Raw genomic sequence first — 72,089 nt, 5'->3', positions numbered from 1 at the left:
TTAGCAAGTTGTGTAGGTCCCACCATGATGTGTGAGCTATATCTACACCATTCACCCATTTTTCGAGATTATTTTAGAGCATGGGCCAAAAAATCAAGTAAATGTAAAGCTCAAGTGGACCCCACCATAGAAAGCAACAAGAATTGAATAATTACCGTTGAAAACTTCTTTGGGGCCACATAAGTTTTGAATCTACCTTATTTTTAGGCCCATGCTATAAAATGAAGTTACAAAATAAATGATCGGTTTAAATATAATATATGTATGTTATTCCCAATAGTTTCAAATGATGGTGGATATATCCATTCAATAAACCACCGTATTACTAACGAAGCGTAGAATTAATCTTATCTCACGGAGACAGGGCGTAATAATTATGTTTTTTGAATCCAATCCCACCTAAACCCTTCTCATCCCACCGCCCAAGGGGCGACTGCGTGCAACCGGTTGTAGGTGATAATCATCGATTTTAACATAAATGTAGATATAGGAATTAGTCTTGATGCATTAATGAAGGATTCTTGTTACGATCCAAATAGGTCGGTGATGATCCAAGTCATTGATCATATGGGCCCCACTAAGGATGGGCCATGCCCCCCAAGTCCTCAAAATTCGAAGTTCCTGGCTACCAAAAGTTCTTACGCCTTTTTTCCCTCTATAAACCGTACATTCCTAATCCATTGATCTAAGGGCCGATATCTGCCAATTTGAAATATTTTTTAGGGTATCAAGAACCCCATTGGGACCCATCATATAATAGTTAATATTGTTGAAGAATGGACCCCACTTGTTTGAAATGAGCACATCAGGACACCAGAAATATTGTCCCGATGCATCACGATCCTACAATCATTCGCATATCATTCATCTTCCACGACCAATGATTGGATAAAAATCCAACGGTTCGTATTCACTGGGAAGGAGTACACTGATCGATGGTTTTGATTATGGTCTGCAGCTTATCCATGTGTTCCCGATCTCTCGAACGGATCAATCCCAGTTCACCTGCCTCCAGATTCCGATTACAAACTACGGTGCTCCCGAAGTATACTTGCCTTTTTTCCACAGAGAAATGCTGTTCCCTGGCGCCCATCTCAAGCGCCCACCTGTCTTTACCTCCAGATATGTCTTACTCGTCAGCGCCCATCACAGAAAAACAAGCGCTGGTTATCAGCTAATTTATACTATGCATGGAAGATCAGATCCGTTAATATAACTGGGCCCAATTAAAATTTTCTAACGCATGAAAATTAAATATAGATACATATGAATGAAGAACGTGAGGCCATGGTATTTTTCTCTTGAAGCCATACATTTTTACATAAAGTGTGGCCTCGTGAAGAGTTAAAAACCAGATTTTTTTCAGCGTAACGTAAAATCACAAAGCAACACGGTAGAGAAAAGGTACGGATCCATAACACGTGTGATATGTGACACGTGTAAGGAGCTTGCGTAGTCCCATAGAGATGGGCGCATGGGACTAGAGTCAAAAGCCGTCCTTCCATCCCTTGCATTTTCTCCTAGCGAGGAAGATTTTTTTACCGCGCAGTGAAAAACTGCCTGTTTTTAAGGACAGGAACTGATACATACAGGCAAGCTACAGCAGCTGGTGGTACCGTACCATATATTCTGCCAGCATGTGACTTGTTAGGACATCAGCACCATGAAATCGCTATGCCCCACCACGAACATCACCTGGAACAAAATCGCATCGTTCGTCCCCCGGGTATCAACATGCAATCGACGGTCTGACTCAACCAACAGGTGTGGCCCACCTAGTGATCTGATCAGTCTCATTTTCGAGAAGAATAATTTTCCTAGTGGGGGCCACCATTTCCATGGTACTGATGTCGTACAGAATACGCATGTTGCCGGGAGAAATGTTACGTTACCAGAACACTGGTACCCTTGCCTGTGTATGGTCAGTTCTCTTTTAGAGCCGAAGGAGGGTTAATGTTACAGGCTATAGCCGGTGAAGCTGTCCCGCAGCGACCGGCTCTACTCTTACTCCTCTCTCTCAACGAGAGATAGAGAGAGAGAGAGCGTTTCAGAACGGGAAAGTGTATATGAAAGCCTTTGAAGCGAGTCATCTCTACTCTGCAGACGAGGAATTGATGTCTACGCTCTCTTATCTTCAAAATCAAAAGCTTCAAAAAATATAAAAATATATATTATATATAATTATTTTTTTAAAAAGATCGTACGAGAAAAAAAGCTATGTAGGAAGGAAAAGAAATCATCGACGAGAAAAGGAGAAGCATGGAATTCGAAGATCAAGATGATCAGGAGGATGAGGAGATGGAGCTACCGGTTTCCGCGAGTTACGATTCGGTACCGCGAGCAAAGATAGCGAGCAGCGCGGGCGGTGCAGCAGCAACGACAGACGGTGGCGCGGCAGCTGCAGCAACGGCGAGCAGTCGGAGATCCGGCAGCAGGTACCGAGAATGCCTGAAGAATCACGCTGTCAGCATCGGAGGGCACGCCGTGGACGGGTGTGGCGAGTTCATGCCAGCTGGCGAGGAAGGCTCGATGGACGCGCTCAAATGCGCGGCGTGTAGCTGCCACCGCAACTTCCACCGCAAGGAGACGGATGGAGGAGGCGGGGATGGGCTCTTCCACCATCACTACCCTTTCTCCCCCTACTACCGTGCTCCCGCGGGCTACCTTCACGTGGTGCCCCCGCACCACCGCCCGCCGCTCGCTCTACCGTCCACCTCTGGTGGGGCCCACAGCAGGGACGATCAGGAAGACATCTCAAATCCCAGCGCGGGGGCGACCGCCGCCGCAGGCGGTTCTAGGAAGCGGTTCCGTACAAAGTTCACGCAGGAGCAGAAGGACAAGATGCTGGCCTTCGCCGAGAAATTGGGGTGGAGGATACAGAAGCACGACGAGGCCGCCGTACAGGAGTTCTGCAACGACACCGGCGTGGAGCGAAAAGTGCTCAAGGTCTGGATGCACAACAACAAACACACGCTCGGCAAGAAACCCTAGACACGCACGAACCGACCCAAGGAGCGGCAATTCCCGATTTCTTTGCCCGAAATCCCATCCCATCCGCCTTCGCTTTTCTCTATTGCATTGTTGCTGATGGGTCCATTGCTTATCAGCTCGGCTATATATATTATATATTTATAGATTATTTAGGCTAACTTCCAAAGTTTTTTTTTTTAGGGTTTTTCAGGGTTTTAGGGGCTAGTCTATCAAAAGGTTGGGGGAGATAATGTCCAAACGTTGTGATTTAGTTCTGTTTGTCTCCTTTGATGAGAGCATTTTCTAAGGAAAGCCTTGAACGTGTATGGGGCATGCAACGGTTGCAGCACTTTCCATATACATGTGTCCCTCTCTCTCTGTATGTATGGATGGATGGATGCACTTTCTCTCTCTTCTTTCCATGATTTTACAAAAATGCTGAATGAAGTTCATTCATGATAATCTCCCCTCCTTTTTATTTCTTTTTATTTTGATTTTTTCTAAGGTTTTACACCCTCCCTGATTGATTTTTCATACACCCCATTTTCCATTTTTTGGAACTCAGGCAAGTACACTTATTGTCTTGCATACATCCCTTTTGTTGTATCCCAGCTCCAAAAATGGGAAATGGGTGTGTGCAGTTTCAATTTGGGTGGGTGTAGAGATCATTTCCCTTTAGAAAATTGGACCATTTTAATCTTGGGTTTTATTATTTTTTGTGGTGGTAATATAATGCAGCTACATCTTGTATGGTCTGGGTGACTAAAACCAGCTCTTTGCTTTGATTTCATCTTTGCTTGCATGGATTTTGCTGAGATTCTTGCCGATTTTTTTATTTTTTTTTAACTTATAAAAAAACCCATTTTATGATTCTCCTGGATGTCGATTTGGTTAGATTTTCATGCTGCATTGTGAGAGCTTGATGATGTTGATCAAGGGACAATGCCATGGATGCGTTTGGTGGAACCATGTGAAGAAGATGAGAAGAGAAGATTGAAGACATGGGATTTGATTATTTCGAGCTTCGAAGTTGGGCTATACGGTTTCGAGGTAAAGATTGCGTTTATACTAAAAAGGAGAAAAGTGATTTTTGTGATTTTGCAATTTCTGCTCTTAGTAGAATTTCCAAGAATCTCGAAATGGGGCTCTTCTGTATTAGAAATAATTCCTATTCTTCATCAGTTCTGGAAATTCTACTAAGAGTAGGAACCCCAACAATCCGAATTATTTTTTCTTGCAGGCCTGAGCCAAATGCAGCTTAAAGTAGCAAGTAGGTATTAGAGGGCTTCTTACACCAGACAGCGTGCACAATACATTCTCGGGATTTTCAGTTTGTTGGAAGTGATCAGATATCATTTTTTCTGTTGGGTCCCACCATTGGTGGGCCATGACCCAAAAATCTACAAGATGGGATAACACTAGCCTCTCATGTTTGTGGCCTGAAAATATATGATGATGATCGTGAGTAGTAAAATGTTCGACATTCAGCTGAAAAAGGAAAGGCCCGAGAGAAGTGGCGTGGATCTTCCAATCTGGAGGTTTTTGGAGCATGATCCACCCACGGTGGGGCCCACCCGAGAAACCAATTGTCTGGACCACTGGACCATGGGCCCCACTTTTCAAAATGAGAAAAGTACACAGCATGTCTTCAAAACGAGGATCATGTACGTCCTCAACAGCAAAAGGATGATGCTTTGAAGCATTCAAGGAGACCGCATTCCGCACTCGTACTGCCATGAAATGGACGGTGGTGAGTGTTTGATGGCCCTTGGTTTGGCATTGCACATAACCCTGCCTGTGGTTTCCTTTTTTTATGGAAGACACTGATGTTTGGAACCTCTTAATGCGACCAAAATGAAGTTTAGCATTCGAAATAAATAGAGGGAGTCTCCGAATCCATTCTAGATGTCTCATTTCAAGAATCCAAGGTACCAGAAAAATCATTTTCTTTCCATAGCTTCTTGACTTCTTAAGATAATTATCCCTATAATGGCAATCTAGATTTGGTTTTCTACCCAACCTAATGTCTGAGAAGAAAGTTAATATATTTGCAAAATAAAATCTATCTTGGCATGAGCTCATGAAATGATAACCTTTGAGTTCATTTCGCATTGTATGTGATCAACATGGGGCTGCATTGGTTGGATGATCTGGGCCATCTATACGGTTTGAGCTGCTGTGGATGGATCATGTTTCGAAAATCAGAACTACCACATAACAGATCTGTTGTTTTTTCCCTAGTTGAATGTGGACCTTTGACTGGGTATATTGTAACCTTCCATTTGAATGCAACCAATAGGATGATGAGGAGGTTTGATATTTTGATTTTTTTTTTTTTTTTTTTTAAACCATGGCCCATTTGCGGGTGCCTACTAGATGTACAGTTTAGATCAATTGAACATGAACCAATTCAACCATGCTGATTTAAAGAAAGATAAAGAGAAGAATTTTGTCTAAGTTGCTTGTGAAAACAAGATGTGGTTGCTTATGAAAACAAGATGTGGAACTTTTTCCTATAGGATCATGCAAGTAATTTCAATTTATGCCCCATTAATCTTCTTATTGCACTGGTTATGTGCTGGTTATGCCCCATTAATCTTCTTATTGCACTTGCAATTAGCTCAAAGCAATTCCCACAAGTTTCTAAACACATTTCTTCCTTGTAGAATGGTGTCGGATGACATGATTTGTTTCTCCCAACTTCCACTTCTGAAGAAAGAATTTCTTAAGGAAGACAAGAGTGCTAAAAGATTTTGAAAGATTTTCATCCGGCAAAGATCGGGTAATGCGGCGAATGTAAACCGGCTATGATCAGTGCGAGACTATGACCCCTCTCAATGGCCTATTTGATTGTATTGAAATCAAAGGAGAAGAAAATGTAAGTGCAATGGTCACTTTCAAGATTACTCACTAGTGGATTTTAAAAGGAGTATGATTGTTTCGCACACATGATGATCTTAAATTTATTAGACCGCCGTCACCCTGTAATGTGAAGTCGGAAATCCAAGGTTTTCTTTGCATGTGAATGGTAAAAAATGTCTAATCAAATGATTTTAGTTTCTTTTTTCATTAGATACCTCTTAATTGAATAGGCCCTTAGCCTAAGCTATTCTCTTCTCAGACTAGGTTATCTTGCTTTATATAGATCCGGGGATCCAAGGCTAAATGATCGAGAGCTTTACTGCCTTGGTTTCCGCGTGCAATATTCAATCGAGGACAATAACACCCGATCACAATGGAGAACCATCGTGCAAAAGGCATCTCCGATAGGGATGTTTAGTGTGTTTTGCTTTCATTATCGTGGGCTTTTCTTTAAGGAATTTTTCCTCAGGAAAAAGGATTGCTTCTTCAACCAACGATTATTTCATTAAGGCTAATTTCCTCAATGCATTTCATGATCAATAGACACGATTTGGCCCATATTAAGAAATGGTGGATATTCCCATATATGTTTGGAAAAAAAACAAAAAAGAACATGCGAGTGAAGGACCAAACACTACTTCACAGAGATTAGTTGTCAGCTTGTGCCTTGTGGGCTAGCCCCAGCTGCTTGCGACTTGCCATGTAATGGTCCAGGCAATTTATCTAGACGGTCACAACGTGTATGGCCCATGGCTCAAAAATCTAATTGATTAAACATCCTTGCAGGAACTGCTTTCTTGGACTGTTTTTTTTTTTGTTTTTTTTCTAACTCACACTGTATTGATATTGTGTTCGCTGATAGTGAGATATTTCTTGACGTACAGCACATCTAGGACGGGACTGGACGATGTAGATGAACTTTACATGTAATTCATTTATGTTTGGCCTTGTAAATGAATGTTGTCGGTAATCAGGTAGGGGAAGGAAGTGACGAATAGATTAGGCAAGCCATATGAAGTTATATGAACCACCTCCTTATTAATTTAGAATATGCGCTATCAATTAGTAATATTGCAACTTGTCAAAGGGTGTATTCTTTAGAAATGAATTTCGGCTGTGCTTTTAATCCATGTGCTTTCAATTTTCCCATTTGGTAACGTTTGTGTAGGATTCAAAGTGTCATGTCACATAATTATCACACGAAACTTACATACCATGCCCCAAATATCAAGTCCATCCTCTATTGAAATGGGCCACCGGCTTAAACGACTGGCATTGATCCTGTAGACATTGCAACATGTCAAAGGGTTTCCGTAGAAATGAGTTTGGGTGATGATTTTAATCCATCAGCTTTCAAACTCGCCAATTGGTAACACTTGTGTAGGATTCAAACTGTCCATGTCACATTATCACATGAAGCTACCATGTCCCAAATATCAAGTCCATCGTTTATTGAAGTGGGCCACATGAGTGTGGAAAATTCTCAGATTAACCAACTGGCTTTAACAGCTTTAATGACCCCTGTAGATATCGCAACATGTTAAAAGGGTGTATTTGTTAGAAATGAGTTTGGGACGTGCTTTTAATCCATCTATTTTCAAACTTGCCAATTGGTAACACTTAGTATAGGATTCAAACCATTTATCACATAAAACTATCATGTGCCAAACATCAAGGCCGTCCTTTATTGTGGACCACACTGAGTGTTACAAATTTCTCGGCTTAACTGAATGGCATTGACGACTCTAGTGACCCTATACACAAAACATCAATTTGATTGATTTTTTTATCGAATGTAAACAAGCCCTAAAAAAAATTTAAAAAAAAAAAAAAAGAAAAAAAGAAAGAAAGTTAAAGGAAGGTTATTCTTAACATTCCTGCTTTGTATGTGTATATTGTGCCGCTTCAAACTATATTCTTAAAAAAATTGTCAATTTTTATGCTTTCTATATCTTTTAGCTCATTTCACATTTTAACATAGCAAGTAAGAGAAAAGAAGAGATTATGATGCGGGACAACCAATCACTTGCTCTAAAAGTTCGAATTGATAGAGCATAGTGAATTAATCCCTTTATCTCATTACTCGGGCCTCACATCGCATGGGTTAGGACCTCGGCCAAACTCCCTTCATAAGTTTCACATCACATAAGTACCGCCTCACATGGGCTGTCCACCCCAAGTGTGCCCCTACATTCCAGAGGCAACCTCACTCGAGCCTAATGTGAAAATGCTCCTACATTAATGGTGGCCCATGTAGATGGGGCTCGCTTCTCATGAGCCACCCGCCTCACACGGGCCGCCCACCCCGAGTGTCCCCCCCATCCTACAGGCTATCCCACTCGAGCCCTGTGTGAAAATACCCTCACACTAAATTACCATCTTCTTTTCTATAATATATTGTGAAAAAACATGTACACATGATTAATGTAGGCAAAGCAAGACCATAAATGAAAAGGCCAACCCAAAACCTAAGGCAAAGGATTAAAAAAAAAAATTAAAAAAAAGGGTACGTGCATTAACCATATTCATATAATTCATGTATTCACAGGGCATGCAGCAACGCAAGCTTTCTTTTTCATAAAACAAAGAAATCGAAATTAAATGCTCATGTCTCTTCGACTCTTCCTTTTTATAAGAATTTTCCCAAGAATAGATATTGTAGAATATACTCTGTACATATATTCTCCTTATACAAGTAACATCACGTGAGATAGCGCATGCCAAATCCTAAGAGAACTAGTAGTCTTCACTGTAAGTACATATGTACACACGCAAGAGGGAAGTAGATGTCTCCTCATAGGAGACGTCAGCAACTCCGCCTCAACATAATAGTCCTTAATCCAAAAGGAGAGAAATTCTCTGAAAAAATAGAATAAAAATGGATATTAATCAATGAAAAGTTGTTTACAATGGACTTGCTGGACTTCCATAAGATTGATGCCCTAATTCCTAAATCAACTCAAAATATAAAACTTTTTTAATAGATAACTTCTTTGAAATAGTTAAGTTTTTTAAAATAATAAACTTATTAAAAATAGTAAAAGATGTTTACACTGGCTCTAACTCTCTCGGATGACTAAAAAAGACTTTAAGCTATTACATTACTCCTTAAACCCTAGAACAACTAACAATAATTAAAATCATAACTTATTAAAAATAATTAATTTTAACTTCAAACTCAAATTTCATTATTAAAAATGACCTTTGCAAAACTATTCAATAGGTGTGGGACTTGTGATAGCTCTCAAGATTATATTATATGCAAGATTCTGATAATATATTACAAACGTATGGGTGCTGAAAGCTTTAGTGTGTGTTACATTATTTTTGGGGTTTTTCCACCTATTTTAACCAAAGTAAACCTCTTTCAAAATATATTTTTTAGACCTTTAATAACTTTTTTTTTAATTTTTATTTTTAAAACCAAAATGTTCTTGCATCTATCCTTGCACCAATGAAGGCAGTTACGTGCGGCGAATGTTCGTGAGGCCCATTGCATGTTCAAATATGAACGGTTGAAACCTCCCTTCAATCCACTCCACTTGCCATCAGGCCCATTCATGGTGACTTGGGTCTAAATGAGGGGAAGACAAATTTCAACTTGATTCAAAGAGCCCATTGCCCACATATTCTAGACGGTGGTTGTTCAATCTCCACTGTTTTCTAAGGTATGGTACACATGAGTTGGATACCTCTCATTCTTTGGCCCATGCTCAAAACAGATTGACAGCGTAGAGAGGACATTAACCTCACAATGGGCTCCACAAACAGGTGACCCAAGGCTAGTAGACATCACATACCAACTGCGGCTCCTAAAACGTGCAAACTGTGATCCCCAAAATGACCCAACTATGACACCTACTATATGCAAACCACAATCCCTAAAACAACCCAACTGCTCCTACTACGTTCAAACTGCAATCCCTAAAATGAATAGACTGCAACTCCAATTGCATGTAAACTTTGATCCCTGAAACGATCCAACTGTAAGTCCTACTACATGCAAACTAAGATCCCTAAAAGGACCCAACTGCAGCCCCCACATGGGGGTCACAATTCTGAAACAGTAGGGGCCGTATTTGGGTCATTCTAGGGATTGCAGTTTACAAATGGAAGGAATCCATGTTATTATGTTTTAGGAATCATGGTTCTCATATTATGGCTTGGGCCACCTGTTTGTGGAGCCCACCGTGAGGTTAATGACCTCTCCACGTTGTCCATTCATTTTGGGCAAGGGCTAAAGAATGAGAAGTATCCAACTCATAGGTGTACCATAACTTAGAAAACAATAGAAATTTAACATCCACTGTTTAGAAGCTGTGGGGCAACAAAATGTTTGGATAAAGCTGAAATTTGAGTATTTCCCTCATCCAAATACGTGTGGCCTTATGAACAAGCTGGATGGCTCCATTAGTAGACCCAAGAGAGGTTTCAACATGTCAAAGGTCTAAAAGAATAAACATTTGAAAAAGTTGGTTTGCTTTGATAATTTAAGTAATCGTCAAGTATCCTTTGAAAAAAATCCCTTATTTTTTTTTACCTATCTTAGCCCTGCAACTTAATTTCCTTTGATCTTGTCTCTCAATAATGCTATCTACAACTTAATTTCCTTTGATCTTGTCTCTCCATAATGCTGTCTACAACTTTTCTTTTCTTTTTTTCATCTTGCCTCTCCATAATGCTATCTACGGCCCATTCCACAACACATTTCTTGATGAGGAATGATTAGGTACTCCCTTAGTGCCATAAGTTTATGTACTATACAACTTTGGGATTTTTAGCCCAATATTCCCTTGGGTGTTATCATTTTAACAAAGAACCGACTTTATTTAAGTGAAATTACCATGTGGCCCAACTATAAGGGAGAAACTACCAAAATGTCCCAGATTATTTTTTCTTTTAAAAAAAAAAAAAAAGTGATTGAGAATTGTGGAGTCCACGTGGCATATGCAAGACATCTAACTTGTTCAACAAATGCACCCTAGCATAATAATCATCGAAACAAAAAATCCAGCCAATCAAATCATCAAATTTGCTGCACGTAAATTTGGATACTTTTGTGCCGTCTACATTGTTTTTTTTTTTTTAATGTATGGTGTGGCTCACTTTATGATTGGAGGATGGGTTGCATTTATTGGATAGTTTGGATGTCATACGAAGTATCATGCGGGCCCCACAATTCTCAACTTTACCACTTTCTAAAGATTTTATTTTTTTTAAAAAAAAAAACAAGCATTTTGGTCATTTTTTCTCCATGAGTAGATGGAAGCTCCGAACATTCCGATCAAATCACGAGTCTTGATACGAAGTCTCTTCAGTCGTTTCCACAACTCAAATCATTGATTTGAATGGTGTGACTAAGCCGATGCTTGGATCCGGCATGATTTTCACATCCAAAGACGATGCGACAAATCTTCTGAACAGCTCAAATATCCTACACACACGTCTCAGGAAATATGGGCACATTCCAACTGATTGGATCATTGGGTCATCTGATCAATCCGCCAGTTGCCCGTCTTTTCTATATGTCGAATTTGTTTTCCAAGGGATGGTGGGGATGATTCGGATTGATGATAGAGATTCTGTACAACCATCAGCAATCCGTGGTGGGCCCCAACAATTAGTTGGCTCAAATTGTTGATTGGATCTATATTTTATAAAGGATCTTGACCATCTATTTTATATAGGGCGATTGATCATATGGTTATCGTTATCCCATGAGACTGAGATTTACATGGTTGGCCATGGAATGTGTTGCTAGACCAAATGGACAGTCCAAATTGATCGAATGTACAATCCCAGCATCGTAATGCACCTAAGACTATAACTTATAGTGCTCTTGGGAAACTGTATAATTTCAAATAGGTGTCCAAATTTCATGTTTTAACTCTCTCTCTTGTGTCTGGACTTGCGGTTCAGATCCCTTCTCGTCCATCGAATCATGGGCCCATCCCCAGAGTAGACTTTGGCGTGAATCGTCCACTGTAAATGGGGCATCCATGTACCCAATTCCGACCGTTCAAATTGCGGAATCTGTTGTTGATGGAACATGGACCATGATATTGACTGAATGTTCTTAAACATCCACTTGGTTAAAAACATTTATGGATCCCAGCTTAGAATGTATTATGAACAAACAAAATGGTACACTCATTTCATCATCCATCTTGCCAGCATTTAGATATCGAAATTATCCAAAACTCTTATTTCAACAACACCTGACTTTGGGGATGTGACTTTGCACATTATCTTCATCATCTAATAAGCCGACAGTGGCTTTAAAATTTCGTCACCACAGCTACAATTTCTTTGCCTTCTAAATCAAGATATTTCAACCGGTGGGCCTCGTCCTGGACAAAAGGACCTAAAAACTCCATTGAACAACCCCATAAACTGGATCATTGGCTTCTGTTCCATTGCACATGAACCATTAGCTATACTTTTTTGAACAATCCATATACGTGATTGGGATTTCCAGTGAGTGAATGTTTCCAAACATTCCTGGGCCCGCCGGACGAAAAGTCTAAGATCACAGAAAGATAAACTGCCTACAAAAAATACTTGCCCAAACAGAAGGATAAACACACACCCAGGCTGAGCATTGCATGTTTTCCAATTCAAAAGAAAGTAGAAAAGTCAGCAATTAATTTCAGAGAGCTAATGCATGAAATTCATAGGGAACCGATGACTGACAAGAAGTTGCAAGGTTGAACCCTTTCTTTGTGGGGAAATTATACAATAAGTCGTGGATTCCACGTTTGCCCTTGTACATATTGGATAATGAAAATCGATATAAAGCTGGCCTCAGACCGGTCGTAGGCGATCAGCGCTAGACTTTATAATACCATCAAATACATACTCTTTATACAAGGACTGATCACCCCTACCAGTTGTAGGTTAACAATCCTTTTTTACAAGCATTTTTTCCTCGTAGAAAATATCATCCATTTCACCAAGCATTTGGAAATATAAGAAATACAAAACATTTGCAAGGACAGATTTGGAAACAAAAATTCTGAATGCATGAAAAGAAATGGGTTGAAGCAACCGGTTGGAGGCAATTAGCTCTTTGTGGAATAAGTGTGCAATGGCATTGGCATCAACAACTAGAACAGGAACACCTGCAACCCATTTTACCTGCTCTAGGTGGCACGTGCAACAGACATTGCACACATGGAGGGAGGAAGCAAGACAAAAATTGGGAGAGATTTTCAAAGGGAAAGAAAAACAAAGGAAAAGGGTTCATGGGAGCATGTTACGCAAGAAACGGGTAAAATGCAGGCCGTTTGTTTACACGAGTAAATCCAAGCCATCAGTTTATAAGCATACAGATTTTCAAAATTCCATAAATCCCCTTATCTTGGAAATCTCATTTAATGTCCCCTATAAAATCTCGAAGGCCAAGGCTCTCCTAAAACTAATTGGCTGGGCAAGAATGTCTAATCCTCCTGACATTATATATGGTAGAGATAAATTTTGTCAGCGGTTTCTACAGCACAATGGGTTGTCAGCTATTCCCTACAACAGGCGATAGGTGACCACCACTAGAACATTACAAACTATGGTATTTCTAAGCACCATATCCCTAAAAATCATGGTATAACCAACATCATAGTTTTGAGGGCATCAGTCACCTTAGCACACTCACCCATTTGGCACTCATGCAACAATGCCCTGACACTACTCAAGTCAGCACAGTGCAAGGCAATAAGAACTAGCTAGGAGACAGCACAAACTATAGCCAGGAATGCAAGAGAACACAAAAGAACGAGTAAATTCGGAAACACTCTAGAACTCTCCTGACTACGAAACTCACTAGAGAAGTACAGAGATCAGTCTGCAAGACTCTAGTTTTCTCTAGATACACTTTTCTACTCAGTATTAGCCTTTCATACGTACAGGTAGAGTTAAAAATTGGCCAAGTTCCTAGATTAGCATCCTCACTCAAGAAAATTCTTTTTTCTTTTTTTTCTTTTTTCTTTTTTTGAAGGAAAACCATGAAAATTCTCCCCCAACTATTGCATTGACATCTCGTCACACCTTCATCAATGAACCTCTGGGCGTGATTCTCAAATAGCCATTGTCCGGCTCTATTCCTGCCCACGTGTGGAGTGGGTAGTTGTTGCTCCATCCTTCAAGAATGCTCCACAATTGTCTTCTCCTCTAACAGCTTCCCCCCTGGGTTGCCCCACTGCAGCACATAGACTGCCACCCTTCATAACCAATAGAGCATCTCTCCAAGGTCTCTTAGCCATCTGTGATTCAGGTGGACCACATGATTAAAATAGGTGTACAGGGCGACACCCACCTTCCAAACTGTTTCCCTCAGTGTGGCCCACCTGAATCACGGATGGGCCTATTTTTTAGCCCCATGCCTAAATTTGTGTGGTATCTAATGGTTCGCATGGATTTCACATAATCATCCTAGTGGATCCTGTATATATATATATATGTCACTTTGCACATCTCTCCCAACAGTTTCCGTCAATAGGGCCCACCTGAATCATGGGTCAGCCTAATTTTTACCCCAAGCCTAACATGGGATGGCACATGTAATGGTCGGAGTGGATTTCACATACATATCATGGTCGGCCCACCAAAAATCAAGGGTGCATTCCACATTTATCCTCCGACTCTACAACTTAGATTTAAGAGCGCACTTAGCTCCTCTGCGCTAAAGTTCGTAGGGGAGTGCTACTCATATTCACAAGCAATTCTCATAATGCCCTTGGTCACTGGCTCATAGTTCAACTGTTCCCTGATGCATTCAAGAATGCTACCTTTTAATCAGCTTACCGTAGCCACCTTCATTGGCTTAAGTCAGGCCATCTCTACCTCCTAATTCTGCAAATAGACCGCATGGTTTCCCTTACTAGGCCAATAACTCTAAGCAATACCGTCGACATCATTGTCCTTGAACTCCCCAAGGACCACCTCCTAGTACTCCTTTTGGGGGAGTGGTTCTCCTACAATACTCTCCACCTCCCCTATCTACTAAGTAGTTCCCTTTCTGTGCTCCCATTGTCCTCTGCTTTGGATACTCCATGTGCGGTACCACTTTCCTTAAGATCCTTGATTTGCCACAAGGTTGAGACCCTCTTAACCTTCACCTTCCCATGCACCACAGGGACCACGAATGGAAGTCCCTCATCCATGATGCAAACGACCTTGAAGAAGGGCATCGGAATCACCTTACTCGTGTTCATCCAGTGAAGCAATGAATGGACTCGTCGTGTCAATCCACCCACCGGTGCATAGCTCCACAACCTTAGCTACACTTTGGATAGGCTGGGCTTAAAAATTGGCCATCTTCATCATGCTAGTCCCTCACAACCATTGGACTTAATCATTTCACCTTCTCCCCTATGATGAAGCTACGAATCGCCCCCATGTCCACCGTGATGTGTCCATCTGTGTGCATCAACTCTCATCCAAGTGGCTTGACTTCCTTTGCCACATGAACTTTCAATGCATTTAGCAACTTGATCACCCCAATACTCATTTTGGATAGAGTTCAAGGCTTACCTATGTGGGAACTCCATTGCCCGATGATCGCTATAACGAATAAAGCAATCCAAATTCTGAACTCCTCTCTCAACTTGTGGGCACTTCATTGCCCATGATCACTATAACAAATAAAGCAATCCAAACCCCTCTCTCAACTCTTGGGCAATGCTAGATCTTACACACTATGACGTTGTAATTTTTACTTTGCCAATGGTTGAAGGCCCATTCAAGATGAAAATGAGCTTGTCCTTCATCATGTCAGTGACATCCAACAAAGTTGTGAATTGCTTTAGTCCCAACGCGACCCAATGTCTCGAAATCTCATAAGATTCTTTCTCACCAAATACCCCATGTTCTCAAGAAGGACTTGCACCTTCAACTGCCTTTTGAGCTCCTCCCATGATTTAATGTTGGAAAAACCCTTCTTAATTTCGTTGTGTTTCTACACTACCACAACATTGCGTCTTCGATGAGGTACATGATTGTCATACATACTTTGGTCTCTTCGTCATCCAAGTTAGAAGTCCTAAAGTATTGCTCCATTGCCACAAGTTCTCAACTCTTTGGCATCCTTTGTCCATCCTGAGCTTGATGACCTCCCTTGAAGCATATCCATCACTCGTCGTGACTTTCTTAATAGGTGAGCCCGCGGGATCCAACGATCTACACGATCTTAAGACCTTCGCAAAAGCCGAAGATGGACAGTATGCGTCCAATGGTCCGCCTATGGGAGCAGAGAGGTCTAATCACCCCTCTGATTATATGGTTAAGATGACCCCAAATTACAATAAACGGCTTGGATCGTTAAAGGGGTGGACTGGACAGACTTTGGATATACTTATCTCTTTCTATTTTCTCTCTGATGAGTCGCAACTTTATGATGCGATTAACAAGTGAACCCCTCCCCTTTTTATAGAGAATGATTGGTGAGTTTGGATGAGACTAGAAGTTATCCGGTCTCATCCAATCTCACTTTATCCCAATCTCAATTTTTGAATTAAATTTAAACCTCAAATGCTTAAAATTCAACTTCAAACTTCATATAGAAATTTTTATTTATTTTTTTTTTTAAAGGACAACTAGGAGAAAAGTTAGTGCCCCACCCACTAGTGGTTGCCCACAAGTGAGCCCCACATGCTCATAATCAACATCTTCCACTCAATCACGTTGAGCACTATTGTTGACTAGGTGTGTAGATCTTGATCATCAGCATTTTCCTTGAGATCATGTAGGATCTCTACCTTTATCAGCAGGCTGCTAACCTACTCGCACAGGTTGACCAACCCTGAACGTACAAAAGAGGTACAATCGGGGTGATGTTCATACGTTGAAGCGTGAACTGCTCTCTATCCTGGAAAAAAAAAAAAGGATGAGGATACGAGTGAGTTGTATTCGGTTTCAATCATAAAAGATTGAAGATGAGACTGATGAAATCGAATAACATAATTGCTCCATTGTTCTTCTATGCGATTAATTTTATGGCCTGAATAAAAGTCAAGTTATGAAAATATGAGATGAGTCATACCTCATGTGAGAGGACCTACAAACTATAGACCCGACATATGCCTATTATTATCTACTATACGGCATGGATCGTAATCACGTGTTGGTACCTTTTAGATACAAATTGTTTTGATTCGATCTGATCATTGCAACGTGTGAGTACCCAGTTCCGTAGGTGACTCTGTGTCCTTAACTATCCTCTTGTGTATAGGAGGATGAGATTGAATATCACTACTTTAGTGTACGATGACGAATGGCCGTTGATTGATCAGACTCAATTATGTTAGGAAAGCGGCTTGATCGATTCCAAATTACACATCTGCCGAGGAAAAATCCTATGACAACTACACCAAGCTTCTAGAAGTATTAATGCACAGTTGAAGACTTATCCACCAACAATATCGAGTTTTTTACAGATTTTTTGCAAACAATACTCTTTCTAAAAGTATATGTATTACAATAATACTTTTAAAAGAATTCAATCGATGTTTGCAAAAATCCAAGTTTTTAGAATAATTAGATAAGTTGGATAAGTGCATATGTTGACTGAGTACTCCAGATCGGGAGTCAACTCCATCTAGTGTGATCATGCCAACTAGGACACGCATCGCAAAGTTAGGTTCTTGAGTGCTAGTTAGGTGATCACTCGGTACTCAAACACCTTTGAAAAGACGACGATGTTCCAGTTAGTCACATGCCTCTATTTTTTTATCGCGATCTTGATTTTTATTATCATGAGACAAGCTGAATGACAATCTATATTGTGCCCATCTCACAACCTGATTAAGTGAGAGATGTTGGATATGAGCCCGTGGGTCCCACTAGTGAGCAACCACTAGTGGGTGAGACCTACACTTTTGCCCTCCTATTTATCCTTTCTGACTTCTCCCTGAAGTTTGAAGTTGAATTTCAAACATTCAAGATTAAAATTCATTTCAAAATTGAGAGATTGAGATAAAGTGAGATTAGATGAACCAAAATAACTTCCAGCATCATCCAAACTCCCCTAACCTTCCCTATAAAATGGGGAGGAGTTCTCTCATTAATCTCATCCTAAAGTCACGACTTATCAGAGAAAAAAATAGAGAGATAGTATATCCAAAGTCCATCCATCAATCTCGCCCTATTGACGATACAAGACATTGATTAATTGTAAAATCAGAGGGGGTGATCATATATCTTATAAGATTCTTCTTTACCAAATACCCCATGTTCTCAAGGACTTGCTAGTTGCACCTTCAACTACCTTTTGAGCTCCTCCCATGTTTTAATGTTAAAAAAACCCTTCTCAATTTCGTTGTCTCTACACCACTACAACATTGCATCATCGATGAGGTACATGACTACCGTACATACTTTGGCCACTTTGTCATCCAACTTAGTAAGTCCTAAAGTATTGCTCAATTTGCCACAAGAAGTTCTCAATTATTTGGCATCCTTTGTCCATCTTGAACTTGGTGACCTCCCCCGAAGCATATCCATTGCTCGTCATGACTTTCTCAATCACGACAATCCGAAATTTATTTTTGCATAAAAATTGCAACACATCACTCATCAACATTCATCCATAAATAGAAAAAATGAATAGGTTTTTTTTTATGAAATGGTATCATTGTTTTTTTTAAAAAATAAAATAGTTTTTTTTTTCCATTTTTGAAATTTTAAATAATTAAAAAAATTCTTAAAATACATTCCCCAACAAGATCCCTGAAAAAATATTAATTTCCAATTTTTTGAATTTTTTTCTGATTTTTGCAGTATTTACTCACATTTGCTCCCTTCTTGATTTTTTCCTCCAAAATTATGGATTTGACTCACAAAACTAGAGAGGAGAGGTCGAAACCACTCCCTAACTAAATCCCTAAAACAATTTCTTTTTTTTTTTAAGTCAAAATTCCTTGAGGAACAAGAATTAGTTGGATGCAAGAGAACTCGAGAGAACATAAGATTGTGGAATGGGAAAAGGCTTGTATTGATTGCACTAAATGAGAGAAGAATGCAACTTGAGGAGAAAGTCCCAAATGAGGGGGTGTCCCTATATCAATGGCTTGGATTGTGCCATTTGGCACTCATCCAACAGCCAAGAACCCTCTAGGACTCTTCTAGATATTTCCATACTCTCCTGGCTACAAATCTCATCAGAGAACTCCTAAAAACCAATGCTCTACCAGACTCCAGTTTTCTCTAGAATTTCTACAGTCATCTACTATGTACAAACCTCCCATATGCACAAGTAGAGCCAAAGATGGCTAGGGTCCTATATTTGCCTCCTAGGCTGTGACATGTAGCTCATAACAGGACAGACAATATTGTGTTGTAAACTGAAACCAATGGCTTAGGTATTGATTCCAGCTTTAAATTACAAAAAGAGAAAGATAATGACATTCTATAAGGTCTGTGTAGTATGTACATTGGGACCACTTAGTCCAAGTGTGAGATGGAAAATATCAAATCAAGAGCAACAATACTTATTACCTAGCAGCATTGAGAATGTGTAGAACTATGACAATGTGATCTGCACAAACACGACAATAAAGCATTTACACCAGTTTGCCCAGATATCACAAAATGAATGTTTAAAATGATTAAATCGATACAAGAACAGCAAACAGATTCAACCAGCTTGAAGAAGCTACGTTTTCTCCAGACATTTCAAGTACAGCAAAGTAATCATGTATGCCGATCTCATGGCAGCCATGATGTGCATCTTGTGATATGGTGGAAACTGCATTCCCAAATCTAACAATGGTCAAACTGATTGTGCGTTCTGGCCTTGCAAAGCTTCCTGTAGATTTTTGACAGCACTGTCATAGTTTACAAAACCCATGAACCAAAATTCATGGCCATCAACAGAGATGATCTGGATGTATTTTTCAGAACGATTGCTTTTGCTCGCTGAAGGATTAACTGCTTTTAGTTGATGCAGCGGAATAACCACCTAGTTATGTTAAAGAAAGAAAAAAATAAAGAGAAAAACAAAGCAATTGAACAATTTGAGTATTGCTGGAGACTTGCAGATGATAGTTATACCAGGTGAAGCAGAAAACCAAACGTTACACTGAAAAGATAAGAGAAAAGAACATAGCGCATTTGATATATAGAGACCAATCAGGAACCCGCATAAAATGAATTAATCAAGTGAGATACGATTAACTATTTTAAAGACCACGCACACACACTAGGGGCGGCAATGTACCAGGTTCGCACTAGGCCAACAAAGGCCCAGGCCAGGCCCAACACTTAAGATCCGAGGCCCAAGCCTAAGCCTAAAAAATTGGTTGGGCCCAGGCCTTACCAATCCTGGCCTGAAAATTGATAAAATCCCTATTTCCTAATTGAATGTTCCAAATCTATCCGTTGATCAAGTGATGGTCAACATTCAAGATGGGTGGGTTGCCCACCTGAGGGTTGGAATGGCATATTTGTAGGATATAACATGCGTACATATAATGTCAGGTCAGGATAGTCCAGACTAAAATGACTCGAGCCCAAGCCCGACCCAAAAATTGATCCGGCCATGCATACGAGGCCCAAGGCTGGCCCATGGACCAAGCTAGTAGGTCCAAGCCCGGCCCCAAGCCAGGTCAGGTGGGCTATACCCAGCCCATCGGACCCTTAATGCATGCGCCCGCACACATGGAGGTCTGCCAAACCATCCCAAGACTCACCAGTGCATACTGTTGTGGCAGTGTGACCAGTAAACTTGCCATGAAAGGGGAGACTCATCACATTAAACAACAAATAGTAGTCCACATTTTCAAGTTCTTGGAGCACTGGCTGGCTTCAATTGTTTGAGAATTAGCGTGATTGTTGACATTAGTAAAAGAGAGTCACTGTGTGGGTACAGACATGTCTATGTTAATCTAGTCATATGGTCATACACCAATTCGGATACAAGAGCACCAACCATAAGTGGAAGTCATTTTAAAGAGAGATAATGAACAACATCATCAATATAGGGGTGGGACCCAGGCTTGAGTCTCAGGCCCAATACTTATATGAGATAAAAGTTGGGTATCAACTTATGTAACAGAGTCAATCTACTAAGGTATTGAGCAGCTGTATAGCATCAGATCAGGGCTTGCATGTAACAGGTCTATGATATTTTAAATTTGCTTCTCATTAATAATATACTGAGAGTGAAGGAGTCTCCTTGCGAAATCTATCTTTACAATGGCGCTACCCTATAAGCTACCGTATGATGGAAGTTTACCCTTCGTGATGTACTCGAACACACATCTAGCATCCATTCTAACTTCGTGTTCCACCATGCACTGTGTGTTTGACAGAATTGTGATGTTGGCAATCTTTCTCCATGGCACATGGCATGTACATGAGACAACGAACCATGACGTTGGCAATTTTCCTCCATGGCACGTAGCATGTACATGAGACAACAAACCACAAACAACTCTCCCTCATCATTGCAAGTGTAGTCTCGGTTCATCCTCTCACTGTCTGTCTGCTAGATCTTCCTCCTCGATGATGTCAGATTCAAGAACATTGGAGTATGATCATGTGGTGAAATTCCTAAGTAGGCATTTTTGTGGAACTGTGCCCCAGTTTGCCACACTTGAGGATTGACAAGCTGATCTGCATTCTCAAGCTTCCCTTACAAGCTCCTTTATTTGAGGATGTTCCCCTTTCATGCATCTATTTGCTTGTGCAAGTCTTAGTCAATTTGATGTACAATATTAAGTGGAATGGGAGCAGTGTTTTAAATAGCCATGCTATGTAGCGAGTAGCGTGGCTTAGCTTTAATGCTACGTAGCTCATTAAAATAACTTAAGTTGCATGAAGCCTATGCTTCATGCAGTGTTTTAAGTATCGGCCGATACATCCCACAATATATCTTGTATCCTACCTATGCAATATGAAACGCACAGGTAGTGGGATATATCCCACATGTTCGATCCAGTGAGCATTTTCAATTTTCAATCCTTTTGTCTGTAAATCATGTTAAATCAGTGTCAAATTGTTACAAATCCATGATTTGTTTTTTCATTTTTGCATGAATAATCATGAAATCGGAGCTTCGATTTCAAGATTTGGACGAGAAGGCATGCAAAATCCAACATTTTCTCATTACAACTGTAGGGTGAGGCCAAGATCCACAAAAGAGAGGAGATTAAGTTAAAATGTTGGTTATGGAAATGGAGAGGACGATAGGTTACTTTATAGTACATATTCAATTCACAATACAATTCACATTAATAATGTTGACATTCTCTCACCCATCAAAAACTGATTAGCATTGTCTTGTGGGCTTTTCATGTGGGTAGGTTGTTATTGTTATATATATCTCGACACATGTTTGGAAACGATTGCAAAAAATATATTGACCTTGAGGCACAAAGAGAAATTCCACATACTGCAAAACATGTAATTGGTCCATAGAAGGTTATAAATACTTCAGAAAGCTTGATAAGCTAGAGGGCTACGATAGAAGAATATGCATGTTTTCTTTTCTTTATTTTCTTTTTGGCAACCTTCCGATGCACTACATATGAATAACAGAAAATAAAAGGTCGGCCCCACTTGAGAAGCAAAGTGTGTATCAACAAAATTCGATGAAGGGTCACAGTGTAATGATGGTGAGGGAAGAACTAACATGATGTGAACGTCTAGTGGATGAATCTACTGCACCCGCCGACATGGAGACACCTGGTCATAATGATATACAATTCCTTAGTGTAGCTGGAATACGTAGTCAAGCATATGTGGGAGTTGGAGCTCCACATCTACCTACGAGAATTCCAAGTGCAGGTAAAGCAACATCTGTTACTAGGTCACCCTACGTAATCACAAGATGATGGGATGAAATGATATACAAATATTGGCTCATGATAAGTAATAAGCATGAAAAAATTAATAGATCATATGGTCAATCAAGTAAATAATTAGTGATTTTGACTTTTGATTATATTACTCTAATTTTCATTGTCGTGGAATTTGTCAATAGAATCTATGCACACATATAACTCTTCACTGAACCTTAAACTTCAAAGCTCTCATCGGTAAAATTGGCGCTAATTGAATATACTTTCAACCTCAAATTAAATGCATGAATTGTAACTCGCTTCTCAATTCTGACTAGAATGTATATACTGCAATTTTTATTTAAATTGAAATTGCATAGTTTTTATCAATATGTATGATGGGGACATCTCGCGCACACGCACGCCCCCCTTACGCGCGTACGGAAGGAGGAGGGCCCCACTTTCGATCTGGATCGATGACGACATCCATAGAGGGCCTCCTAGTTAGAGGACTGTGTTTTGGTTCCTTGAGGTGGACCGGATCATCATGTGGATCCCATCATTGGATCTCATGATCGTGGCCCACTATCCTAGGTGACCTAGGACTTTGAGTTTTGCTTATTACTGTTATTAGGAACATTATGAACGGTTTAGATTGCATTGTTTAGTTGTTAATTTTTATTACTTCATCTTTAAGTAATAGTATGCACACATGACACGGCTTTTGGGGTATAGGTTTTTCTTATAAATAGACAACCCCTTGTAGGTTTTTTTTCATTAAAGATGATTAATAAAATTCTGTGTTTTCCTACTTCTCTAATTCTCTAAGTTGTGAAAACCTAATTGGGTGTGAAACCCTCATTTCTTCGAAGGGCTTAACTACCGTAATGCGAAGCCACACCCATCCCAAATCACCCCCATCTCTTACCCTCCATATTCCTCATCTCCTACAGAAATTCCCTCATTAAATTCACCCACATTTGCAGCTAATCTTTCCCATACAGCAGATTTTCAGAATCTAACCCTGCAGGAGGGCTGAAACTTCGGCAGAGCACCGTGTTCAAACCGATCATCTGTTTTGCCTGAAATTTGGAGGAAAGGCGGCCCATCCCTGGCCGACCAGACCCTAGCTGGCCAATTCCAAATTTGTGGGCCCCACACACATGCGGGCCGCCATCCACGCACGTGCGTCAGGCCGGTTTATTGTCCATACGTGCGGGCTGATCACAGGTTCCCTCTCGTCTCTATTTCACTCCTTTTTCGTCTTGTTTCCATAACCCTAACCCTAGATCATCTCAAATCCCCAAGTTCTATTCAACTTTTGAAACCCTAGGTGTCCCTGAATTGAAACGTGAGAATCCCTTGGATTGGGAAATAATCCTTTGCATGTGTGAATGAATCTACTATCCTTTGAGCATCGTTTGGTCTATAATTTTTATTTGATTCAGCCCTAACATGTGTAGTCTTGGACCCTCGTAGATTCCCCTTGTTAAATGCTTAACTTTATGTGGGATGTGAAATTATTGTGACTGTTTCTAAATTATCATGACCTAAAGCTCGAAATCTTACGCATCATATCTAATTTTCATGTCCTGCATCAACGTACAATGCTTAATTTTTAATATCAATGTTACAAATCTTGTTCAGTTTTATATCGTATGCATTCATATTGTATGGGAAGGAGAGAGACAGGTGCAAAGGCGGTCATCTAACTCGGATAGAGATCCACTATATGTTGCCTAAAGGATGGGTTCACAACACAGTGAGTGTCGTTCAAATCCATCAAAGGAATGACTTACATTGATGTGCATTCTCCATATTCTAAAATGTTCTCCGTCATGAATAGGTTGTGTCAAAACTTGGATTTGCGGACTGCGCAACAATTCTACAAATTAGGGATCATGTGATGTCGCTATCGCTGGCCGTGTTTCTCCATGTTAACATCCTTTTAGTCAACACAACTAATACCACCTAATATGGTATTATTAATTATTTATTTGATATAGTTTTCACAGCAAACTATGCTAGATGGGACACAGGACTGGAATACATATTACCACCCAGACTTGAGGGGGTATCGCATATTAGACTGACATTAGGTACGACCAAGCTCTTATATTTGTTATATTGTTTGACACTGTATCTTGTCATTTCTATGTGACATTCACTCCTTAGTCAGGTGCATATGAATGTAGATATACGTTCCAGTCTGCTATGATGATCATCGGTCGCATTCGCAGTAGACTTACATAAAAAAAGCTCATATTATTATAACTCCCTCTTTTCTTTTCTTTTCTTTTTTCTTCTTTTTTCTTCTTCTTCTTTTTTGAAAGGTATTATGACTCCTCCATTTTGTAAAAAACACACCTTGTATCCCATTCTAATGTGCATGCATGAGAGGTTTGGAGCACCAAATATTATCTTGACCATCTCATGAAGTTATTGGCACCTTGTTACTAACAAAGATTGGAGCATTAAATATTATGATGTGTTGGTTTTACCATGATTGATTCCTTATTCTATCATGGTTTGCAAAAATTTAAGTATCACACATATTGGTAAACCAATGCAAGCATACAATCTAGTTACAGTTGAAAATTGAGCTATGACTTATACTCGTTATCTTTAATTTTGAGATTGAAAGTATATTCAACCATCGCCAATTCTACTGATGAGAGCTTCTGGGATTAAGTTCCATAAGAGTGATGTGTGTGCCTACAAATTCCATGTCAATGAAGATCAAATTAATATAGTTAGAAGCACTTACTATTTACTCAATTGGTCGTATGATCCCTTACTTAGCTAGGCTCCTTACTTCTTTTGAGTCAATATTTGTGCCTCACTTCTTTCCATTGTCCTAAGACTACATGTGTGACACAATAATAGTTGTTGCTTTACATTTCCTTGCAATCCTCGTAAGTATATGTGGAACCAATGTTGACGAAATCCTTATCATATCACAAATCGAAATAAAGGTTGAATCGTATCAAATCGCAAACTGTACAGAAAATTCTGAGATATTTTCTGATTTTCTTAAAATATCAAAAATCTTTAAAATAAAAAAAAATAAAAAATAAAAAATAAAAAAACCAAAAAATTTAATAAATAAAAACATCAATCATCTATTTCCCGTCAATTTGCACCATGAAACATAACAAATGTCATGATATTGACAATCGAGAACTTGTATACAATCTACTTATCATGACAGCGACATAGAATTAAAGGACTCTTGTTTATCCATTATGATTTTTCTTTCAAGAAATTTACCTTAAAAAATATACAAGTGTTCTTTAATAATTTTACCCTTATTGAGTGTAGGAATACGTTGAGAATACCATAATTTGATTTTGTTGACCGAAGAAAAAGATATTTTGATTTCCTTGGTTGGGTTTTTGAATATCAAAATCACAAATCCTCTCCCTTATAAAGAATAAAATAAATAATAATTGACCTTTTTTAAACAATTCTTAAAGCCCCACGAATTTAAAAATATAAAATGAAAGCCAAGTTTAAAAAGAAGAGAACAAGTGTAATTTGAATCGTTAGTCATGATTTGAATCGTAAATTGTAGGATTCAAATCATAGAATCGTAGGATTCATCTAAAAAGGGATTCAAGGTGGGAATCGTTTTGCTTAAGATTCAACTCAAATCACAAAGCCTAGGATTTTGACAACAATGTGTGGAACTTCAAACCCGACATTTGGCTAACTGCAATCCCCATTACACAAAAGAATTGTATATTATTACAACCAAGTATCTCCATGCCATAGTTGCACGAAGTGAAGCGAATCAACAACACATTCGGATGCGAGAACGAAAAAGCATCTCTTTCAAAATGTAAAGAAGCATAAATAGGTAAGATGCGGGAGCGAGAATGAGAGTCTGAAGTGGGGATTCGAAGCGATAGCAGCAACTAGTTAGAGGGGTCCTGAAACTAAGTCCATGCTAGTGGGTGGAATAGGTTCATCCACTATTACCCAACAAGGTGTTCCATATCCGTTACGATGTGGCCGTAAAGGCCGATACGTATAGGTAACGGCCGTGACCGTTACATAATATGGGGGTGAAACTGAGCAGTTGGTTGTTCGTTGTTCGGGACCATATCATCCGTTACAGGTGCCGTAACAACTGGTACCCCTGAAAATTGTACAAAACACAAAAATGCATATTATAAATCATGTGTTGGACATATTAAGACACACCTTACTTTTCCTCTATAAAACTCATAACACGTGCTCTAGTTCTTCTATCTTGGACCTCCACTCTAGCATACTTTCTGAAGCACTCACAACCTTTTATAGACCAACTACACGTTATGTAGAATGTTTGACTTTTTCTTCGGACCTGAGGTCAACACATCCCTCACGATCATGCCCAAACATGTGTTTGTATATATAACCACAACTTAGCGGTCAAAATCCGACAATTTATTATTTAAGTTTAAATCTCAAGCAAACAAACATGAATACCTCCTTTGATGAATCCTATGCTTTATGATTCAAAACCTGATTTGCAGTTCAAATCCTATGATTTATACTCGTTCTCTTATTTTTTATATTTATTTGGTTTTCATTTTATGTTTTTTTTTAAGGTAACAACACTGCCAGGGATTGAACCCTGGATCACTCACACATGCTAAGCTGTTTGTACCGGCTCATCTAATGAGTGGGAGACTTTTATGTTTTATAAAATGGTGGGAACTTTAAAATTGTTTTAAAAGAGGTAAATGGTTTTGTTTTATTCTTTATAATAGATTAAATGATGAATCTTCTTTCAACCATAAATTGTGAAGCTTTTATTTATTGTTTCCTATCTCTTAACTAATTAAGATACTAAATTGATATACAAGTAATCTGGAATGGTTTCAATGACAGTTCTGATCATATTGCCTACATGTATTTTGGTAATGGTAGTTAGGCTTTGATTTCAACTTAAAGACCTATATTTTTTATCATGTATCTCGAATTTAAAGTTTGTTTGTTTTTTTTTAGTTCTAGGGTTTCATTATATGATTTTAACTCACAGGTCCATTTTATTATTCTATAATAATGAAAACTTTTGAAAAGATTCTTTTTTAAGGCAACTTTAGGAATGTACTTAATGACTTTGACCACAAAACAAGATGGGTTTACACTTTTTCTTCTTTTTTTTTTGAAGTTTAGATGGGTTTATGCTTTGAGGGGAACATTATTTTGAACTTACCAAGTTGGCAGCAATACTTTTTGGGTTTGAGTTAATATGTTGATTATATGATATATCATATATCTATATAAGACTTTAAATGATTTCACCCAATTTTCAAAAGCAATTTTTGTATTTTGAGTACTCAAAATTTAGACCTGGAAAATCTTTCTAGACTTCTAATCATTTCATTCTACTAATAAGAGCTCTGCTAAGCACACAGACGTGCAATAAAGCTCTGTACATGCCAAACATGTGCCAGCATGTGGGCCCATTATTGGAAATAGTTGTGTGGGTTAAAAAACTTCAACCATGTACATGTTTTCCCAAAATAAAATCTGGTCGAATCAGCATGTGGGCCCCAATATTGGAAACAGGTGACCTGTGGGTGGGTTAGAAAACTTCAACCAAGTTTTTCAGAGACTTACATTTGTTTTGCAAACAGTGGCTACCTGACCAGTAGATCTACTTGATTCTTAGGCTAGAGCATCGATATAGTGGTGCCGTTATGATGGATGGATTGGATCTCAGACCTATCATGCCATGATGGCACATATGTGGCGTGTACATGAGCTTTTATTGGACATGCATCTGGGCTCAACAAAGCTCCTATTAATAATGTTGCTCTTTAATTTGCAAGAAAGATTTTCAATTTAAAGTTTAGATGATGACTTTATCAAAACCTTTAAAGTAATGAAACGACCACATCTAGCTTGAATTCTATTTAGAATAATGTCAAACGATGTGCTGCAGTAATATATTCTACGTACAAATTATGATGTGGAATAACAAAAAAATATGAATATCTGATCATATCCTATTTTTTAGATTTAATGAATATCGTTTCAGTTTTTCTTTATTTTGTATAAAAGATTATAAAAAGGCGACGATTTTACACTTTGAAATTTACAGTTAACATTTTCAACCCTCTTGCAATTTGACAATCCAATTCAACTATCAAAACATTGGCATTAATGACCTACCCATAGAAAAACCCCAAGACAATGTCAAGTATGAATGATGTGATTTATTTTTTTGCGAATTCCTTCTCTTGATAATGTAGTACAATGATGTGAATTGCATCGCACATTCAACAGGTACAATCAAATTAGCTATCCTATCATACTTTTCTATTTCTCTGGCCTCCATTTTTCCTGATCACCCTCTTATATTTATCTCGGCCTTGCCCCAAAATCATAATGAGGGGAATGTCGGATGTTACATTCCTCCTTTATCATAGGCAATTAGAACAGGCTCATAATACGAAAGTTGAATCGAAATCACCAAATGTTAGCAACATTGGCTATATATACACAATTGAAGCAAATTCATAATCTCATAATACATACATGCAAAAATAAAAGACAGTGCCCAACATGCCTCTGTTTACCCTTGTGGTATTCCGTATTTGGTCAGCTATCTTTCAGGTTCTGCAACACATTCTCCTAAGCATACCTACGAACATCCTTAAGGATGATATGATGATGTAGGTAAAATATCGTTGCTCGAACATGTATGCATAGGCACAAGACCGCAATCAGTGAAAGGAGAAAGAAGGTCATCTTAAAATCATTTGCAACATTTGAGCTTCAATATGCCTTCTACTGTGTTGACATGTATAACATCCCCAACTGCCTTTAAAAGATGATGCATTTCACCGGTAGGGCACTCGTTAATTACAGATATTATGGGTTCACAATCAATAGCCAACCCCATTATCAACAACATGCCCACCCTCCAATACAGAACTACTACGTATCAAGATTGAAATGCCCTAGTTATTATCCTTTATAGTAATATGTTGTATGAAGAATTGAAATCACATTCAACAGCCCTTTATCACTTTTTTGTGAATTCTGCAATTGTGTAAAGGATCTTGGAAGTGACTTGAATCCAAAATCTGCTGGTGCACATCATCTAGAAGTGATTTCTTTTAAATTTTAGGCCTAATTTCACTTCATGTTGGGTCAATTCTTTTGTATCAGAGCTTCAACGCATTGTCCTCCATTAGGATGATTCTCAACCTACATACTACTTTATGTGAATAAGAAAATATTGAGCCAGAGTTACTGAATTTGGTTCTATAAATTGTTTGATGTGATCTAAGTCCATGTTTAGTTAGGAGCTAACAACAATATGCAAGTTCAAATGACAAGAGAAAGAAACAAAAAAAAAAAAAAAATGTGGTTTTCCTTGGGTATGTCCACAGTTACAAAGTTCGGAACTTGTAGCGATGGTTGAAAATTTATTCGAGATCGCTAGGGCTGTCAATGGGTACCCCGACCTGATGTTAACAGGTCCAGGTCCAACTTTTCAGACCCGTTAGGTAATTGGGTCGGGTTTGGATCTCCAATTTTGAGACCCAGATAAATTTGGGCCCATTCAAGTTCGGGTAGGGTTCATCAAATAGGATCCAGTCAGATCCGATTAGTTTTAAGGTGATGTTGTGTGTTTAAATATATATTGTTTATTGTAGCAATGGAATAAGGTTTCACAAGCCATAGGCATGTAAGGGAGCCTATTTACAAACCACGCATGTGTCAAAGCGGCACATGCGTTTGTGATCTAAAGCAATCCATCAAGTGGGCCCGATCATTTAAGTGCACTTATTAGACCCAAACCAAATAGAAACCTAGATCTAAAGACCCGACAGGTACATGGACCAGATCGGATCTGGGACCAGGTCTTCAAGAACTAGACCTGGACCCAAAAGGACCCAGACACGCAAGCCCCGAATCCGGTTAGCCCGGGTATGTGTACTTTAGGAACTAACCCAAACCCAACCTATTGACAGCCCTATAGATCACTGTGATTTCGGAAAGTTCACATGTAATAAGCATATTGAATAATTACAAAGAGTCTAAAAATAGATGTCCAGTTCTGTTCCTAAAGGGCTGCGCGATGATCCCTTTCTTCAAGATTTACTATATAAAAGTGTTCGCACATTTACTAAAGAAGCATCCTTGCAGCACAGAGTTTGAAAACAGATGCATATTGAATAAAGATTAAAGAAGAAGCTAAAAAGGGAAACTCATAAAAATTAGACTATATCATATAAATAATTTCGGATGAGGGAAAAAATTTCTCCTGTATGAATCCAAAAGTTTTGCAAATCAATCCCAATGTCAAATTCTACTGTGATGTTAATGACCAAGTATTATCAGAATTATCCTGATTTGAGACATGCTAAGCATATGAAACAGATGAATTAAACATTCCATAGAACGGAAAGTCTCCGATTCCATTAGGTCAAGCTTTTGTTCTATTAGATATTTGGTGCTTAGCACGCAAAACAGAAGAATTAACGTTCCATAGAAAAGAAAGTCTCAGATTCCATTGCATCATGCCTTAGTTCAATTAGATATTTGGTGCTTACGGATGCCAGTATTTGAGTATGTAAGAAACTAAAATACCTTATAATAGCTCCATTCGGTTTGGTCTCCAACTTTGTATGAAAGAGGATTATCACTACAGAATGCAAGTTTTGCAGTGGACAGATATAAAATTCCCATCACAGGCCCCGCGGATGTTGACAAATAGCAAGCATATGACTTCCTAAGTTGCTCTTCTGGAAGAGTTTCAAAAGTTTGTCGGAATATCTTTTCATAACCACCTTCTGCTATAACTTTGGTTCCCTGAGCAATCCTCCCCATCGCTGCATCAGCAACACTGGGGCCTGTTTTCACTGATTAGTTAAAAGGTCGTTAATAGCAGCGTTATTTGGTTCCAAAACAAACCACAAAAGAGAACAAACCAGTATTCCAAAAGGAAAGTAAACAATGAAACAGAATATAAAGTGCTTATGCAAGCATATTTAGTTACAGATCTGCATCCAGGACTTTACCACTTGCATCAAACCTACTGGACAGTGTGAATCCCAGAGCAGGAATACTCAAGGAAAGAGCCCCACTATGGCTGTTGAAACAAGTGGGCCCATCACTTTTCCAGGTTAGGCCGCTTGCTTCCTGCTGCTAAAAAACTGAATAGTTTGTTTTCTTGATTGAAATGAGAAACAAAATCTGGCGATGGAACAGGTCTATTTGTACCAATGGGTAACAATAAAGGGCATTACTTTGGAAAAACGAAAATCATATGGGTGGAGTGATGCAGGCCCACAGCCCACTCAGGCCATCCAAGCCCATTGTAAGGGCCAACCCACTTAAGCCCATCCAGGGCACACTGTGGGGCCCATCAAGACATAGGCCCATAGCCCGCTGTAGAGCACAACATGTGCTGATTTTTTGGCTGATTATTTACAGACTTGGGGGCCTAAATTAAGGGTTGTAATTTACTATTGTTAGCAGATATGAGAGGCTGATTTGAAGATGTGATTGATATGATTGAAGATATGGGCTGGTTTTAGAGATATAATTACTTTCTATGTTTGCTTTTTATTATTAGGCTTTTACCAAATTAAGGAAGATTAGATTATTTTGAAATAAATTGTGATTGATTTGAAATCAATCTTATAGTTGGGGAGGTTTCAATTAAAAATTCATTTAGGATCTATAAAAGGAGAGGTAGTGTAGGAGTTGCTCATTTCAATATTTTTCTAGGTGTGAGTTTTCTTAAAGTTTTTGTAAGAAAAGAAGGTTGATATCAATAAAGTTCTCTCCCTCTCTACTACATTGTTCTTGACTTTTTTAATATTTTTGCAATTTCGGTGACGAGATCTCATTAACTCGATAACCGGATTGCACTTTTTGTAGCAAAGCGGGTTGTCTTCAGGGATTTTCGACTCTACATCATCCTCTAATGGCTTCAAAGAGACACAAGAAGAGTTTATGCAAGTAACCTAATTGATATGCACACTCACAGAGAGAGTAGATCAACTCATAAATACGGTAGGCAATCTCACTAATCAAGTGGGAGAGCTCCAACGTGCAGGGAATCCAAAGAGCAAAGTTAGAGCATGTGGACACGTAGGGGGAGGTCCACATCAAGGTCCTAACCAACAACGAGCAGCTCTGGTTTGTGAAGACACCAATGAGAGAATCCTTCGATTGTCGGAATGTGACAGAGAGCCCAGAATCGAGATAGAAATTCTGAAATTCTATAATCAGTTGCATGTTGATGACTTCATCGATTGGGTAAGCAAGGTTGAAAAGGCGTTCAAGTACAAGGAAGTGGCGGATAATCGGAATATGAAGTTAGTAGTTGTGAAGTTTTCTACACACACGTTAGTATAGTAGGATGATCTCCAAGCCAAACGAATCCATCAAGGTAACGAGAAAATAAATTCTAGGGAAAAGATGAAAAAAGAAGTTAAAGGGAAGTTCCTACCCACAGCTTACGCCCGTGACCCCTATCAAAGTTGTTACAATCTACGTCAAAGGAACAAATCAGCAAATGAATACACCAAAGAGTTCCATACCTGAACATCACGAACATGGTTTCGTGAATATGAAAACCGAAAAATTTCAAGATATCTTAATGGTCGTAACCCAAATATCATAAATGAATTGGCTTTCAAAGATGCTTTTAAAATGTCCAATGTATATACACTTTCGTTGAAAGCTGATGAGATAATTAATTGGGGACTTGGGAGACGATTTGGTGCCCTCCGAAGGCCGTCATCGACCATAGGACAGCATGCTTACTTCCCACATAAGGCAACCACAGGACTTCCTATATGCCGAGGGACAATGGGCCAACATCCAATAATAAAGCCAAGCCCCAACCCAAGGAGAGGTGGTTATGAACGAGGGATTGATGCACCCAAGATGAGACAAAGCAGCACTCCTTTCACTTGCTTTAAGTGTAGGCAACCGGGACATCGTTCCTTTCATTGACCTAAACACCAGTCCACAATTAAAATAAATTTGATTGAGGAATGAGAATATATTGAAGGCACTCCTGACCACATGCAAACCAAAATTAAAGCGGACACATAATATGAAGATGAGGCGCTTGTTGGGGAAGATACGGCAAATGCGTACGGTGATAGGGGAGAGTCATTGGTTATCCAATGGACAATGGTATCGACGCCTTGGGTCGTTAATGAGGGGCAATGGCTGCAACACAATATCTTCCACACCACTTACATTTTTTTGTAGAAAGATATGCACTATTTTGTGGAAAGATATGCACTATTTTGGTAAACAGAGGGAGCAGTGAGAACATTGTCTCACAAGAAATGGTGAACAAATTAAAACCAAAAAAACATAAGCATTTGCGACCATATCAGATTCGTTGGTTCAAGAAAAGGGGAGAAGATTCTGTTAACTCCATGTGCTTAGTTTCCTTCTCTATTGGATCAAAGTACAAGGATGATGTGTGTGACATGGTCCCCATGCATGCATGCCACGTTTTGTTAGGAAGACCATGGTTGTGGGACCAAGATATGGAGCACATGACTTGGGCTAAGACCTATTCCTTCGTCAAGGATGGTGTTAATATCACATTGCACCATATGAACATCTTCCTACACCCAAATCTAATAAAGAAGGAAGTCAAAAATCACTCGGTGTGCAAAAAATTGAAGAGGAAAGCAAGGAGACTGCCACTATTTATGTCTTGGTTGCTAAAGAAGACACAAAGCAATCAAATGTTCCACCTCCTGTACAGGAGCTTCTTCATGAAAATGAAAACTTGGTGCTCAAAAAACTCCCAGTTGGACTTCCTCCTAGGAGGAACATTTAGCACCACATTGATTTAAGGTCAGATTTGAGTCTACCGATCTTGCACACTACCAAATGAGTCCAATTGAACATGTCAAACTCCACCGATAGGTTACTAAGTTATTACAAATGGGTTTAATTTGAGAAAGCATGTCATTGTGTGTTGCTCATGTATTATTACCACTAAGAAAGATGAGTCTTAGAAGATGTGCATAGATAGTTGTGCAATCAACCGGATTACTATCAAATATCAATTTCCTATTCCCCACTTGGACAATATGCTAGACATGAAGCATGGAGCAAAGGTCTTTTCAAAGATCGACCTGTGGAGCGGATATTATTAGATATGTATTCAGCCCGGGGACAAGTGGAAGATTGCATTTAACACTCAAGATGGGATGTACGAGTGACTCATCATGCCATTTGGCCTTTTAAATGCACCAAGCACTTTCATGAAGCTAATGACAAAGATACTCTGCCATTTTATGGTTTCATGGGAAAGTTCTTAATTGTCTATTTTGATGATATTCTTGTTTTTAGTCCTGATGCATCCATTCATCTTGATCATTTACGACAAATATTTGATGTACTAAGAAGGGAGTCACTATTTGTTAACTTAAAAAAGTGCTCATTCCTTGTCGAAGTATTGTGTTTTGGTGGTATATTGTGTTTGCAGAAAGGATCAAGGTTAATCAAGAGAAAATCAAGGCCATTGGAGAGTGGCCCACTACACAAACCATTTTAGAGGTTCATTCTTTCCACGGCTTGGCAATATTTTACTGGAGATTTATCCAGAATACAAGCACCATCATCGCACATATCACTGATTGCATGTGGGGAGGCAATTTTGAATGGACTAAAGCGGCATATTGAAGCTTCGGTGCCATAAAAAAAGAAGATGACAGAAGCTTTGGTTCTTGCACTTCCGAACTTCAATAAAGTCTTTGAGGTGGAAAGCAACGCTTCAAATGTTGGCATTGGCATGATGTTGAGTCAAGAGGGAAAGTCAATCAGTTTCTTTGGTGAGAAGCTTAATGATGCACAGAATAGCTACCACCAGACGTATAATCTCAAGTTCTATGCAGTGGTCCAGGCACTACGACATTGGAGAGATTACTTGATTCATCAGGAGTTCATTCTATGCTCGGACCATGAGGCTCCCAAAAGAAGTTGAGTGCTTGTCATGCGAAGTGGATGGCTTTCCTATAAGAATATAAATTCCTTTTGCATCATAAAGCTAGAAGCCAAAACAAAGTGGTGGATGCTTTGAGTAGGAGAGTGATTCTACTAGGAACTCTCGTTGTGAAGGTCATCGGATTCAAAACTTTAAAAGGACAATACGAAGAGGACCCCAATTTTAGCAAAGTGCCCGACAGGTGTGTGTGGATGGTCGAGATCCAAAGTGTGAATTTATCTCACACGATGGATATCTATTCAAGAGTTCTTGACTATGCATTCCAAAAGGATCGATGTGAGAGAAGATCCAACCTCAGCTACACGAAGGAGGACTGAGTGGACACTTCGGAAGGGATAAAACATTGACCATAGTGGAGGAAAATACTACTGGCCCCATATGCGACGTATCATTCAACAGTTCGTAGCACAATGTTGTAGATGACAAGTTTCCAAAGGTCATGTGCAAAATACCGACCTTTATACGCTGTTTCCCGTTCCAGTCGCACCCTAGGTGGATATTTGTATGGACTTCATTCTGGATCTTCCAAAGACTCAAAGAGGAGCATATTAGATTTTCGTTGTGGTGGACCATTTTTTGAAAACAGCCCACTTCATTTCATGCAAAAGGACAATGGACGCTACACATATTGCCAACATATTTTTCAAAAAAATTATACGACTTCACAGGGTACCGAAGACAAACTTTGGACTGTAATTTGAAGTTTGTAGGCTACTTTTGGCACACTTTATGGAAGCCATTAGGGACTAAGCATCAATTCTCTAGCGCATATCATCCTCAAAAAGACGGACAAACCCGAGGTAGTCAACAGGATCCTTGGTAACCTCTTAAGGAGTATCGTAGGCGACAATATATCTTAGTGGGACTTAGCGTTATCTCAAGATATTTCATGTAAATAAGTAATAATTATTTACTTTAGTATTTCTTTTGGTGAGATTTGACAAGTAAAGGGTTACTTGATTTCTGTGACATAAGCATGATATCTTTATGGCAAAACTATGTGGGCCCCACCTTGATGTATGTGTTTTATCCATGCTGTCCACTCATTTTGCCATATCATTTTAAGACATGAGTCCAAAAATGGGGCAAATCCAAAACTCAAGTGGACCACAAAAAGGAAGCACTTGGAATAATGACGCCCATTGATGAACCCACCACTATTTGTGGTGTGGTCCACTTGAGCTTTGGATCTGCCTCATTTTTGGGCTCATGTCCTAAAATCCTAAGAAAATGAATAGACGGCATGGATATAACACATGCATCATGATAGGGCCCACAATTTTCACTTCTACAAATTTGAATTCTGCTCGAAATCCAAGGTGAAATCCAACCTATATTTCAAGTAGTTGCAACTTTTCATTATGACACTTTTATCACAATTTACCTATCTTTACACTAAACCAAACAGGTCCTTAAAGTTTTTTTGTAAGAAAAAAAGGTTGATATCAATGTAGTTCTCCCCCTCTCTACTCCATTGTTCTTGTGGGTATACTTTTTTTAATATTTTTACAATTTGGGTAGCAAGATCTCATTGACTCGACAACTAGGTTGCACTAACGAGTAATTTAAGAGACTTGTGAAAATGAAGCATCTATTTCATTTAACTGACTGTTGGATCTAGAATGTTGGTGATGGGATTGAGATGTTATAGAAGGGCATGGATGCCCATGTAATAAGTGTACTTATAAACATCTTTCAACAAGGAAGTTTCGGGAATTTTGGTTGGCTTTAATTGAGGGCACCAGTCACACTCAAAAGGACAAAACCCAAGCCATCCATTCTAATTCTTTCTAGAAATTTTGTGGCATAGAAAAGAATTTTAGGTCATTGGCAACTTGGAAAAGTTTACTCTTGGAAATAGAATCTGATTCCAGGGCAATTTTTTGCATTTTGCAACTTAGAAAATTTGAAATGAAGCCGGAATCTCCCTCCACCCCACAAGTTACCATATACAACAACCTAATAGTACGAAGCTCTAGCTCTCTGTCTTTGGCTTCTTTTTTTACCTGTAACATTGATGTTGATGATGCTTTTGTAGGGATATTTTCCATTTTCATCTCCTCTTTATTTTATTCATTCAGTCAGGAAGATGGATTTCGAAATAATGGTGGGTTTTGGAGACGATGAACTATTGGGACTGTTTTGAGACCCTTTTTTTTAGATGATGGTGGGGTTCTGTGATGGGTTGGGTAGATCAGGCCAATCCAAAACTCAAGAGGTGTGGCCTCTAAGGTAGAACCACACCAACAATCTCTAATTTCATGTTTTGTGGCCCACATGAGTTTTGGAATGGCCTATTTTCTGGGAATACCTTCATCCTAGTGGGGCACGACAAATTAATGGAACTATGGGCCCCATGCAAAATGTTGAAGGTCTTAATGGTGGGAGTCCCCATCCTAACTGTTAAATCATCTTGATGATGGGATGGACCAAAATGTATAAAACAAATGGCCTGATTTTGGGGCCAAGAGCTTTGCTTATCCCACATGGGTATGGGAGCTGCTTAACTGCTTAGGTGGGTCACAATGGACGAAGTTATACTGGATGATAGGGTTCTAGCTTGAATTATAAAACTAGTCGACCCACTTTTGTGGGCCCCTGATGATTAGAATTGCCCAATTTTTGGGCCAAGGCTTACTATCGACCCAACCTATCTTACAGGTCACAAAAGTGTCGTGTTGGCACGGTCCATACTCCCTCTCTTGTGAATATACACACAAGAATTCCTGGCAAATCTTCCCCACTATCCAAACTGAGTTAATGGATATAAAATGGAATTTTGAGGTTGCCAAACAGGACCGACAGAACGGAATTTTCAGGGAACCTGTACCTAGAATTGAATTCTCGAGTAATTGCCAAATAATAGGTTGCCAAACAAGACCAAGATCCGTCCCACTGAATTTATTTCCAATGCAACATAATTCAAGGTATAGGGACTCAATTCAACAGAACTTATATCTTTAAATTTCAAAAAAATTAAAAAATTAAAAAATTAAAAATTAAAAATTAAAAATTAAAAAGGGCTTGGATCCATTTCATAATCCACCAAATTTTGTGGCATGGGGACTAAATTCTCCTCTATTCAGAAAATAATGAACGGCTCTGATAAGTCCAAAACAAAACATCATAATCTTAAAATCCATGGCCCCAAACAAACCACATAGAAGGAATTAAAAAATAATGATAATAATAACTTACAGTGTTGCCAGACATTTCCAGCAAGATCCTCGGCCTTCTTCGTCGCTTCTCCAACCTTCTTCCCCCATTTGCCAAGCACGCCGCGGACCGTCTCCATCGTATCTAACGATAAGAATACGTATATACAATCTCAAATACGAATCTGTATAAACCGTACAATACAAAGGTAGGATTTTCAAAAAGGGGAAAGAGGAAAAAAGACTCACTCTTAGAAGATGATTGGACGGGCGATGGAGAAACGTAAGGATTTGACTCTTGAGGCATGCTGGTGGCTTGGGGTCCGGTTGGAGGTGGGGCCTCCGTCGTGAGTTCGGGGCTCCAGCGGACGGATTTCTGTGGTGATGTGGATGTTGAAGTAGCGACGGGTGGGGGATCGGACGGCTGAGATCCTATCTCGGATGTTTGCAGACTGAGAGGAGGAGGAGCAATATCCTTGGGATCGACCTTCGGGTACGGGGCGTAGTCCGCGGAGTGCGCGGCCTCAGATTTCTTCGGATCGGGTACTTGTTCGGTGCGAGGAAGATCCATAATCGCCGATTTTTACGATGCGTCGAGGAAAAGGATTTGTTTGGGTTTTTGAATGGAGATGGAGAGAGATGACGAATCGGGAATTTTTCCTCGGGCGACTCTGAAGGGGAGAGATACAGATACACTGGCGGGGTGTGAATATTCAAATTCGTGCGAATGCACCCAGCCTTATTTACACGTGGCTTCCTCAATCCAAGCCGTCAAAATGGTGGACCCCAGTTAGATGGAGCGTGTAGATTTAATTTGATTATTTCAAAAATGATAAACCGTGAATAATTGGCCAGTAACTGAACGGTTACGAAAGAAAATACAACAACTGTTCACCCCGACCGAGAAAGGACAAACTTTACATAGCTGAGACCGTCCAATTAAGTGGGGTTTTAACTTATATACCATCGACAAGGAAGCCCATCATATCAACCGTCTGGATGACAGAACCATGGGCTCCTCATGGGCAAAACCGGAAATCAGAACGTAACCGTACAACCACACTCCTGACATTCTCTTACGATGGTAGCTACCTGTGAGCAGACTCGGATTGCGTGATGGAGTACACAGAACACAGTAGGTACTGTGTGCTGCTGGAAAAGTTTAGTGGCCCAACATGTGGCATGTGTTTTATCCATGCCCTCCATCCATTTTTCCAGCTCATTTTAGTTATGAGCCCAAAAATGAGATAGATTCAAGTCTCAGGTGGATAACACCTAGAGGAAATAATTGGTGATTGAACACCTACCACTAAAAACTTCCTCGGGCCCACTGTAATGTTTACTTGCCATCCAAACTATTTATTAGGTCAGAAAGACCTGGATGAAGGGAAAACTCAAATATTAGGTTCAATCCGAAACTTTTGTCGCCCTCAGGAAGGTTTCAACATTTGGCATTCAATCACCGTTATTTCCAATGGGCTAATCCATCTTAGATTTGGATCATGCCCTTAAGTGAGCTGAAAAAATAGATGAATGGCGTGGATAAAATGCATACATCATGGTAAGACCCACAGATCTTTTTCCACCAGCACGCAGTACCTACGTGGGTGCGTGTGCTACACTACGCAATACGAGCTGCCTGCGACCTGTGGCGGATCACTTTAGATTTGGGTCCCACAGCTTTGATATGTAACATCCACTCCATCCGTTAGGTTTCCGTTCTCGTTTTTAGCTCATGAGGAAAAACTTAACCAGATCCACGATTCAGGTGAATAATGGGGATGAGATGTCAAACATAGGTATGTATGTAAGGCCACCATGGTGTGCATCTTTCATCGCCCATTAATCAGGTGTAACTTACATTTTTCCCTTTGATTTGGTCAATCATATTTTTCTACCGAGATGATCTTTTATATGTACTGTTTAAATAATAGTTCTCACCTTATGGACGAAGTAGATTTATATATACAACATGGCAGCCCCACGAAATATAGCAAATGCTTACAAGAAATGTACCGGGAGAAATTTCCTACTGTACGACCCATTTATGGCCTACCAACTTTTGAAGAACACTTGCTTTTTAGCTTACAAAAATATTCCTCAGCTGTGCGGCCCCGTTTCTCTGGTCAAAAATGCCCCTCCTTTTCAGCTTTTTGGCTTTTGACAAGCTGGGGTTCCCGATGGCTACGGATTATAGCCGTAGTGATAATTGTGCCGTGACAATGAATAAACCTTTTTTCCTTTTTTTTTTTTTTTTTACGTGTAGAACTTTATTCTACCTACATTTTTCTCTAATACATATTTATATAAATATGTATATATAAGCATATAAAAAAAAATTCTCTCTTTTTTTTTTTCATTTCTTTCTTTATTCATTTAACAAGAATATCTTTTAAACCAAAATTAGTTACTTAATGTACCATATATGATTTTGGGGTAAAAGAAGCTACTTTAGCCAACCAACCTGATAATTTTCCAAGATTTCATCAGGTCGATGGTTGAAAATCCATTTCGTTCATTTTGCGGTCAATTTCATTCACTTCGTGATCAATTTTAATCAGTTCGCGGTCAATTTCATTAATTTCGCAGTAAATTTCATTTACTTTGTAGTCAATTTCCATCACTTCATGGTCAATTCCCCTTATTTCACTGTCAATTCCATGCATTTCACGGTCAATTTTGGCGATTCCCCTTTACTTCATGGTCAATTCAATTCATTTCATGATCAATTCCCTTCATTTCACGGTCAATTCCATGCATTTCATGGTTAATTCCGGCGATTCCCCTTCACTTCATAATCAATTCAATTCATTTCACTGTCAATTCCCTTGACTCCACACTCAATTCGATTCATTTCACGGTCAATTCACTTCACTTCACGGTTAATTCTATGCATTTCACAGTCAATTCCGGCGATTCCCCTTCACTTCATGGCCAATTCCATGCATTTCACAGCCAATTCCCTTTACTTCACAGTCAATTCAATGCATTTCACCGTCATTTCCCTTCACTTCACGGTCAATTCCATACATTTCACCGTCATTTCCCTTTGCTTCACGGTCAATTATGCGCGATTCCTCTTCACTTCACGGTCAATTCCATGCATTTCACAGTCAATTCCGACAATTCCCCTTCACTTTACGGTCAATTCAATTCATTTCATGGTCAATTCCCTTCACGATCAATTTCATGCATTTCACGGTTAATTCCGGCAATTTTCCTTCACTTCACGATCAACTCAATTCATTTCACGGTCAATTCCCTTCATGGTGAATTCCATGCATTTCGCGATCAATTCTCTTCACTTCACAGTCAATTCCATGCATTTCACGTTAATTTCCTTCACTTTACGGTCATTTCCATTTATTTCATGATTAATTCTGGCAATTCCCCTTCACTTCACAGTCAATTCCATGCATTTCATAGTCATTCCATTCATTTCACGGTCAATTCCGACGATTCCCCTTCATTTCACGGTCAATTCCATGCATTTCATGGTCAATTCCCTTCACTTCACAGTCATTTTCATTCATTTCACGGTCAATTCCAACAATCCCCTTCACTTCACGGTCAATTCCATGCATTTCATGGTCAATTCCCTTCATTTCACGGTCATTTCCATTCGTTTCACGGTCAATTCCGACGATTCCCCTTCACTTTACGGTCAATTTCATGCATTTCACAGTCAATTCCCTTCACTTCATGATCATTTTCATTCATTTTATGGTCAATTCCCTTCACTTCACAGTCAATTCCATGCATTTCACGATCAATCCTGGCGATTTCCCTTCACTTCACGGTCATTTCCATATATTTCATGGCCAATTCCCTTCATTTCACGGTGACCATAACATTTATTTTTCATTCAATCTATTCATAAGGTCACAAAGACCTGGATGAAGAGGAAAAATAATTTCACAATGATTTAAAACTTCTGTGACCCCTAAAAGGGTTTTAATAGTAAACGTTCAATCCTCTACTGCCCTTTACAGTGTGGTCCACTTGATAGCTAAATCTATCTTATTTTTCGTCTCAAGCTCTAATACGACTTCGTCAAATCGATAGGCAGTTTAGATATAACACATACCTCATAATGGAACCCACAAAAGTGTTGGGGATTACACCAGGAAATAAAAAATAATGAGATGAGCTAGTCTACCGGCCAGTAGCTACGGATTATAACCGTAGTAACCAAACCGTCCATCTATTTGGTGAACTTGTATTAAGGCTTAAGATGAAAAATAAGATATATCTAGCTATCAAGTGGACTATACTATAAAAGGCAGTGGAAAATTGAATGTATACCATTGAAACCCTTTTAGGGGTCACAGAAGTTTTGGATCATTATAAAATTTGTTTTTCCCCTTCATCTAGGTCTTTGTGACCTTATGAATAGATTGGATAGAAAATATACGTTACGGTGAGCCTTACAAAATTTTTAACAGTGAAAATCAATTTTCCCACGGCTCTTTGTGGTGTGGTCTAGTTGATCTTTGGATATGATTTTTTTTTTCGGTAATGCTCCGAAATGATCTTGAAATATGGATGACCGTGGATATAATAAATACATAACTGTGGGGGCCATGTGACTTTGATATCTTTCGAACCGTTCGTACAACTTGGAGTTCGTGGAGCGCCAGCGACCTTCTTCGAGTACCAGGCGATCCGCTTCGGGAAGGAAAAGCAGGGGCAGTACAGCTGGGGCTTATTCTGTGGAGGTAAAAGCAAGTGGGCTTCAAAAGGTTGGTGGACCATATATGACTCGTATAGTAGGAAATTTCTCAATGTGCCAGTGCACGGGGATTGATGGAATACATCCTGACGCATTGCGATAGGATACTTCCGTGTTTGCCGTTTATGCGATGATAGCAATCATCCTTTGGAACTGGGGATGCAAAGAAATCGGATTGCGCACTGAGTTATACGCTCTTTCAGTACGCTCTTATAGTACCCAGTTGGGCCCACCGTAAATGTACGTGTTTTATTCACGCCGTCCATCCTTATTTTCAGCTCGTTTAAGGGGTTGAACCTAAAATTTAAGAATATCCAAACCTCAGTGTATCATACCACACCACGGGAAACAGTAGTAATAATGATGTTCACCGTTGAAACCTTTCTGGGCCCCACAATGATGTTTACTTGCCATCCAACCTGTTCATGAGATTTTAAAGACATGGATGAAAGGAAAAGGCAAATATAAGGCTGATAAAAAAAACTTCTGTGGCCCACAAGAATTTTTCAACAGTAAACGCTCAATTCTCACTGTTTCCTGTAGTGTGGTCAATTCAAGCTTTGGATCTGATTCATCTTTTGGCTCAGCAGTAAAATTATCAGGTAAAATGGATGGACGGAGGGGATTAAATACATAAATCATGGTGAACCTCACAGACGCTAAGCCTACTGAGTTACTCAGTACGCAATCCGCTTCCGGATGGAAATAAAAGATTTGTTAGATTAAATATTTCAAACCTTTGATTATATATAAGTAATGATGACCGTCCACATTCATGAAAAAAGCGCCACCTATGAAAGGGTTGAAGATGACCGGCTAAAGACCGGACTTTTTTCATATGGTTCGAATCATCAAGTGGATAAATTCTAACGATGTGTTGTGGTTGTCGATGGCTCATGTTGAACACGAATTATTTTCGGCTTGTTTGAAGGCCACCAAACAGATGGAAGCCGATTGCGTACTGAGAAAACTCTGTAGGCCCCACTGTCATTCATGCATTGTATCCATTCCGTCCATCTCTTTTACCACATAATTTTAGGGCCTTATCCCAAAAATGGAGCTTATCTAAACCTCAAGTGGACCACACCACCGGAAACAGTGTGAATTGAACATCCACCGTTGAAAAATTCTTTGGGGCAACCGAAGTCTTAGATCAAGTTGATATATGTGTTTTCCCTTCATCATGTTTGTCTGATCTTATGAACAGGTTGGATGACAAATAAACATCACTAGGGCCTTGGAAAGTTTTCAACCATGGAAATCAATACTTCCACTTTTTCCTGTGTTATACTTGTGCTTTCCTGTGGCATGGTCCACTTGCGCTTTGTTAATGCATCAATTTTAGGTTGAACCCCAAAAATGACATGAAAAAACGAATGGACCGCGTAGATAAACCACATGCATTCCCGGTGGGCCCAACAGAGTTTAGTCAGTACGATCAGAGCAGACTTGAGTGACTCAGTTCCCAATTCGATTTCCAAACGGGATTGCTTAGAGTCAATCCCATCACGGTTTTTCAGCTATTATATTTATTTTACAATCATAGACGACGTGCGTAAGAGCAACGTACACGGAAGGAGTGAATTTGGAAGTCCACCTTTTTAACGTACATGAATATTCCCCGGACCACGAATCAGGCGGCGGTTTGGCCAGTAACGTACATGTATGCGTTTTATCCATGCCGTCCATCTATTTTTCTAAATCATTTTAGGACTTTATTAACAAAAATAAGGCAGATCTAAATGTCCGGTGGACCACACCACAGCAAAACAGTAGTGATTGAATGTCCACCATTAAAAACCTGTTAAGGCCCACTGTAATGTTTATTTGACATCTGTTGATTAGGTCATACAGACCTGGATGAAGGAAAAAAAAATCAGCTTGATCCAAACTTGAGTGGCCCCAGGAAGCTTTTAATGGCACGTGTTCAATCAACATTGATTCTGGTGATGTGATTCACCTGAGATTTGGATCTACCTCGTTTTTGGGATCGCACCATAAAATTATCTGGAAAAATGGATGGACGGCGTGGATGAAGCACATACATCATGTTGGGCCCACAAAGCACTGAACACTAGCCAATCCGCGTTCCACGAATCAGGCCGATCCGCTCCTCGGGCGGGCCACACTCACATAGGAAAATAGATGGCTAGAAATAATTTTATAAACGGCCTTACTTCTAAAGAAATTCAAATTTTCGCTTAAGGTGCGGTGACCCCATTTTCGGTGCAGAGAGAAAAGTTATGATACTTCTGCAGAGTGTGGTGACCTATAGGCAGGAACTCAGAAACACCTGAAATTCAAATTAAACGGACTTACACTAATTTGATTATCTTACTATTAGATTGGTGGACATTTATTGGACGGTTAAAAATAAAATCCAATGATCTTATCTCAACAAACAGGTTGGGATTGTCCAAACAATCTAATTTTTGGAGTGGATTCCACGATTTCATCCATTTAATTTGAGTCAAAATATTCCACGTGTACCATTTCTAAGTGCCTGTGTATCAAGCTCTCATTCGCAGCTAGAGTATCAAATAACTCCCTTAGGTGTAAATCTCTGTTTGCATTGGACTTGATTGTGCATCCGCCACCTTTATGCTGATATAACTTGGTCCATCAAAGTGGGCCCTCACCCTTTGCCGAAAAACAAACAAACAAACCAAAAAAACAAAAAAGTGGGCCCTTATTAATCCACAGCCAGGCAACATCTGTTGGGGTTTACCAGTGGCTGGATGATTGGCCGTGAGGTTCCTTTTCCTAAATGATCACTTCTCCTTGACAAGGAGGAGCAGATAATCCTGTTTCACACACGTTTCCTGTAGCCTGATATTGGGTATGGTATATACACGTTGAGTGTCACCTGCTGAATGAATTGGATATTGAAAGTTGAAACAATGTTCTACACTGGCCATATTGCATATCTTTCTGCATGTGCACCAGCGCCATTCCCTACAATGTTAGTTATTTCAAGTGTGGTTCGACTAGCAATCTCCTGTCAAAGTTGCATACTTTCAACCTTCAGAAATGCAAGATTAGTAAATATAGGATCCTGATGCATCAAAAGGTAAGTGGGGCGCATGTGCCACAATGCAGGTGTTGTGAATCACTGACTCGATCTGGATTTTCTTTTCTTAAAGTAGCTCGATATGGACGAATTACCTCAGCATTTCTCCCCATTCCATAACATTATTTCACTTTTTGCAATACTTTCTTCCGGTTATAAAATAGAGTCACTTATAAAGGAGACAACCATGCTACAGAAGGTAAACCAAATAATAAAAGGATCAAGAAGATGAACTTTATAAAGAAGAGGCTGAAAATACTAGTCATGGAGCCAACCGAACAATGTGCCATACTTGCTTTCCTTCAACCACTCTCAAAGAATATTCCAACCTGTAAAAGATGACTAAATTCATCAACAAAAAAAAAAAAAAGAGAGATCCTAATAGAGTAGCCAACCCCGATTAGTTGGGATAAGGCTTAGATGACGATTAAAAAAAAAAATTCCTCACAGAGGCTCGTTGGATTTCAGGTCATGATTAAATGACTTGCGAAAAAAGCGAATGACCCACCGATCATGAAGGCGAGACTGTTGTCCTTGCCAGAATTCGATTACACTTGGTTTAAGCCGGTAACCTCCCCAGTGTCTGGGCTTAGGAATCATGCTACTGCAAATTCACAAAATCACGTTTAGTTTCAGACTCCCTCTTTGAGGTTTCTTTTCTAAATTAGCCATCTATTGCATCAGGGGAAAGAGGACTTCACTGAGAGCAGTAGGTTGTCTCAAACTATCCACATAAAACATTATCTTAATTACATTCAATTCATATCAGTGTCAAAGATCATGGAAGTTTCTATCATCAAATTCAATGCCTCTTCACATACTAACGAGGTTTTGCTAATCTATAGTGTTGACTGTCAACAATGCGAATGGAACACTTCATGCATCACACAATTTATTACAGAACTGCAAGAGCATCATTGATTGTTTACAACTGTATGAAAACAAAAATTGAACTTAAAAAGGGAATCTTATTTGGACGGTTGAAATAGATCTTTTCTACTTCCTCCTACAATAGGAGGGTGTTTCTCAAATCTATGCTGATCTTCTTTTCCAACTTCTCTCTATCATGTGTTGAGCAAGGATGAAGAATTAAGTTAATATCGCCACTCAAATATATATATATATATATATATTAAGGATTTTTTATTTTTTTTTGGAAGGATAATATGAGCTTTATTGCCACTGAAATATTAAAGGAGTCATTCTCCAATTCATGGAAGTTAGCCATTTGACTTTGAAGAAATCAAAGATTCAACATCCTAAGGTTTTCATGGTCAAGGAATACAGCAAGACCTCACAACTTTGAGAAACAATACTTGCTGCAGATTATGGAAATGCGATAGCATCTTTATGTTTAACCAAATCTTTGAATGACCAGAACCACAAATGCAATCTACCAGATTTTATTCTTCCAACTTTTCATGTTAAAAAGCTAGGTCACTGCAGATAAAAATTAAAAGATTCAGATCCCTAACATAAAAGAACAAACATCTATTCTGACTCACGAATACAGATAGCCATGATGAAACCAAAGGTGCCTACTATCAGAATGAAAGAGAGAAAGGAATATAAGAGGAAGAGGTAAAAGGATTTAAAACATACATCTCTTACGAGAGAGTAAAAAGGACAAGATTTTGGAAGATGTGCTATTTAGAGAGTGAAATGCATGATTCAGAGTTCAAACCATGGTCAGATATGATACTAAATCAATTTGGTTGATTCAAGTTTAGCTGAATTGCAGGTCACTCTCGTTCATGGTATGGAATGAGTGCGATGTACGCTACTTCCTCCAATATGTAGCATGCCAGCGGCAGGATCGTGTGGGTAGCTCTAGTTCACTTCATAGTTCATACACAGATACACTTACGTATATGCAATAAAGTTTTACACATGATTTATGTTGTAATTTATGAATGTTATTATTGCTATTATAGACCCCACACGCATAGTTATATATATATATATATATATATATATATATATATATATATATATATATATAGAGAGAGAGAGAGAGAGAGAGAGAGAGAGAGAACAACACTTTATTAGAAAGCTCGCCAAAAGCGAGAAAAGAATACAAAGGGAAAAGGTTAAAAAAAGAAAAGTGGCTCGCAGCCAAAGCCGCATCTACATCTGCCCATTACAAAACTAGCGATTTCATGTTCCTAATAACATCCTCCACACCCCGGTTCTCATTGCGAAAGCACCGCCCATTGTGAGCTTCCCAAATAGACCAAAAGACTGCCATAATCATAAGCCTCCATTTAGCTTTCTCTGATTTTCCTGTTCCACCCCCATGTCACGCCCAAAGGAGACCATCCACAGATTTGGGCATAACCCAGGCCGTCTTAAGCACCCCCAGGACGAACACCCATACCTTGTGAACGAAGGAGCAGTGCACAAATAGGTGGTCAATCGATTCCGCATCCTTCATACACATGAGGCAAATATTAGGAATAATTAAGGATCTTCTTTGTAAGTTGTCAATAGTGAGGATCCTCATGCAACCCAAAAGCCACAACAACCACTGGCAGAACAGATAAGACGCCTCAGACGAATAAAGTGGAGAGTAAATCAAGGTGAAAAACGATGAGACTGAGAACCTTCCTGAAGGATGAGCCGTCCAAAACATCGAATCCTCTTGAGATAAATAAGGGCACACCTTATGGAGAAGATCTAAAAGACCCATGTACACAACCAACTCTTCATCCGACAAATTCCTCTGGCATGGTAGTATATTTTATGCGTGCTTTTGTATAAATCAAAGTACAAATCTCTACACTAAAGATTTACATTACAACTTCATCAACACTAAGAGTGTAGAACCATAATTTTGGGTTGGTAAAATAATGATCCAGATCATAAATGACCCATGATCTGGATTGTGCAATTCAGAATGGAAAATGTAAGGGTATTGGAGATCTACATTACATTGGGTTGATTTGGGTTCTTGATGACAGCCATGGACCACAGGATCCAAATTGAACAGTGTGATTTACCATAGAGAGAAGTAAATGATTCTTGTAATAATGATATGAAGGACATAAATCAAACACGGTAGTATTGAGTGGCTCCTCAATTTAGCATGACTTATATTCTATTCATGGCTTGTTGCAACAAAAGCCATGGCATTGGCAGAAAAAATAGAAAGTGCACAATCATAATGCAATAAATACACACATTTTTTTTTTACAAATAACTGTAACTTCAAAAGCAAGCCAAAAGTTAGAAACCGTTCAAACTTACCCATCAGAAAATTTGGCTTCCAACTCTTTGTACTCTTGGTGGATTACACGCCTACCAGGTACTATAGTGCTCTGAAAACAAGCAACTCTATATAAGATCACATAACAGCACATAGATGAATAAAGAATTCAACGTTTACATGTGATGAAAGCTAAGCAAAATGCACCTGCTTGCTAACTATTGCCCCAATCTGACTTCCACGGGGACGACTGTGGAAATATTTCTCAGATTCCTCACCAGAAACTTTTTGTACAGTTCCTTCTACTCTTACCTACAAAGCATGGAAATATCAAAATGCAGAGATATTGTCCAGAAGGGAGGTGAGCCATGTTCAGGTTTTAGATATAGTTCAAAAACCAGAAGACTCGTTGTTGAGCCAGGTCCAGTTGACTCGAAGACTCAAGTCAATTCAATATTTAGTTACAATAAATTGAAAAAGGAAGAGAGGTTTTTTTTTTTTTTATTACACATGCACACACCCCACACACACACACGCTTACACACGCCCCACACACGCACACACACCCCACACACGCACGCCGTGGGATTTCACCACCGTGGGTACTCGAACCCTTTACCCGGTGTTGAAACTCCTGGGAGTCTACCACCCGAGTAAGAGTAAGGACCCAAAAAAGGAAGAGAGGTTCAAGCATGATGAGGATCTTGATTTGCTCTTATGTTTGCCAGCTCAGCAAATTCATGAAAGTTTTGAGAGTCGTCTTCAATCGAAAGTTTACAAAGTTGTTAAGGTTTTGTGGCAGCCTAACCAAAATAAATAAATAAATTGTGGCAGCCTAATATGACGCACCTTTTTCCACCTAAGTTGAATCAGTACAGGTAAAAGGTGCTGAAGAACCAAGGCCATTAGAACCATCCTGATTGCCAGTAAACCTATCCTACCCCTCCAACTCACTAACCCAGATTTTTCGTCTGAATTCTCTTTATTGCACCCTGTAAGTTCAATTTTCCCACCCTTCTGAGATGGCAAACAAGACTCCCGAGTGATCTTACTTCCCTGTGCTCTCTTTTTCTTATTCTGTCCACTCGTTGACTTCAAACTTCAGACAAATATATCCAAAACCTAGCAACTTTTACATAAGCACCGAATAAGACTCGTTGGAAGAGGAAATGAAGCACGCTACACTCATACATAACAAGAATCAAATAGCTCCCTAATCAAATAGTCTTTGTGAGAGAGAAGCTTCAAGAAAGTAACTATTTGAGGCACTTTGTCATGTCTTCCCAAATTGGTATATAGGCAGAAAAGGTCAATGTTTTCAGGCGCGCACTTTTTGCAGATCTGAAAATGAAATCGCCACACTTCTGCTCCAATCACAAGTGGCGACATTTGTAGTCACAAGAGATCAACTGAATACGGATGTTTTTTTGTCCAACAGATCAGGAAATGAGCATATCCAATGCTTTTTTAAATGCTATCCAGACAAGTCACTGCCTGGGGTGGCATACATTTTTTTTTTTCGAATCTTAAACTGAAGATGTCACATTGCTGCTCCAAATCACAAGCAGACATGAATACTATTCAATTTCGGTGGAAATGTATCCGTTCCACCCACATTAACATGATAATGCAAGCATGCCCTAATATAGGGAGAAAAAGAATGCTTCACCTGGCGATTAAGGCCGTCCCAGTAGAAAAGAAGTGATGCACAAGGATTTTCAGATAGTTCATGGCTCTTTCGACTTCCGTAATTGGTATACCTATGGAACACAGAGTCATAAGATAGGAAAAGGAGTTGGTGGTTCTAGCAATATTGTCAAGTTAACATTCCAGATTCATCTTATTACAGGAAAACAAAAGGACCATATTAAATATGAAAGATGAAAGAAAGACTCAACTGTATATCGCATAGCAAAATTATGGAAAATACTTATTTTATTGACATAATTTCATTAAAACCCCAAGAAAAGAACATTATGGACAATACTAACCAAACAAAACCATCTTCATCAACTCCTTTTAGCAAAACCATCCTTGAAGAGCTGCAGAAGAGAACATCTTATACATCATAATAATATGTTGAAAGTCAAATGCAATATTTTACAAACCTCACAAGTATTAGTAGCACATGGTTCACATCAGCATAAAATAAATGTGATAGTTATAAATGAAGTTCTTAAAGACAAGGTTATCATGATGCCAAATAATCCTAGAGAGAGAGAGAATGACAGAAGATTACGGTTTTCCATCCTTGTCAGCAGTAGATAACGCCATGGCATTTGGTTCTCGCAAGCCAGCAGCCACTGCATCGTCAAACCATTTGCGGAACTGCGGGAAAACTATCAACTTTAATCTTAAGCAAGAAAGGCTTTTCCACAGTGCTGTTGACAGAAAGAGGTGGTACCAAAATTTACCGAAGTACGCACTGATTTTAGCACATCAACAATTTAAAAAATAAAAAAAAATTGCCTCCGAAGTTATATCAATTCACAGCTGAGTTATAAGGTAAACACTGTTAAAAAAATTAAAAGTTCAAATCAACGATAATTTGTTACTATTTTGAAGATTTAATACCTGATCAATAGGGTTAGCCTGCACCTGATCCTCAACAAGTTCTGGAGAAATATAATTCTCTCTTAATGCTGAAATGTCAACTGGTGGTGGCTTTCCAATCCGCACACACATGGAAGTTCCAGGAAACGGCGGAAGATGAATCTTATACTTTTCTGCAATAGAAGGTGGGACAAATCTACCCCCTAGAAAGTGATGAGGGCCACAAAACTTCTTCGCACACAGCTTTGGAGCAGTTAATGAAACCTAAAGATACCACAATTACAGTAATGTTACATCTTCACCAAAATGGAAGGATAAATTCTACAAAGTAAACAAGTTGCATTTATGCTTATTTGTAATGTTAAACCAATTATGGAAAGATTTCATGAGATACAGACCAACATGTCAGGTTTGATCCCATCTCCATCTATGTCTCCTTCTTCTACATGCCACCCCGAGGGGATATCAACAGAAACAATTACAGGTGACCTCTGACGTGTCTGGTCATGATGGTGCAAGGAAACCAGCCTCCGTATGAGATCATCGAAAGGTGGCCTTGGTTTACCTGCATATTTTAACACGTGCTCTCTTAACATCAACAGTGTCTTATTTAAAGTGTTACATGTACTATCAGACTGCATCTTCAGAAAAACTAAAATAAAATAACCAGCTCATTGGGAAACTACAAGGTCCACAACCCCACCCCAAAGAAACACCTACATATAAATGGCACACCTCATTTTTATATTCTGAAGATGTAATTTGATTTTCAAAACTCCTTTTTACTCCGGATGAATCTTCATGGAAGCAAAACCCTAAGGTGTTCACACAGGATTTGGGGGAGATAATTATATGACCGTTTTGGATTTCCTTATTTGATAATATAAATAAAAAAGATGGCCCTCAATGGATGCTTTACACATAATATTTGCAAAGATAGTGACTGAAATGCCCTCTATAATCTACAAGTACATTGACTATGCTATGCACATGAAAGAAATTTTCATATAGCATGAGGAAACTAAAATGCAGCTGAAGAACATAACTCTGCAAATACGCTCGCACAGCACATAGAAGTAGATGAACATTATCTAAACATTCACTTCACAAAATGATTAAAAATGTCCAGACTCATTAGGAAGCTATAAGATCCCACAACCCCACACAAAAGAAACACCTAGATATAGAAGGCACACCTTACTTTTATATTCCTAAGATGTAGTTTGATTTTCTGAACTCTAATCACTCTGTATGAATCTTCATGGAAGCATAAGACCCTAAGATTGTTGTTGCTAATGATAAGCTATTGAAAAACTGAACAGTAGTAATATACTACAAAGGTGATCAGTGGTGATCAAGCAGGATTTGACGGAGAGAATTATATGGCTGTTTTTTATATCTCAGCTTATTTGCAAAGATAATGACTGAAATATTCTGTATAATGTACAAGTACATTGCAACACAATGCACATGAAATAGAATTTTGCATAGCATGCAGGCTTGTCATAAGCAAAAGACACGATGCAACTGAAGAACATAACTCTGCGAAGATGTGCGCTCATAGAAGCAGTCAAACATTATCTAGCAAAATGATAAAAAAACGGATATGCGTGTAAAGCAATGTTCGTCAAAAAATCAACCAGGAACAGACAGGGCCACCAATAAGTAGAACTGTCTACAGAGAGTAGGAAATCCCATATTCCATAGCAATTTTCCAAATTAGTGTCCACACTGCATGGAACTGAACTTTCACATCAGCTTACAGAACATGCTATAAGATGTTTACAAATATTTCACACCAGAAAGAGTGCAACTGCAACAATTGAAATTGTCATTTACAAACATTGCATGTGTACTTCAAGATTAGGAAACCTTAGAAAGAGTTTAGCATGATTAAGCAAAGATGGCCTCATGCTAGAAAGTAAGTCCACAATCCGTATCATTTACTCTTTTCTTCTTTTTTCCTCCTTTTTTTCTAAAGGCAATGCAAGTTCATTAAAAAGCAAAGGGCGATGACAGAACCAACACCCTGCAGAACTAAACAAGAGCAGACCAACAAGAATCAAAATACAAAGGGGGACAAGAAGCAAAGTGCTTAAGCAACAATGCCCAGGTGACCACGCTTGATTTGGCCTTCCTGAAAACCTTGTCAAGACTACCATTGAGGCTTTGAAAACATCTGTTATTGCTTTCACCCGAAAATGATCACAAAAATGCAAGGAGAGTCTCATTCTCATTTACGACCAAAGCTACTCCCATGCCAAGCCATGAAAAAAAGCCCAATCGAAGAAGGCGTCACACAACTAATTGAAAGAGAGAAGAATCTACCACCCACTGTCCTGGCAAAACTATAGAGCACGGAGAATGCAAGCTGTGTATTTTCATTATGTTCCTTTTTTGGTGTGTGCATGTGTATAGAAGTGTGTGCTCCCATGGTGTATGTAAGTGTATCTCTAGCAATATAATAAAAGGGATGCTCTCTCTCTGGCGTATGTAAGTGTATCTCTAGCAATATATTAAAAGGGATGCTCTCTCTCTCTCTCTCTCTCTCCAACAGACAACCTTCCTCAAGTTATCAACTTAAGAGGCCTCAACATCACAAAAAGGAGGGTGTTTTCAGCCAACTGAAGGTGATGAACTAGAGAGCTTGCATTTTCTACCGTAAAATCTTTAATCAAAATCTTCAAATTCACTTTCTCCAGCATTCTAAGAGCCTCAACCACTACCACAAAGAGGAAAGAAGACGGTGGACCACCTTGGCACAAGCCTCACAAACTCTTGGAAAGCTTTTTGGAGAATTATGAACGAAAGATTACCTGGAAAAAACTCAACTCCTCTGCCCGACCCCATACCCCAACCTATGCAATATATCATCATCATCATCTAACCTTATCCCAATTAATTGGGGTTGGCTACATGAATCTTGTTCTGCCATTCCACTCTAAGGCCATAACTTCAATTAGAATATAGGTCATCAAGTCTTTTCTTATTACCTCTACCCACATCATTTTGGCCCTTGCCCTTGCCTTTGCCCTTTTAGAGCCTCCAACTTGTACACCTACTCCTAACCAACACAACTCTTGGCCTCCATTGCATATTACATGATCGAACCATCCAGTCTACTTTCCCTCATCTTATTACCTATTGGTGGTACTCCTAAGTTCCCTTGAATGCTTTCATTTCTAATTTCATCCTTGTCTTGACGCCCATCCATTTCAACATCCTCATTTCAACTAGACTCATCCTAAGAACTTGTTCCTTAATTGCCCAATATTTTGTCCCACAAAGGAATATCCACTGCGTATGATCATAAGCATTCTCCATGTCCAGCTTGCAAATCACACATGCCTTTCCTTCCCTCTACCTTAAATTAATGCATTCATGAGCAATCAGGGCACCATCAAGATCTACCTATCGAAAATAAACACCCCCTGAGAATTGTAGATAACATGCCTTGTGGAATCTTATAGAAAGAATTTTGGCCATAATTTTACAAGGGCCCGAAATCAAACTGATAGGCCTGAAATTTTGCAAGCAATTGGACCATCTTTCTTAGGAATGAGCACAATGGACTCCACACCCAACTCTTTCAAAGAAATTGGAGATAAAAGCCATTAAATCACCTTTGACATCTTCTTTTTTTAAAAAAAATTGAAAGTGAAATACATGTTATGGATTTGCTTAATAACCCCCAACCATTGTTCGAAGTATCCCCGATATTATCGCAACATCCCCAATATTATCTGTATCTCCAGCTTGGCGATACTGATAACACTAGTAGCGATACTAATGCAGTTGCATTTTCATACTGGGCTAGAGTGGGGTGGCCTATGGGATGCAGAGCACACTCGGGGTGGGCGACCCGTGTGAGGCAGAACCCATGTGATGTGAGGCCCATAAGGGGGGTTCGACCGAGGTCCTAACCCATGCGATGTGAGGTCTGGGCTATGAGATAAAAGGATTAATTCGCCATGCTCTATCAGTTCGAGCTTTTAAAGCACGTGATTAATTGTCATGCATCAAAGTAGTATCAGAGCAGGAGGTCTCGTGTTTGAGACTCATCATCGAGGATGATTAATGCAGTGGCATTTTCACACCCGGCTCGAGTGAGGTGGTCTGTGGGATATAGGGGCACACTCAGGGTGTGCAGCCCATGTGAGGCGAGTGACTCGTGTGAGGTGAGTAGCTCATGTGAGGCAGAACCCATGTGATGTGAGGCCCACGAGGGGCTTCGGCCGAGGTCCTAACCCATGCAATGTGGGGCTTGGGCTATGAGATAAAGGGATTAATTCGTCATGCTCTATCATTTCGAGCTTTTAGAGCAAGTGGCGCCCACGAGGGGGGTTCGGCCGAGGTCCTAACTCATGCGATATGGGGCCTAAGCTATGAGATAAAAGGATTAATTCGTCATGCTCTATCATTTCGAGCTTTTGGAGCAAGTGGTGCCCACGAGGGGGGTTCGGCCGAGGTCTTAACCCATGCGATGTGGGGCCTGGGCTATGAGATAAAGGGATTAATTTGCCATGCTCTATCAGTTCGAGCTTTTAGAGCAAGTGGTTAATTGTCCTGCATGTGTCCCGTATCGATATCGGTTGGCGTAACGGTGCCCTACGAAACCGATACGGATACGGGGGCGTAACGGCGATACGGGGGTGTAACGGCCCGTAACAGCGCAATTTTTTTTTTGCCAAAAAAATATGAAAAAATATGAATTAAATGCGGAATATTCTAAGCATTTCAAATATGCATTCATTTATAAATTGGAACATGTTTATGGTAGTGTAACGGTCCACTCTTTGGTGAGAAGTTGTATCAAACTGTCTGATTAATTTTTTAACCAGGTAACTTGAATTTGACTACAAAATTCATATATTTAATTTTCTAAATATGTAATTTATATACTTAACAACTTGATATCATTTCTCCCAATAGTTCTTTAAAAAAATAAAATTAAATTCAGGTAGATGCCATTGCCAATTTGGGGCCGACTTGGAGAACCAATCTATGCTCCAAATCAGCCTCAAATTCATGCAATTTATTGTCATTATCCCACTTATGAATTGGTGGACATTTATTGGATAGTGAATCATGAAAAAAATCAAAAGGCCCTATTTTAAAAAATAAAAGTCCACAAATTAACAATTAAAACTATTCAAACAATTTGATTTTGGCATTGTGAGTTAGCAATTGCAGTCCATAATTTAATTGCTAAATTTTAAGTTAATATATGTCTCGTGTACAATTTTTTAAGGCTCGAATTAGGTGGGACTCGGATTGTGAAGTGTAGCACACGTGTCAAAGTTTTTTGGGCCCCACCCATGATGAATGTGTTATATCCATACCGTCCATCCATTTTGCCAAATAATTTTAGGGCATGAGCCCAAAAATGAGGCACATCCAAAGCTCAGGTGGACTGCACCATAAGAAACAACAATAATTAAATGTTCACCATTAAAAATTCATTGGGGGCTACAAAAGTTTTAGATCAAGCTGACATGTGTGTTTTCCCTTCATTCACGTTAGTGTGACCCAATTAATAGGTTAGATTGAAAATAAACATTACAATGGACCTAAAGAAATTTTTAATAGTGAGCATTCTATAACCACTAATTTTTTGGATCCTGACCTAAAATGACGTGGCAAAATAGATGGATGACATGGATGAAATATATACATCATGGTGGGGTCCACTCGGGTCTGATCAGATTGGATGGAAAATAAACGTTACCGTGGGCCCTACGAATTGTTTAACGGTGAAAATCATTATCTCCGCTACTATTTTTGGTGTGATCCAGATGATCTCTGGATATAATTCATTTTTTGGGTAGTGCTCTAAAATGATCTCTGAAAATAGATGAACAGTGTAGATGTAATAAATACATCATTGTGGAGCCCATATAACTTTGATCTCCTTTGAACCATTCGTACAACTCGGAGCTCGAGGAGTGTCAGCGCTCGTCTTAGCGTGACATGTACCTACAGCAGTTGATGCGTGGTACTCCTACAAATAAATAAATAAATAAAGGGACAGAGAGAGAAATCGAAAAGAAAAAAGAGGGAAAGAAGAGAGAAAAGAAAAAAGAGGGAAAGAGGGAAAGAAGAGAGAGAGAGAACAGGAAGCAAGCCAAGGCCGAGGCCAAGGCCGCAGCCGCAGCCGCATCTGCCAAAGAAGAAGAAGAAGAAGAAGAAGAAGAAAAAGAAAAGAAAGGAAAAAAGGTAAGGTTTTTTTTTTTTTTTTTTTTCCAAGGCTCGTAACAGCCGTTACGGGTCCGTAACGGCCATTTCGACCCCGTATCGCGTAACGAGTCCCACTGTTACCGTTACGTAAAGGCCGTAACGGCCGATACGTAACCAATTTGGGATACCCTCACTGGTAATATAAAAAATTCCAAGTATCAGCAATGTATTTGTAAGCATCACCAATGTATTGGTATCGCTAATATTTTCAACTGTGTAAAATCCAAGTGTTACTTGTATTGCCAATATATTAATATCGCCAAGGTATCACCAATATTTTCAACTATGTAAATTCCAGTCGTCGTTTGTATCATCCACGTCGGCGATATTTCAATAATATCTCCAATGATGGTTGGACCGTGTCTTTCCCAACCATTTCGAAATTCCAAAATATCGATGGATGTCTGGATGGATAGATGGGACGATGGGATTATTAGACCAATTTCTTACGATAGCACATGCTTTTAGGCCCCCATTACATGAAAACTTATTATGTATGCATTCTTTTTGTAATTTTTTATTCATAAATATGCAAATATGTGTGTTTTTGCATCTCCTGAAGTTTCATTGAAAAATTCCACCATTTTCCCCAATATTTCCCCACATTTCCAATTATCAACAATATTATCTGCAATATCAATATTGTTTTGTATCCTTGGCCAATGAAACTTGTAGCAATACCGATACCTCGAACACTACCCCCAACCCAATATGCAAACACACGAAAGGAAAAGAAGAAGAAGAAGAAGAAGAAAACAGAGACAAAAGAAAGAAAAAGAACACCCAACCACATGTGCGTTGCACTCCCTAAATATAAAAGGTAACTTTTTCCATGAAATTATTGCCAAGATGCAACCTAATATTTCCAAGGGGTCCCAAGTATCGTCATCCATGTGAAAATTCAAGTCTATCCTGTTTGACTTTGACTTTCAAGTGTTTATGTAATTTTGGAAAATGGGGTGCAAAGGAAGTTTTAGAAATGGAGAAGATATAAAAAACATAAGGAGATGGAAATATCCAATTGACAAGGAAAGGTAGTTGAGCTTATTTTACCATGGAATGAGAATCCGAACATTGCATCTACAACGATGTCAAAATCATTTAATAAGTCCAGAGGCAAGTCTTCTTCTGACAAGAATGGTATCGACAGTGATTCCAGCTACAAAATTACAACATAATAGAAATCTCACAATAAGAAAGACAAACCTAAGATTCTAAAAAAGGTTTCAGTTGGAGAATGGCAGTTACAACCTGAGTAACCAGACCAGTATAGAGAGTCTTGGGTGTACGCTTTGGATAACAAACAAATGGTTTATATCCAAAATGATGTAGGTGGCGAGCAGCTACCAAACCATCACCACCATTATTTCCTGGACCACAAATAGCAAGAACTCGACCATACTCACTTGATTTGTAGACCTGTCAAAATAAGTAATTCCATCTAGAATTTAGCTTGGCTAAAGAGAAATAGCATTACACAGTAGGGGGGTTGACAAGCTGATGATCATTGTTTAAAGATTCGGTCGAGTGGCCTCAAATTGGTCGTGCTTTAGATACAACTTGATCTATGAAAGAGGGATATAAAACATTCAATCGCATATTTGCTCAGAGCAATAAACTAGAATGTAGGACCCACATTTTTCTGATCCATATCATTTGAATGGTTAGCCCCACACTGGAAGATGCACCAACAATCTTCCCCCATCAGATAGTCATAACCATATGACTAGGCCCATAAGGCCATAATAAATGTGGACCACTGGTTGTAACCTTCCATTTTCACCAGATGGCTAGGATAATCTAATGTAAGAGATTTTAGGGCATGACAAATCCCAGGCCCATTTAAGTTTGTCCTGATAATATTTCAGATAATCATCACACGAAGACCAGAGAACTTGAGCTTGAGCAACTCTTTTAGAAAGAAACTACCACAACTACTAAGATAAATAAAGAGTTAGCAGAAAAAATAAAATAAAAAAATCACCGTCATCATACTCTGTCTCTGATAATTGGGGTTGGCTTCAAGCACCATTTTCCACTAATCACAATATTTGAAACAAGCATTTTCATGACTGATTGGCAAAGGTTTGACGACTTGCTGCCCACCTAACTTCCACTCCCTTCTTTTATCTGGGCTTGGGACCAATTGGCACATTGCTAACAAAAAATCATCATCCTTATGCTGTCTCATTGAGAATGTGTTTCCAGATGTAGGAAACACTAGAATGCATACTGAGAATTCAGATTTTTTTCGCTCTGATATATCAAGCTTTCATCCAGTTTACTATCTTTTATGGTCTTCCATAGCTGATGCACTAGTGCAAGTTCCTTTGAGATGCAAAGATTGTGAATGCCTAGTCCATCGGATTGCATAGGTTGACAAAGCTGATTCCATTTCAACGTGTGAATGGATCTAGCATTCTAATCACCCCATATGAAGTTTCTAATAATTACGTCTACCACGTCCAAGCGGCCTTTGGGGAACAGAGATAAATAATCAACAGGAAGTTCATTATAACAAACCCAACAATAAATTCTGGAAGTGCCTGAGAATGCCAAGTACCAAGTCACGGCCTAATCAAATCCTCCATAATTAAGGTGTCATTTGGTTGCAACAAACATCATGAAATTTAAGGACATGATCCAAAATATCATGATATTTGGTGCAGCCAAACACACCCTGAAATGAACTATTAGCTTTACATCTTTCTTTTTTCTTTTTTTCTTTTTAACACTGAATTGTTAGTTTCAAGAAGAATGAAAAGTAACGAATAACTGCTCAGAAATCTCAAGGCAAGTAATTAATCAGATAATATTTGAATAGACCCCACCTCTGCTATTGAGGTTGCAACGCTCAAGCCCGCCAGCTCCTGAAAATTCCACAAACCCATAAGAAAATCAGAGCCATTAAATCAGACCGAACACAATGCAACTGGACCACCAACCATCAGCTGATCAACACTGAAGCCGAGAGGGCCCATGAGGATCTCGTCGATCTCGGCAGCCTCTTTCTGCGAGAGGTAAGAGATGTTGTCCGGATTCTGCAAGTTCTCGAGGGAGGAGACCATCCTGTCAGCCATTCCTCTCGATTCACCACCGGACTTCGAACAGAATCGAGCAGTGGAGAATTTTGGAAGTAGGCCACGGAATCCCTGAATTGCAGTACATAGAATGTCAGCACCAGAAAGAGAGAGAGAGAGAGAGAGAGAGAGAGAGAGAGAGAGAGAGAGAGAGTACCGAGCAAGGGGTTGGGAAGCGAGAATGGGAGAGAAGAGAGACTGTATTAGCAGGAGTGGAGAAAAGAGAAGTCGAAAGCAGAAGACATGACATTGTTCTTCTTATGTTGCCCCATGATGACGGCATTTTATCATTTTTCCTGCCTTAGGGGTGCGCGCATATAAAGAGAATGGAATTCTCTGCTACACTTGTTTTGCACGGTGCGTATAACACCCAAGTATGTGGGCCATCATGTTTTGTACTTGGAATCCACTCCGTCCATTATGTGATTACCCTTACTTTAACCAGATATGAAAATTTTCATCCGATTAAAAACTCATATTGGCCACAAAAATTAGAATAGTGTAAAATAGCGCCTAAATCTAAAAAGTTCATGAGTCTGGCACTCATGATTTGGATCAGAGTGATTTTTGTACATTCCCTTCTGGTGATTAACACATGATGAACGGCCTTGATAAAATATTATCATTATGGTGGACCATACGCAGGCCTTTGGTTCTGGTCCATTCCCTCTTGTTCCCTGTAATGTGGATCACTTGACTGGTGGATGTGGATGATTTTTGACCCAGGCGTATAGAGTCTAGGAGATCACCTGATGGACCGAGTGGATTTCGCGTATACAACAGGACCGAGTGGTTGGGTGTTTTTAGGTGCTGCGCGAAAAAGGTCTTGCCGCGGATATGGGAGCGAGTGGATTTCACATATGCAACAGGACCATTTTCAAAGCTCATTAGAGGGCATACTTCGGAAAAATAAGCATGCCCAAATCGTAAGTGGACCACCAAATCTTAAGTGGACCACACCACATAAACAGTCGTGATTGAATCCCCACCATTAAAAACTTTGTGGAGTCCACCTGGATGTTTATTGGCCATCCAAACTGTTGATAAGGTCACAAAGACCCCTGTGGAGATACCACACAAATATCACCCTGTCCTGTGCTTTTATGGCCCACGAGAAGTTTTTAATGACCAATTATTATTGTTTCTGGTACTATGGTCCATCTGAGATTTGGATCTGCTTCATTCTTATATGATATCCTAAAATGAGCTTTCAATACATATGAACGGTGTGGATGCAGTCACATACATCAAGGCGGGCCTCACAGTCAATGTCCCGTGCACATCGGTGTATCCGGGGTCTGACACAGATCTGCTCCCTAGTTGTGTGGGCCTCATTGTGGCGACCGTGTATCCGTCAGTCTTGCCACCTCTTGTCAGGACATGAGTTTAGAAAGAAGCAAGTCCAAAATTCAAATGAAAGATGAAAGAGGCAGTTGGAAGCAACTGTTGTGAAAAATGTTGATTAAAAATATTTTAATAAATAAATATTCATAATATATATAACCAGTTTTCTTTGAAAACCTGTGTTTTTAGTGTTTTTGAAATTAGTACCGTGTGAAAAAAGTGATAAGAAAAAACAGTGTTTATTTGTGACGTGTGAAGTACATTTATATTTACTTGGTTGATCCATGGAGTACCAGGACTTGCATGTTCCAGTGTCGCGTGTGGGCTTGGACTCGAGCACGAGCACGATCTCTGTCTCGGGCTTGATGTGGCATATGAGGCAGAGTAGTTGTATAGGTGTTAGTGATGCACTTTGCACTTCGCATATGTGCATCGTGTCATGAATGAGTTGTTCCTTCGCGAACCGGTGTGATAAGAAATATAGGTCAAGTGACTGGAACGAGAGGGTGGTCTGAATGAGACCAGTGTAGCTTTTATAGAGGCTGTAAACCAGCCGTTGGGATGGGGTGTAAGTCCTCATGTAACATGAAATTCATACCATGTAGAAACCGCTGCATGTGGCTAGCCCAACAGCCATATAACGGCTAGCCAGTAAGTTTAAATAACTGGCATGCAACAACAATTATCCCACATGCACAATGGTTGGAAATTGGTAGCTTCTCACCAACAACCATATAATGGTCATATTAAGTTATGACCCCGGATTAAAACGACCAGCACCATGACTTATATAAATAGTGCCTAGATGGCTCAACAGACTATTACCAACACTTAAACCTTTCTCACTTGTAACCCAACAGAAGAGCAACTATGTACTCTGATCAATCAACAAGTTTCATACAAATCTCAGTCAGAAGATCTCAATATACAAACCAACATAGTGGTCTAGATCTCTATAATTTTCTAATATTCTTTCTAAATTTGACATTTTTTTTACTTTTGTTTATCTACTAGAGATAAAATTGTGTATACAGAGTTTCATTCGTATTTCATTGTATTTGCTAAACGCGTAACCACATTTAAGCTTGTCATATCCTAGAAATAATTTGCCTGTAACCTATTAGCATTCTCAATTATTTTAAAAATGAATGAATAATGATTTAAGGATAGCATAATCACATGTGATTTAGACCATCCTTCATTTTTCAATTTCTTTATTACTTAACATAATAAAAAAAATCAGTATTTTAGTTATAACACGAACGCCCACCATTAAAACCTTCTCAAGTCACAAAAGTTTAGATATTTATCTTTTGCATTAATTCTAGTGGGATTAACCTTGTGAAAGGTTTAAATGGCATACAAAAATCATGGCCAGCATTTCCATCCATATTGTTTCTTGTGGGATAGCCCACTTGAGTTTTGGATATGCTCAACTTTTGGGCTCTCATTTTAATGTTCCGTCAAGTTGATGGATGGAATGGACTTCTCATGGATACCGTGTTACGTGATGGCATAAGTTTCTGATTTTGTCAATGTAAGGCTTGTGCGATATCAGATGGGGCTCATGCCGTGACCCACCAATTTATCGTTTGGTGGTCCATTTTATTGGTCTAATCACTTTGACCATTAATATGTTGAAATGCTCATGACCTTTTGGGCAATTAACACATGCATACATTTGAGCTGCATGGTGCCAAGCATAGTGTTTATGTGGAATCCAAACCATTTAATCTTATGTGCCTCCTTAAGGGGCCCGGACATCCCAAGAATTATCCTTGTCAAAAACTTAAGTGGGATACATCACAAGGAGCAGTATACAATCACACCAAAAACCTAAACCTATGTATTTATTTATTAAGCCCATCAAAATTATAGCATGTCTTTTGTCCCCCATCTTAGTAAAGCATATATGATGATTGTGTTCGATGACATTGGTGTTCAAAATTTTGGTATCGCATTATGTATCGTATCCTTCAAGTATGGATGTATGTCTATTATCGCATGGGATATATTGTTTGCATAGATAATTTATTATACCTTTTTATAAACATTGAGAAATTTGTTGAATTTTTCATAAAACTTCAAAGATCGTTAAAAAATACTTTAATTCACACTTATAAATCATAACATCACAAATAAGAAGTGCATATATTATCCCTCTTTTTTTTTTGAGTCCTAAGTTATGCGGTGTTTGATTAAACTAATGATTAATGAAATTATATTCATAGTGAATGCAAGACATTTGGAGTGTATGTGATGATCATTTCATCAAATACTTATAAATATTTCAAAATTAATCTTAAATAACAACTAATTGAAGAGAAATTTTGAAAAATAATAATTTTTAATTAAAAGTAATTTTTATTTTCCAAAATTTTATAAAGACTAAACAAATCAGTAAATTAGCCCTCGCACATGCTTGATTTCATGTTTGGAGTGCAACATTGCATGCAAATTGGGATAAATTTGGATTTTTTTTTCTTTTTCTTTTTCATTTTGAACCACCTACACTTAAAATTGAAATTGAGTGATGTGATGATCATTTAATCAAATAATTCTAAATATTTAAAAATTAGTTTATATTGAAAACATGTTCAAGGAAAAATTCGGAAAAAACACGAAGAACTAATGGATATTGAAATCAAAGCTCAAACTCCATGATTTTTATGCAAAAACATGATAAAGCAAATAAATTTATAATAATTTTGACACCAATTTTACATAATTTCAATTAAAAGAGATTCAAATTTTGAAAATGCTTATTGAATCAAAACATCTGATATACATCGGTACTACATGTGCGTTTGTATTACTCAGGTGGAATACAAGATATAATGTAGGATATATGACGCAATATCATTGATATTTAAAACATCAGATGACATATAAACAACAGTGGACCCAAATTCCATATGTAACTAGTGGTGTGGCCCACTATAGTTATGAATTCAGGTGGATCTTGAGAGTTGGGCCTAAAATTGGGATCACTTTTAATGCCCATGATGAATGGCACTCATACGTCATATCGGGGCCCACACAGCTGTAGCTTATGAGGATTATCATGTATTGGAGTGTGTGCTAGAGTTGCTGATGAGTGGTGGCGAAAAAACTATGAACGTGTCTCGTGGCTTTGCAACCAAGGTGGTCCCTGGGGGTGACTATTGAAAATAGGCTGTCAACTTCTAACCGTCCAAAATTCACTTAGAGAGTGCATTCCACACCCACCTAACCCATGGACCAGCAGGCCAGGACATGGTTCTTGTGACCCTGGACTAATGTGGCACACGTGAGTTTACTTGTGTTTGGGCAAGAACTGACAGCTCCGAATTCAATGCCATAGATGTAGCCATGTGACATATGTAAGATATCTGCATTACATGTTGTTGATGCTGTTTTTGGCTCGCCTCTTCTATGACCCTGGAATCTGCACACGTAGGAAGGAAAAGGTGACCTTGGTATTTCCAGTGGACCCTCCGATGCTAAAGTCAGAATTTGGGTCTCTTTCGAAAGGTTTTTAGGGCGAGAGTTTTTGCATACCTTTTAGCATGAAGATCCTTATATTTATAATGGCGTCGTACCCCGTAGGGCTTTCGCATTCCTTAGAGTAAATCCCGTAAAGGTAGATTACAATCTTTGAGGATCTGTAATCCCTGCTTCCTCTAGATTCTCAGAGATTATTTTCCTATCCTCCAAAGATCTCGGGCAGAATCCAGAGTTTCACTGGGTCACTTTCGGATACGGAGCGACATAGCTCGACCGACGCTTATCTTTCCGACATTGTCGTGCCAAGATAAACTCTATGGTTGTTTCTCCGCCTACTCTATTAACTGACTCAATCATTGAATCAGACTAAAGTTGGTCGGCTCTAGGACCGATTGATCTTACTCTGTTGGTTTAGGCTTTCCTCTATGAGGCTTTGATTAGGCCTTAAGGTGCACTTCCTCCCTTAAAGGTTTCGCTTTGTGGCTCTGGACGCTTAGGCTATAGCCGGGTCAGGGATCTCGCGGTCCAAGCTACGTCTCTCCATCTAGCATTCTTGTAGACTTTAGGTTTTATTCGGGCTCAGCATCCAATGAGTCCGAGCCATTGCTTCACTACTCTTCCGGTCCTCTGGCCGACTCAAGGACTTGTTATATTTTTCCCCCAACAGTAAGCCTCCCTACTCCGTGCATCGCCCTAAGGTGGTTGTGGAGTATTCCAGAATTGAGTCGGATTGTATTAAAATCGAGTAATGATGAAGCATTTATTGATTATAAGGCGGTTTACGCGACTTCTGAGAAACGTCGCCTCGTTCGACCATGCGTCGACTCGTTTATCAAGACTGCACGAGCGGAGTGGCCGTCGTTGCAGCGCTGGGCGTATGAAGGTCGGACACGTGGCTGCATATTCGGCGACAGCACATGGGGAGCTGCCATGTGTAAAGTCGAGGCACTCAAGGAAGCGTCGCTTCGACTCCTTATTTAATGTTGGAGCCACGTGACAACTCTATAAAAGGGGGTCCCCCTAAGCGAATTTTCACCAGTTCGCGCCTTCTTTCAATTTCTCGTACTTTCGCTTCTTCCCTCCTTTAACGAATTTCAACCCTGTAATCCTTTGCACTCTCTCCTCCTTTCGGCATTTCAAATTTCTCTTGGTGAGCTCCTTCTTCCTCAATTTCTTTTCTTTTTAATAATGTCAGGCCCCATAAGCCCTAGGGAGGGAGAATACAACGGTGACGGTGAAGCGATCGGCTTTTGGTCGGCTTTGGAATCACCTTCACTGTTGGCCGAGGTCGCTAGAGAGGTAGACCTCCTATTTCGCCATTCACAGAGGGTTTTAGACCCTCCGACAGAGAGGTCGGTGGCGTCAGTGGAGACATTAGGTTTGCTTCCTGATCGTATGGTTGTTGGGGACTCCTCCGGCCACCATGATTCTGAGGGGGGCAGAGAGGAGGAAATTAAGACCGAGGAACAGGTTAAAGGACCCGTACCTTTAGTGATGACGGCAGAGGAACTGTCAGAGATCCGGTCCGGATATCACATTCCGGACTCAATCATTTTAACTCTTCCTCGGCCTGGAGAGTTGCCCGACCAGCCTCCACCTGGAGCAGTTGCGATTTTTCTTGTTGCGCTGCAATTCGGTCTTCGGTTGTCGCTTCAAAAGATTGCTCGGGAACGGCTAGGCAGTCTGGGGATAGCCCTGGGACAAGTTGTACCGAACCGGTGAAAGGACTTGTTCGGCTGCGCGGTGCTCTGGGTTGAAACATGACAGCCCGAGCTAAGTGTGAATGAATTTTTCCATTTATACCAAGTGTGGGCTCACACTCAGCATCCTGGTTGGTTCTTCTTCTGCTCTTGGCGGAACACCGGTGGGCCCTTAATAACTGACTCCATTTCCTCAAACAAGCACTAGAGAGATAGGTGGTTTTGGGCCCTCGGTAGGTGGGAGTCGGCTGAAGCTGGACCTATCCATCCCTTTGTGTCCTTGGGCTTTTTCTGCAGCAGCAGGTAGAGTTGATGCGGTTTACCTCCCCTTTCCCCTTTTCTTTTTAAATTCACTTTTGCCGAATCGAGGAAGTAACTTCTCTATTTTTCAGCGATATCGAAGCAACTTCCGAACCTTGACTCAGATTCTCTGACCTGGATTCAGAGTCTCTAAGCCCTTGACCCGAAGAGGAGATTTTGTAAGAGGCTTCTTCGGCCGGAGTTTCTTTTTGAGTGGGGCTTCGACTCCGCAGTGACTGGTGAGGAAGTTTTCTTTATGTTTTTTTTTATGCCTGTCCGACTATACTAACGTTCGTCCTTCTCTGAGTGCAGATATGTCTGAGGCTCAACCTTCTCTCCGTCCATCGTCTCAAATCCGACCTCCGCCTCGCTCGGGCTCTCAGGCCTCGAAGAGACATAGGGCGGTCTCAAAGGGCCCGGCAAGGACTGCCCCCCTGCTCCCTCATCGGTTATCGAGGTTGATGAGGGCGCGGAAGCGACGGAGATGGCCGCCCCAGAGGCAGGGGCAACCGAGGCATGGCAGCGCCTTCTGAGGTACCTCGGGAGCCTCCCGAGTCTGAGCCGGCTGAAGCCTCCACTGCTCCGAGGGCTGAGGAGAGGGAGCCATGGAGGATGAGAGCAGCTGAGGAAAAGAGGATAGTCTTTCGCCAGAAGGTTGAAGAGATCCTTCATTAGAGGAGTTGGCAGATATTCACGGGGGAGTTTTTCAGCCTTCTGAAGGCAGCTTCCGTGGACAACACGCTCGGCAGGATCGGGACACTGTTGCTCGAGGTAGTTTCACTATCCCCGATGGTTATTTCACTCTAGGATTCTCTTATTCTAAAAAAGCTCTTTTTCTATGCAGTTTGCCCCTTGTATGCTGAAGGCCCGTGCCGAAGTATCTGCCCTGGTCAGACGTGTTGTGGAGGCGGAAGCTAGGCTGTCAGATGCTGAGACTCGGTAGTCGGAAGCGGAGTCTCGGGCTCTCTTTGTGGAGGGCCAGCTCGAAGGAGGCAAAGGCTAGTCTTGTGTTGGCCACGACAGAAAGAGATCGCGTGGCCTTGCGATTGGAAAAGGTCAGGCTGGCCTTTGAACAGGCAGCTTCAGAGCAGGTCGTGGCTCAGAGGAAGCTTCAGGAGCTTACGAAAGGGACCAAGGCCGCCCTTGCGACTGCGAGAGAGGAGGCGGTGGAAGAGTTCATTTCATCTTTGACTTTTGAGGAGGAGCGGACCCTCATTTATCGAGAGGGTTACGCCAAGTGCATTGAAGTGATGAAGGACGCTTTTCCCCACCTAGATCTGTCTGATTTTGATGAGGGCGAGTCGTGGTTCGATGGTGTGGCAGCAGCTGACCCCGAGGCATACACTTATGATGCCTCTGCTACTGCTCCTGATGCAGCTCCATCAGCATCTCCTGGGTTAGCTCCTGGTGCGACGGGCAAGGCCGAGCCTTGAAGTTAGCGTCACGGAGAATAATTCATTTGTGCTCCCCACATCTGCTTTAGGCACTTCAAGCACACTGAGGGTCGGGGCTAAGCATATCAACAGCGTCGAGCATTATCTTTTATCAATATCGGAGTGCTGAACATTTATCGTTGTATTATTCCGACTCAATTGTAATCAATGAATTGATTAATGTAACACTTTACTGACCAATGAATGTATGTTTTTTGCTTATTCAGCATTTTACACATTTTTCTCTTTGATTTTGCAAGTTTCTAAACAATTAAGCCGAGTATGATCACTTTTAGCCAAGCTATAGGTAATATATCTTAATATGTTCAGCATTCCATGAGTGGGGCAAGAGTCGCCCTGTTAGGTCTTCCAGTTGATAAGTACCTGGTCGGATAACATTGACAACTGCGTAGGGGCCTTCCCAATTGGGGCTCAGCGTTCCTGCTCCACTTTCTTTAGTGTTTTGAAAAGTTCTTCGAAGGACTAGATCTCCCGCTCGAAACCACCTAATTTTGACTTGGGCGTTGTAAGACCGAGACACTAATCATTGGTAAGCGAATGTCCAGAGTTAAGTCAATTCTTTGCTTTCGTCTAGGAGGTCAAGGTTGAGAGTCAGTAACTCCTCATTGTTTTGCTCGTCATACGAACTTACTCGGGCAGTAGGCAGGCCGATTTCCACAAGGACAACTACTTCCAAGCCATAAGCTAGCAAGAAGGGGGTTTCTCCTGTAGTAGTTCGGGCTATAGTTCGACTTTGGGAAGTTCTTCAGCCCATGCTCATTTGGCTTGGTCTAGTTTAGTCCGTAGGTATTGTTTGATAACCTTATTGATGGCTTCAACTTGACTGTTTGCCTGTGGATGACACGGGGACGAGTAAATGTTCCTGATTCCTATATTTCGACACATTTCCTGATACTGCTTGTTGTCAAACTGCTTCCCGTTGTTAGAGACAATAGTTTGAGGTATTCCGAATCGGTATATAATGTTTTTCTAAACAAAATTTGTGATCTTCCGCTCAGTTATCTTGGTCAGGGGCTCGGCCTCGACCCACTTGGTGAAATAATTGACAGTGACGATGGCTGCCCTTTTCCTAGAGGGAATGACCCGATGATGTCGATTCCCCATTGGGCGAAAGGCCAAGGCCAAGCCATTGGTGCCAGCTCTTCAGGTGACTGTCGAGGGATAACGACAAACTTCTGTCATTTATCGCAAATTTGAAAGAGTTTTCGAGCATCTTGTTGAATAGTCGGCCAGTAATACTCTTGTCGAATGACTTTGTGGGTCAGGGATTGGCCGCCTGAATGATTACCGCAAATGCCTTTATGAATTTCACGCAAAACATAATCAGCTTCACTCGATCTCAGGCACCGCAGGAGGGCGTGTAGTATCCTTTCTTGTATAGAACATTGCCAAGCATAGTGTAGCGGGCCGCTCGGACCTTTAATCGTCGGGCCTCGGCTCGATCTTCAGGGAGCTCGCCGGTTTCTAAGTATTTGATGATTGGGTCAACCCAAGATGATTCACGATCGATGGGGAGCAAGGTGGAAGACTCGATTCCGCCAACGCTTGGCTCACCCACAAATTCGATAGGAATGGATCTGGGGATATCATCTTCGTCAGTTGAGGTAAGCTTTACTATTAGGTCGGCTTTCACATTCTTGGCCCTTGAAATTCGAGTAACAGAACACTGAAGAAATTCAGCGATCATCTCTCTGGCCTTTGCCAGATAAGCTTTCAGTCTTTACTTCCTGACTTGATACACGTCGGCTATTTGGTTGACGACCAGTTGAGAGTCACTGTATACGTTCAGATGAGTGACCCCTAAACTGGCTGCTAGCCAGAGTCCTAAGAGAAGAGTTTCATATTCAGTTATATTGTTAGAAGCCTAGAATCCAAGTCTCAAGGCATATTGAATGATTGTGTTATCAGGAGTTTCCAGGACTACCCCTGCCCCGATTGCCTTAGAGTTGGATGAGCCATCAACGTGGAGAGACCAAAAGGGAGGGGCGAGATCGGATGACTCTGCTGAGTCAGCGACACCGATTATGGGTTGCACTGTGACTTCGACTATAAAGTCTGCCACGACTTGTCCTTTATTTGTGCTTCGGGGTTTGTAATAAATGTCGAATTCACTAAGCTCGGTCGCCCATTTTATGAGTCGCCCGGAAGACTCTGGTCTCTTTAGTATTTGAC

General features: G+C 39.9%; 3 protein-coding genes and 1 long non-coding RNA gene across 8 annotated transcripts; 2 read left to right on the top strand and 2 right to left on the bottom strand.

Annotated features, from left to right (window-relative positions):
• The first annotated feature begins 2,026 nt into the window (after window positions 1–2,026).
• LOC131242402 (zinc-finger homeodomain protein 1) lies at window positions 2,027–3,432 on the top strand. Its single transcript, XM_058240999.1, has one exon. The coding sequence runs from the start codon at window positions 2,260–2,262 to the stop codon at window positions 2,989–2,991; it is 732 nt and encodes a 243-aa protein (XP_058096982.1). The 5' UTR covers window positions 2,027–2,259; the 3' UTR covers window positions 2,992–3,432.
• A 15,855-nt stretch (window positions 3,433–19,287) lies between these two features.
• LOC131242401 (GEM-like protein 1) lies at window positions 19,288–39,781 on the bottom strand. 3 transcript variants are annotated; one of them, XM_058240998.1, is made up of 5 exons: window positions 39,006–39,775; window positions 38,800–38,901; window positions 31,200–31,471; window positions 22,454–22,506; window positions 19,641–19,780 (listed from the first exon to the last, which is right to left on the bottom strand). In XM_058240998.1, the coding sequence occupies exons 1-4, from the start codon at window positions 39,325–39,327 to the stop codon at window positions 22,480–22,482; spliced, it is 723 nt and encodes a 240-aa protein (XP_058096981.1). In that variant the 5' UTR covers window positions 39,328–39,775; the 3' UTR covers window positions 19,641–19,780; window positions 22,454–22,479. The 3 variants fall into 3 exon arrangements, with proteins under 3 accessions (XP_058096980.1, XP_058096979.1, XP_058096981.1); XM_058240997.1 differs by lacking the exon at window positions 22,454–22,506 and having other exon boundaries at window positions 19,288–19,780; window positions 31,200–31,462; window positions 39,006–39,781; XM_058240996.1 differs by lacking the exon at window positions 22,454–22,506 and having other exon boundaries at window positions 19,288–19,780; window positions 39,006–39,759.
• A 6,807-nt stretch (window positions 39,782–46,588) lies between these two features.
• On the bottom strand, window positions 46,589–61,915 carry LOC131242399 (pyridoxine/pyridoxamine 5'-phosphate oxidase 1, chloroplastic-like). Of its 3 annotated transcripts, XM_058240993.1 has the most exons (14): window positions 61,791–61,915; window positions 61,499–61,705; window positions 61,385–61,423; window positions 59,805–59,972; window positions 59,607–59,712; window positions 52,715–52,881; window positions 52,338–52,580; window positions 52,003–52,091; window positions 51,755–51,805; window positions 51,433–51,523; window positions 49,971–50,075; window positions 49,805–49,875; window positions 47,067–47,162; window positions 46,589–46,887 (listed from the first exon to the last, which is right to left on the bottom strand). In XM_058240993.1, exons 1-14 carry the CDS (start codon window positions 61,881–61,883, stop codon window positions 46,821–46,823), a joined length of 1,593 nt encoding a protein of 530 aa, XP_058096976.1. In that variant the 5' UTR covers window positions 61,884–61,915; the 3' UTR covers window positions 46,589–46,820. The 3 variants fall into 3 exon arrangements, with proteins under 3 accessions (XP_058096976.1, XP_058096978.1, XP_058096977.1); XM_058240995.1 differs by lacking the exon at window positions 47,067–47,162; XM_058240994.1 differs by lacking the exon at window positions 51,755–51,805.
• LOC131242400 (uncharacterized) lies at window positions 50,111–50,584 on the top strand. The gene is made up of 2 exons (XR_009169605.1): window positions 50,111–50,251; window positions 50,448–50,584. It is a non-coding gene; the product is annotated as an uncharacterized LOC131242400 (long non-coding RNA).
• Window positions 61,916–72,089: the final 10,174 nt, after the last annotated feature.

This window comes from Magnolia sinica, chromosome 4 (genome assembly GCF_029962835.1).
Source record: "Magnolia sinica isolate HGM2019 chromosome 4, MsV1, whole genome shotgun sequence".
NCBI classification, from domain to species: Eukaryota; Viridiplantae; Streptophyta; class Magnoliopsida; order Magnoliales; family Magnoliaceae; genus Magnolia; species Magnolia sinica.
This window is presented reverse-complemented; position numbering and strand designations above follow the sequence as displayed.

What these genes read in the sequence shown, in the direction of transcription:
- LOC131242402 (XM_058240999.1), top strand. Translation starts at nt 2,260, where the DNA reads ATGGAATTCGAAGATCAAGATGATCAGGAGGATGAGGAGATGGAGCTA.
- LOC131242401 (XM_058240996.1), bottom strand. Translation starts at nt 39,327, where the DNA reads ATGGATCTTCCTCGCACCGAACAAGTACCCGATCCGAAGAAATCTGAG. An exon ending in CGTCCAATCATCTTCTAAGA is followed by an intron (nt 38,902 to 39,005) that starts GTGAGTCTTTTT and finishes TCTTATCGTTAG; the next exon opens with ATACGATGGAGACGGTCCGC. An exon ending in TGGAAATGTCTGGCAACACT is followed by an intron (nt 31,472 to 38,799) that starts GTAAGTTATTAT and finishes TTAACTAATCAG; the next exon opens with TGAAAACAGGCCCCAGTGTT.
- LOC131242399 (XM_058240993.1), bottom strand. Translation starts at nt 61,883, where the DNA reads ATGTCATGTCTTCTGCTTTCGACTTCTCTTTTCTCCACTCCTGCTAAT. An exon ending in TTGCAACCTCAATAGCAGAG is followed by an intron (nt 59,973 to 61,384) that starts GTGGGGTCTATT and finishes TTATTTTGACAG; the next exon opens with GTCTACAAATCAAGTGAGTA. An exon ending in GTTCGGATTCTCATTCCATG is followed by an intron (nt 52,882 to 59,606) that starts GTAAAATAAGCT and finishes TAAAATATGCAG; the next exon opens with GTAAACCAAGGCCACCTTTC.